A 71,569-nucleotide genomic window follows, 5' to 3' on the forward strand; every position below is an offset into this window, starting at 1 on the left:
GCTAAGAATCCCTCCGCCCTTGTCGAGTCCATCATTTTAGAAAGAAATTAATCTAAATGTAATGCTTGACTATTAAAACTATGTAAAGAATTGCAGGCAACTAACTGGCGCAAAGCACCAAATGAAACGTTCAAAACTATTCTCGGATAAGAAAATCACTGATTATTTTCGCTTTGAGAATTCCTGCGTTACGTCACATGCACAGATATCTCTTCAGCCCTGTTTCCGCGTAAGACATCAGTTCCGAATAAATTCTTGCAGCACCTATATGGATACAATCTGGCAAAAGGAAAGGATTACCGCTCACTTTTCTATGACGTTTCACTTTCAGGACATCAATTTGGACTAGATTCAATGTTTAAAGATAAACTCGATTAAAGAAAAGGGGTGGTTTTACTCTTTAACAAAATTGTTTATTTTCAGGACATCAAATTGGACTAGGTTAAATGTTCAAACGATAACATCGGTTGATCGGGCTGCTCTCTGGCGTACTTTCCAAGCACAGACATCAAATCAGTATAGGTTTAAACATCGTAAAGAATCTTCGACGGGATGGGAAGCTTTAATTTTTTTTTGCAAAAAACACTTTAAAACTTTAATGACGTCTTTTCCAACCAATCGTAGGTGTTCCGATCGTCGATTGGTGCAAAAATATTGAAAATCGATCGGGAAACCGCTAAACTATAAGCATTCAAAACCTGACCACTTTTCCAAAACGAATTTTTGGAATGACACCCTATCCAGCCAAACCTTGCCGTAAGACGTCAAAAGTTAAAAATTTCGCTAAATGGTTCACAGTCAAACAATACTTGCTCGACCGAGGGATATTTCTGTTATAAGTTAATATTTGGGAACGTCGATCATAGATGGTGCTCACGATGTTTCAGCCGTGGTACTGATGCTCAGCCAAAATGTGCGTGACGATATTTTTTGTAGGATTTTCCGCCAGGAGTTATGTCTGTTTGTATGTGCTGCATGCTTTTCTCTTCTCTTCCCACGACATTAAAAGTGGGTAGGGCACATCTCACCAAAAAAATGTTATTTCTTTTTATTGTCTTTTGAAAGTAAATTTAAGTCTTAGACCTATTATTTTATTTCTTTCAATTTTTGTTTTTCAAACCTAAGTCGACGCTTTATCAAAATAAAATTGATTTTTTTAAACCTAAACTGATACTTGGTATCAAATATATAATACAGAAAATAAAACATTTGATAAAGTAACAACCTACTCTAGTCGTCTCCCATGAAATAATCGTCCTCAATCGGGTCAAACCTATCAAACTGGTCGCTGAAATCCGGCTCTTCATCACTAGAGCTATTGGAGGGAACATCAAGATTAGGAACGGTCGGGAACGTTCGATGCATTCCGTCCGTTGCGTCGGTTTCGTCTGCATATGGCACTTCGATGCATTGTTGAAGCCAGGGAACCCTGTCACCGTGTCGCATAACGGAGGGCCAATGCATTGACGGAACCAATTTAACTAGACGAACAACGATTGACAGACCGCGAACTTCATGCACGGTCAACTCTGGCAGAACGGCGCCAAAGAAAACAATCGACAGAAGGTACTTTTCATCATCGAGAACGTAGCATACCTGCAGAGACTCGGAATCTACACACAAATCGTATACTACGTTCTCCGGTGAGGCAATGCGGATTACTATGAGAGATTCGTCTTGTCGCCAAATGGTCTTGGGACTTCGGAAATCACATTTTAGGCGCGGGTAAGCGGGCATATTTTCAGTTTTCTTTTTTCGTATCCGCTGCTTCAGTAAAGTTAGCTTAGATGAAGCTTTTTTTGATTTAACATCGGAATGTGTTACTTCTTCTTGATTTGTTTCGGAAATTTCCTCAATCCGCGCTTCTTCGAAATCAACGTCCTTAGTTTTCTTCTGTGCTTCGTAGTTAGGATCTAAGAATTGTCGGAAATCATCTTCTCCAAAGTTTATATCAATCGAATAAGGTCTTTCATCTTCAATGTAGCGCGCCAATTTAAGCTCGACAATTTCGTCAAAAATCCAAGATTCGAGTTCGTTTTCAGGATCGAACAACAACAATCGATACGATTTGCAGTGAACTAAAGGATCCACGTGTGGCTTACTGACAATTTCCACTACTTTCGCATCAAATGTTCGATAGTTAGCTAACACCTGGTCGTAGATTTTATCTCCGATTTCGGGATCCCATCCCTGAGTCTCGTCCTCGCGAGGCTGCAAGCAAGCCACCCCGGCTTTGATTGCCTGTAAACAGATTCAATTGTGCAAAAATATTGGAAAATAAAATTATTTAAAAAATCCGTACGCAAAAAGGTGACGCTTTGAGCAGATCATCAGGCATCTCAAACAGATCCACTGAAACGTAGGTGTCGTAGCCACCGAGATCCAAGAAAAACACTCGAATATCACGAGACTCGACATGCGTTATTTTAGCACGCTGGTACGCATTGTCATAAAACACCAGGCAGTAATCCTCGACTTGGGCTTCCGTCAGTGGAACAAGATTGGTTTCATCCTCGGCGAAATTTGCAATCATTGTTGCAATAAAGGAAAATCTAGAGAATAAGCAAATAATAATATGCTGTATGTTGTATCAAATGGCTATCTGATGTGCTTACTTATCTACTCGACACACGTAAAAATCGTCTGGAGCATAGTACTGTGAAATGAACACTTCGTAAGATGTTTCCATGTCAATTTCATCATAAATTTCATTGAAATCTGGTCGTTTCTTTGTTTTCTGCTCTTCGATCCCTGTATCGTTGACATTCAACGATGCGAGTGCCCGTACCAGTTCATTATCATTTCGTACCGGGGGCTCCGATGAGCAATCATCGGAATCGGTATCGCTGCATTCCATAGGCTTCAGCAGTGCAGGAGAGGGTGGCGTAGGCTTATCCTTCTCCATAAGCCTCGTACCGTTGGGAAAAAACTGATTTGTTTCGGTTTCGTCATCAGATTTACTGCTATTGGCAATGCCTTCGTCCGGTAATTCATCAACTTCTATTGCCATTGCATCGAGGGCACGTTTTCTGTATGCTTCACAGTTTTCTACCATCGCAGTTAATAGTTCCAACGGTTCCTTATCCGTTACTCCAAAATTTTTGCCCACAATCTCGGATTTAACGTGTATTTCGTGAATATCTGTATTGATTCCATTCAAATGTTCAACTAGACGTATTGTATCGACCCAAATTGTGTCCCGAATTGCCAGCATCACTTTGCCTTCGACATGGAACTTATCGTTGGCGGTATATTTTTCGATCCACTCGCGAATGGTAATGGTAGCTCGCTTATCCCAGTCAGTTTCGTAATCATGCGGGACAACACCAACGATACGAATGTCAATGGCTTGTGCTGGAAGCCGACAGAACTCTTCCGGTATGTACAACAGCTCCGAAGACATACAGTCAATAGTGCGACCAACGTCCAGTAATTTAACTTTCAACTTTCTGCTGGTAGCATTTTCTCTGTAAGAAAAACAAAGTCAGTCAAACGAAATAAAGAACATTGACGAAAATTTAATGTACTTTTTCGGTTCAATACTCATTATACGACAGCGCCAGTAACGAAACTCATCATAAATTATACACCAGTCGTTGAAATGTACGTCACCGTGGCTGCAGTGTAGTTCTTCGTTTGCGAAATGTGTCTGAATTTCCATGTCGAGAGCGAAAAATTCCTGCGCGTCGTTTACCGTGGTCCAACCGGTGGCTCCGTAGTCTCGGTGTTCTAGCACTCGCGCCGTATAGTGCGTTGGTGAAAAAATGTTGTAAATTTTTAACTTGACAATGCCAGTAGAAGGCAGAATGCCCAGCGAGAGATCTTTAGTGGTGAAAACGTGTCGTTTCGTGCAGCCAGTATTGCGGCACTTTCCAAAATCCAAAACCTGTGAACAAAAGTCTATCGGATTGCCAATTGCGAGCTTTTCCTCCTCCTGCTGGATGCGGATATTCTGCAATAAATAATGTTATGTTAATTCTTGAAAATACACTCAGGGTAAACAATCACGGCTAGCTCACATTTGTTAATTTCATGATGGGCTCCGACACGTCCTGATTATGTATCCGTAGGAACTCGATTAGCTTCGGCAGCTGTTCGTTATTATTCTCATCAAGAAGTATAAGGGACGACGCTGTCTTTTGTTGCTTGCCGGCATTTTCACGGAGTGGATCCTCATAATAACCAAACGAACAAGCAAATCTGCGTGTAAACATCGTCCACGACTTCGGCAAAGAATAGTTTATGATGTGCTGCGCCTTATAAATTTCCATGTCCGGTAGTACGGCATCGTAACATACCATAACGTGCATTTCACCCGGTAGCTGATTGTCCCATTCTTTGAAACCATCTGAGAAGAGAAGCGTTAATTGTGTTTTGAACAGAAAAAATGCATTTCGTTTAGCTGAATCTTACCCATTTTCGTCAGGGTTGTCTGATCATTGCAAAACAAGTGAGGGATAGAGTGCGTTTTCAGCTGTTCAACAACCTCATAAACTTCACTAGCTTCACTGCACACAATCAGCGTCCGCTCGTTATGATAGTCATTCTCCTTGACGAATCGAATAATTTCCGGAATTTTCTGCTCCTTCGTTTGCAATTTCAAGATCAGATTTGATTTACCATAGATGGCTGCTTCAAGATATGCTCCTATGCAGATAATCATATTTTTGTACTTTTTCAAGAAACCAAAGAACAACGAATTCCAGTATGTAGCTGTCACAACCATCTGTAGTTCAACCTTATCACAGTTTTTACAAAGCAATTGAAGCTCACTACCAAACCGCTCAATGATGCTATCTATATTATCAATCACAACGCACTGGATCCGTTCTTTAGTGAAAGCATCACTCATGCTCTCGAATACTCGCCGATAAGCGGGCGCAGTTGCAACTAAAATCGCACATCCATTCAGCAGCAGGTTCTAAAATTAAGTAATAGTTAGCTAACAAAAGTTAAAACTTCGACCGTTGTAAGCTTACGCAAGCCTTCGTAATCTCTCGGGCACCGAACGCTTCCACTACTACCATCGTTCTATTCATTGACGTATTGAGTATCTTTCGACAGTAGCTCGCCACTCTTTGTACTTCTCTGGATGACTTGCAAATGACAATGGCTATTGGTCCCGGTCCTTTCGCTACCAGATTCTCATCGAGCATTTTCTAAAATTTTAAACAAAATTACGTGAAAAAATAATGTAGGTACTTCTACAAAGCTTACCCTCCCAGTTGGCCTCGTGGCACGACATCCGGTCTAGCAAGCCATTCGTCGCATGTTCGAATCACAACTGGGAGGGCCTGTTACAGTCAATAAGATCACAGCACTAGCCCGGCAATTCGTCTTGTACTCAGTGCAAAGCCTATTGAATAGAGGCTGACAGTCAGGTTTCGAAAGCGGAATGTAGCACCTTGGCAGGGCTGTCCTGCACTCAGTGCACTGATTTTGCTTATTTAACTGTAACACATCAGCCAAGCAAAATTTGAAAATGTAATGTATGGGTCATTTTTACGCATTTGGTTGGCTGAGGTGTTATAGTTGCATGATTAAATGTTCCTGATATCGGTGCGGTTGTTGAAATGGACTGGCGTCCGGCAACCTTACGACGCGTCCGGCCCACCATAGCCTATCGACTTTCGCCAAATGTATGATGGGAAGGGAATCAATGCAAGTCGCTCTCCGCTTTCAGTTTGTACTCCGCCAATTATCGTCCGCAGCACCTTCCGCTCGAACACGGCAAGGGCGTGGATGTCCTCCGTGAGCAGAGTCACGGCTTTAAATCTATGGAGAACTACTGGTCTAATAAGGGTTTTGTACATTGACAGCTTCGCATGGCGGTCTACCTATACTTCTTATTCGTAGCGTTTTTCAAGCGGTAAATCAGGGCCGATTTATCATTTAAATGCGCCGCTGAATCTTCTTAGTAATGTTGTACGCGGTCACCAATGATCCTAAATGCATGAACTCATCTACCGCTTCTACTTCATCGTCGTCAACGGTTACTGTTGGTGAGAGGTGCGCGTTTGTTTCTTTTGAGCCTCTTCCTTTCATGGTTTGGTCTTTGGCTGGCGTACATTGCCTCCGTTGCCGCGAAGTTTCTGGCTATGATATCAACATTATTTTCGATGTTGAACAGCAGGCAGGATTATAGTTACTATATATATAGTTCGACGGATAGAAAATCGGGAGCCAAATAAACGTCAAAAGCGGAGCCAAAAGCTTTTCAAAATCCAAAATGCAGAAGTAATGTTAAAAAAACACACTTTATTTTCATAGAACTAGCCATTTTCAACACCCGCCAGTGATTATTTTTCGTAAAAACCTGCACATTTCACCATAATTTCAAATTTAATTTCATAAATCAGGGATGCCAATTCGCCTGGTGTTCTATCCGCCGAACTATATATATAGCAACTATAAGCAGGATAAGCTGTCACCTTGTCTCAACCCTTGCCGCGTTTTGAAAGGACTCGAGACGCACGAAACACATCACTCGATTCAATGAGCTCTGATCAGACGCGTATATTTATCTGAAAAATCGTGTTCGCGCATTAGCTTGCATAGCTGTTCTCGATCAACTGTATCCTGCTTTGAAATCATTAAAGATGTGATGCGTGGGCAAGTTGTACTTCCAATATTTCTCAAAGATCTGATAATTTCCTACGAAACCTTATGCTATCAGTGACAACCGGCGTAACAGGATCTGGGAGAGTACCCTTTCAGCGTTATGCCGCGATAGTTGCAGCAGTCGAACCGATCACCCTTTTTGTAGATGGGACAAACCACTCCTTCAATCTACCGGTAGCGTCTCGTCGTCCCAAATCTTGGTTATAACCCAGTGTAGAGCCGTAGTCAGTGTTTCTCGGTCATGTTTATAAAGCTCCGAAGGTAGGCGGTCCTTACCAACGGCTTTGATGGTCTTCAGCAACTCGACTTCTCGTTTGACTTCTTGGTAATCAGGTTGTTTTTTTGTTTGATTATAGAGACTTTAAAAGGTTGGGTCATTCGTGACTTCTACGGGGATTGGATTTGAATCGTGACTTCTACCACTACACCGGTTAACTTCCGTTCGCCATTGGGGTGTTCATCGAAGAATTGCGTCCACCTGTTGATCACCTCGCGCTTTGTGATTAAATTTCCTCCCTCGTCCTTATACATGGGCTGGCAAAGGGTGAACATGTGCATTCCATAACCTCTGTTCATTAACTCCTATTCCTACCTCCACGAGGTGCCGGCTGGGGTACGCAACTTCGGTTGTCGTATGCTAACAGGAAAGGGGGCACAGTGGCTCCCGCCCACATTAAGATGGCAGCCCCATCAGCGGGATAAGGACCTTAGGTTAACAGCCTACTGTACCAGAACACACAAAAAGTTACCGAAAATGAAAGAAGAAATCTCTCCGGATTATTGGCAACGACCTTTAGCATGAAAACACGGACACGAATCGGAACATGGAATATACTGACCCTTGCCCAGCAGGGCAAGCTGGCTCAACTTGCAAGGGAAGCTAGCCGCCTGAAGCTTGAAATCCTGGGGCTGAGCGAGGTCCGCTGGCCGGGTACTGGCGAACACAGGACATCACCCGGGCAAGTCTTGCTCTACTCTGGCATACGAGGTGAAAATGCTACTCGAGAAAGAGGAGTTGGATTCCTACTGAGCCCAGGGGCACATTCGGCCCTGATGAAGTGGGAACCAATAAATGAGCGAATAATCGTTGCCAGATTCAGAACACGGGTTAGGAACCTTACGGCAATCCAGTGCTATGCGCCAACAGATGCTGCCGACCTGCAGGAGAAAGAGAGCTTTTACAGCCAACTGAACAGCGTGGTTGAGAAAATCCCGAAGGGGGACATCCAAATTCACATGGGCGACTTCAACGCGAAGATTAGCTCAAACAACGCGGACCTTGAACGCGTCATGGGACGCCATGGCCCAGGAGAGATGAGCGAAAACGGGGAGCTGTTTACAGCTGTTCTGTGGTAATAACGACATGGTCATTGGTGGATCGCTCTTCCCCCATAGACCAGTACATAGTCACGTGGGTTTCCCGCGACGGCCGAACAGAAAACCACATTGACCACATCTGCATCAGCCGGAAATGGAGAAGGAGCCTTCTTGATGTACGCAACAAACGCAGCGCTGATATTGCATCCGACCATAATCTTATCCCTGAGATACGTCTGCGCATCGCACGTGTCCAACGACGGGAAGAAAAAGTTTGATGCCGCTAAGACGTCCGCCGATTGGAGAATAATGTTGAGGTGAAAAGGGCCTTTGTCGAACAACTTGCGAACAGATGCCACCTGGTGGAACCGTCGAAGATCAATGGACCGGCATCAAGAACGCCTTCATCACGACCAGTGATGAAACCCTCGGCAAAGCGCGCAGCAGGCGGAGAGAGTGGATTTCGGATGAAACTTAGAGGAAGATCGACGAGCGGAGAGAGATCGTATTTCAACCGAAATGCTCAACGCTGACCCATCTTTGTCAGCCCAGATGATGCATCAGCTTTTCAGCAATATTTGGGAAACCGCAACTTTTCCGGTGGACTGGATGCAGGGCATATTGGTTAAAGTCCATAAGAAAGGAGACCTAACTGAATACGGTAACTGGCGTGGCATCACGTTGCTCTGTATTACTCTCAAAGTACTTTGTAAGGTAATCCTCAACCGGATCCAGGAGAAGATCGACGCTACTCTCCGGTGGCAGCAAGCTGGATTCCGTGCTGACCGATCATGTGTAGACCATATCACAACGCTCCGCATTATATTGGAGCAGATCAACTAATTCCAGGACTCTCTTCTGCTGGTGTTCGTTGACTTCGAAAAGGCATTCGACCGACTCAATCATGAAAACATCTGGGGCGCACTTAGGCGTAGAGTTCCAGATAAGCTAGTCCATCTCATCGAGGCTCAGGATGAGGCGTTCTCGTGCAAGGTTTTGCACGACGGCGTGTTGTCCGACCCCATAAGGGTTACTGCTGGCGTGAGACAGGGCTGCATTTTATCACCGCTTCTGTTTCTCAACGTTATGGATGAGATATTAGTTGGAGCAATTGACAGTAGACCAAATCGAGGATTGCCTTGGAATCCTCTAACGATGGAGCAGCTAAATGACCTCGACCTAGCCGACGACATTGTCTTGCTCGCACAACGCCGAAACGATATGCAGAGCAAGTTAGACGACCTCTCCGAGAGCTCCCAGGCAGCAGGTCTCACAGTCAATGTAGCGAAAACTAAGTCTATGGTAGTGAACACTGACAATTCCACCAACTTTACAGTAGCGGGACAACAAGTTGAGCAGGTAGCCGTCTTTCAATATCTTGGTAGCCAAACAACGCCCGATGGTGGTACCAAGACTGATATAGCCACACGAATCAGGAAGGCCAGGGGTGTCTTTGCAGGTCTGCGAAACATTTGGCGCTCAAACCAGATCACTCTACGTACGAAAACCCGAATCTTTAATTCAAACGTTAAATCCGTACTGCTGTATGCCTGCGAAACGTGGTGCGTCTCAGCGGAGACAACGCAAAAACTGCAGGTATTCATTAATCGATGCCTGCGATACATCATTCGTGCCTGGTGGCCTGATAACTGGATATCCATCGGGAACTCCATCGTCGGTGTCATCAACGGCCGATAGCCACAGAAATTCGTGAACGTAGGTGGAAGTGGATCGGACACACCTTGAGGAAAGGAGCGAACGAGGTTTGCAGAGAAGCACTCGACTGGAATCCACAAGGACAGCGTACAGGCAGACCCTGAGGCTCATGGCGACGGAGCTTAGCCAACGACAACCGGGCTGTAGACGAGAACCTGTCCTGGCGACAGGTAAAAGCCATGGCGGGTAACCATCAGCAGTGAAGATCTCTGATTTCATCCATTTGTTCTGCCGGGCCGGCGGACATGGACACATAAGTATGTAAAAATAGCAAGAAGCACAAAGCTCGCACATATTTCTTCCCGCTTGATCATATTCTGCTTTGCTTCAACTGCTACCCGGAGCTATACACCTATACATACAAATTCGTTGTTGAACAGCATAGGCATTCTCTCGTGCGATACGTAACTGTGACTGAGAGTAAGAGAATGAATCTCTAAATAAATCGTAAAATTAAACTAAAACACACATTTAAACTACATGTTTATCTTATTCTTATTAGGCTTTTTACTTTCTAGTTAAGAAAATGTCGATTCCCGCGTAGGAAAAATGTAAATTCTGCCAATTTGTTTGCCATCTTCATTCATGAAGATGTGCTAGCTTTTTTCGCAGCTGATGTTTTCTCTGGCGGTTAATTCTCTTTCGCTCTCTGGTTCGTTGTATGAAATGCCAGCTGTGGAAGAAGTAAGCAAAATGCTCACAGCTGAATTTGGTTCACATCGCATAGCAACAGAAGCATCGCATATAATAGCGAGAGATATTCATGTGAGTTCGGCGCTTCTGATCAAAGTTGAAATTTCTTGTGCTTGAAATCTCATTGAGTTTTTTGCTGCTACGAATTTTCACTCAACAATCAACACTGGTTGTAGCTATAAGTAGAGAATACATTTTATGAACTTAATGTTGTTAGTAACAAATATAATTTTTGTTTTTGCCATTTATACCAGCACCAGTCAAAATGACTGGTGCGAGATTCTATGAAGAAATGTAGCATTTTGGGAGAACGATGAGTGCGAGGCATGAAATTATTCAGTGAAGTGCCGTTCCTAATGGTTCTTGCCCATTTTTGTAGAGTTTTGTCGAGAGTCAGTCCTTTTCGGTGGTCCTCTTTGAGATCGAAAGTCGAAACGCCCATAGGCTCTCATACGTTGACTTTTGCTCCATTTCCTTTTGCTATATCAGCAATTGAGATCCCTATCAAAGAACTGCTTCCACTCACCAACTACCTCGCGCTCTTTTATGGCCAGGTTTCCCTGCTCGTTCCTACACATGTCTGGCCTCGGTGTGTATCCTTTACGAGATCGGTTCACCTTCTTATAGAACTTGTGCATCTCACTAGCCTGGTACTAGCTTTCCTTCTGGCGTTTTGCGGCCTCACTGATGGAAGAAAGCGCGTAGTACGCGCGTAGTTCTCAGCACCTTGCGGATTGTCTAATTACCGAATGTTTAACCGAGGAGGGTGGCTTTGTCGCAAGGTATACCGTCGATAATTTTGAGCCTGTTTGTCCTGCTACTATAAAGTGACCAGATTTTTTTTTTGATGAATGCGGGACATATTGAATGGCTTACTTGCTAAATTGGTTCGGTAGTAGGAGATGGAATCATTTAGAAATAGAGCACTTCATTTTGGCGAAGGCGGCATTCCCAGGGGCCATGAATGTTAGCTTTATTTGTAAACAGTTCTGCTCGGTATACTTTTTTCGCAGTTTAAAGGTAACGTGGTTTCGAAATATTCATCATACAGGAGGAGAAATGAAAGTAATTGTGTGAGCAGTCACCTGCAGAATCTATCAGCGTCGCCTCGGGAGCTGACGGGACTGACGGATCATCCTAAAAGAGCTATGGTGTGACTACCTAAGGGATGTAAGAAAACTCTCAGGGCTGTCCGCAAGGCGTAGGCCAGACGTTGGAGTTGAACTCTTGATCGTCCACTGCGGTTGAGGATCATTCGGAAAGTCAAGGCTGTTCTCAGCGTCATGGATTGTGCTTTGGCGAAAAAACTGAATACTGAGCGCTGTACTGTACGGCGAATCCCTCTCGGAATGGCTACAAGTGTTACCGAGCAAGTGGGGAGCCCAACAGAATTAAGTCTCGTGGGCTGTGCGGCCGAGTGGTGACGAAACGCGATGCATGCGTCTGACTCGATGATGAATAAGCTTCACAGAATGCCGATTTCATCCAATCGCAGGACCTTAGGTTAACAGCCTACTGTACCAGAACACACAAAAAGTTAATGAAAATGAAAGAAGAAATCTCTCCGGATTATTGGCAACGACCTTTAGCATGAAAACACGGACATGAATCGGAACATGGAATATACTGACCCTTGCCCAGCAGGGCAAGCTGGCTCAACTTGCAAGGGAAGCTAGCCGCCTGAAGCTTGAAATCCTGGGGCTGAGTGAGGTCCGCTGGCCGGGTACTGGCGAACACAGGGCATCATCCGGGCAAGTCTTGCTCTACTCTGGCATACGAGGTGAAAATGCTACTCGAGAAAGAGGAGTTGGATTCCTACTGAGCCCAGGGGCACGTGCGGCCCTGATGAAGTGGGAACCAATAAATGAGCGAATAATCGTTGCCAGATTTAGAACACGGGTTAGGAACCTTACGGCAATCCAGTGCTATGCGCCAACAGATGCTGACGACCTGCAGGAGAGAGAGTTTTTACAGCCAGCTGAACAGCGTGATTGAGAAAATCCCAATGGGGGACATCCAAATTCACATGGGCGACTTCAACGCGAAGATTGGCTCAAACAACGCGGACCTTGAACGCGTCATGGGACGCCATGGCCTAGGAGAGATGAGCGAAAACGGGGAGCTGTTTACAGACTTCTGTGGTAATAACAACATGGTCACTGGTGGATCGCTCTTCCCCCATAGACCAGTACATAAAGTCACGTGGGTTTCCCGCGACGGCCGAACAGAAAACCAAATCGACCACATCTGCATCAGCCGGAAATGGAGAAGGAGCCTTCTTGATGTACGCAACAAACGCAGCGCTGACATTGCATCCGACCATCATCTTGTTATCGCTGAGATACGTCTGCGCGTCGCACGTGTCCAACGACGGGAGGAGAAAGTTGGGTGCCGCTACGACGTCCGCCGATTGGAGAATCCTGAGGTGAAAAGGGCCTTTGTTGAACAACTTGAATCTCGAGCCTCGGAGTTGCCATCTGGTGGAACCGTCGAAGAGCAATGGACCGGCATCAAGAACGCCTTCATCACGACCAGTGATGAAACCCTCGGCAAAGCGCGCAGTGGGCGGAGGGAGTGGATTTCGGATGAAACTTGGAGGAAGATCGACGAGCGGAGAGAGGCGAAAGCCGGCATTGAGCGAGCGCGGACCAGATCGGCTAAGACAGCTGCCCGTCAACGATACGCCGAACTGGAGAGGGCTGTTAAACGTGCTTGTAGGCGGGACAAGAGAGCCTGGACTAACTCCCTAGCCGAACAAGGAGAAACCGCCGCCGCCAATGGTGATATCCGTTTGTTGTACGATATTTCTCGCCGCCTTAGTGGTGCCAGGATGAATACAAAGAAGCCGCTAAAGGACAGAGCTGGTCAGCTATTGACTGACCGTACAGAACAGCTTAAGCGATGGACTGAACATTTTGAACAACTCTTCCGAGTTTCAAATGTCAGAGACCAACAAAACCAGCAGCAAAAATAAATCGCGTGAACTCGGAGGCGCCATCGCTGGATGAAATTGTAGCAGCCATCAAGAGTATGAAATCCAATAGAGCGCCAGGGATAGATCGTATTTTAACCGAAATGCTCAACGCTGACCCATCTTTGTCAGCCCAGATGATGCATCAGCTTTTCAGCAATATTTGGGAAACCGCAACTTTTCCGGTGGACTGGATGCAGGGCATATTGGTCAAAGTCCATAAGAAAGGAGACCTAACTGAATACGGTAACTGACGTGGCATCACGTTGCTCTGTATTACTCTCAAAGTACTTTGTAAGGTAATCCTCAACCGGATCCAGGAGAAGATCGACGCTACTCTCCGGTGGCAGCAAGCTGGATTCCGTGCTGACCGATCATGTGTAGACCATATCACAACGCTCCGCATTATATTGGAGCAGATCAACTAATTCCAGGACTCTCTTCTGCTGGTGTTCGTTGACTTCGAAAAGGCATTCGACCGACTCAATCATGAAAACATCTGGGGCGCACTTAGGCGTAGAGGAGTTCCAGATAAGCTAGTCCATCTCATCGAGGCTCAGTACGAGGCGTTCTCGTGCAAGGTTTTGCACGACGGCGTGTTGTCCGACCCCATAAGGGTTACTGCTGGCGTGAGACAGGGCTGCATTTTATCACCGCTTCTGTTTCTCAACGTTATGGATGAGATATTAGTTGGAGCAATTGACAGTAGACCAAATCGAGGATTGCCTTGGAATCTTCTAACGATGGAGCAGCTAAATGACCTCGACCTAGCCGACGACATTGTCTTGCTCGCACATCGCCGAAACGATATGCAGAGCAAGGCAGACGACCTCTCCGAGAGCTCCCAGGCAGGTCTCACAGTCAATGTAGCTAAAACTAAGTCAATGGTAGTGAACACCGACAATTCCACCAACTTCACAGTAACGGGACAACAAGTTGAGCAGGTAGACGCCTTTCAATATCTTGGTAGCCAAACAACGCCCGATGGTGGTATCAAGACTGATATAGCCACACGGATCAAGAAGGCCAGGGGTGTCTTTGCAGGTCTGTGAAACATTTGGCGCTCAAATCAGATCACTCTACGTACGAAAACCCGAATCTTTAATTCAAACGTTAAATCCGTACTGCTGTATGCCTGCGAAACGTGGTGCGTCTCAGCGGAGACAACGCAAAAACTGCATGTATTCATTAATCGATGCCTGCGATACATCATTCGTGCCTGGTGGCCTGATAACTGGATATCCATCGGGAACTCCATCGTCGGTGTCATCAACGGCCGATAGCCACAGAAATTCGTGAACGTAGGTGGAAGTGGATCGGACACACCTTGAGGAAAGGAGCGAACGAGGTTTGCAGAGAAGCACTCGACTGGAATCCACAAGGACAGCGTAGAGGCAGACCCAGAGGCTCATGGCGACGGAGCTTAGCCAACGACATCCGGGCTGTAGACGAGAACCTGTCCTGGCGACAGGTAAAAGCCATGGCGGGAGATTGTCGATCCGATAGCTATCCAGCTTCATCAGGTATACCTCAAGGAAGCCAACTAGGTCCTCTGATTTTTCTGCTCTATTTCAACGACGTTAATTTGGTCATTAAGGGCCCACGACTCTCGTATGCAGATGATCTTAAAATGTACATCCGGATCCGCTCGACTGACGACTGTCACTTTCTTCAAAATCAACTCGAGGCCTTTGCCACTTGGTGCGACGTGAACTGTATGATAGTGAACCCGGAGAAGTGCTCAGCAATCACATTTTCCCGTAAGAAAGATCCGATCCTGTTTCGTTATACGCTCGAGGGCACAGTAATTGAACGTGTTTCGCATATTAAAGACTTGGGCGTTGTCTTAGATTCGCAGTTAACGTACAAGCATCATATCTCGTATGTTGTCGCTAAAGCCTCAAGGTCCTTTATCAAGGCTTTATCTTTAGGATCGCGAAAACTTTTTTTGACATATACTGCCTCAAATCGCTATACTGTTCGCTGGTGCGGTCAGTTCTGGAATACTGTTCGTCTGTTTGGAACCCTAACTACAACAACAGCGCTGAAAGAATCGAGTCCGTTCAGCGTCGATTTCTTAGATTCGCCTTGCGAAAATTGCCATGGAGAAACCCGTTCCGTCTTCCCAGCTATGAAAGCCGCTGTCAACTGATCGATCTAGAACCTCTCCGTGTTCGTCGGGCTAGCTCCAGAGCACTGTTTATCGCGGATAGCTTACAAGGGAGAATTGACTGCCCCGCGCTGCTGGAACAAATTAACATAAATGTTCAACCACGAGCGTTGCGGAACAATGCAATGTTGAGATTGCCACCTCGTCGCACTAACTACAGTATGAACGGCGCTATCGGCGGTCTACAGCGGGCCTTCAATCAAGTATCGTCGTTATTCGACTTTCATCTGCCACGACGGATACTACAGGGCAGTTTCATTCGCTTTTTTCGGGAGAGGTAAACCTCGAAGATACAGTTATTTTAAAATCTGTTTGTATACGTTTGATAGAATCTTACTCAATTCGACATGACTATTTTTATGTTAACCTGACAATCATTGGGGCCAAATCGAGCCCGTTGATTAATAATAATAAATAAATAAACCGTCAGCAGTGAAGATCTCTGATTTCATCCATTTGTTCCGCCGGGCCGGCGGACATGGACACATAAGTATGTAAAAATAGCAAGAAGCACAAAACTCGCACATATTTCCTCCCGCTTGATCATATTCTGCTTTGCTTCAACTGCTACCCGGAGCTATACACCTATACATACAAATTCGTTGTTGAACAGCATAGGCATTCACTCGTGCGATACGTAACTGTGACTGAGAGTAAGAGAATGAATCTCTAAATAAATCGTAAAATTAAACTAAAACACACATTTAAACTACATGTTTATCTTATTCTTATTAGGCTTTTTACTTTCTAGTTAAGAAAATGTCGATTCCCGCGTAGGAAAAATGTAAATTCTGCCAATTTGTTTGCCATCTTCATTCATGAAGATGTGCTAGCTTTTTTCGCAGCTGATGTTTTCTCTGGCGGTTAATTCTCTTTCGCTCTCTGGTTCGTTGTATGAAATGCCAGCTGTGGAAGAAGTAAGCAAAATGCTCACAGCTGAATTTGGTTCACATCGCATAGCAACAGAAGCATCGCATATAATAGCGAGAGATATTCATGTGAGTTCGGCGCTTCTGATCAAAGTTGAAATTTCTTGTGCTTGAAATCTCATTGAGTTTTTTGCTGCTATGAATTTTCACTCAACAATTAACATTGGTTGTAGCTATAAGTAGAGAATACATTTTATGAACTTAATGTTGTTAGTAACAAATATAATTTTTGTTTTTGCCATTTATACCGGCACCAGTCAAAATGACTGGTGCGAGATTCTATGAAGGAATGTAGCTTTTTGGGAGAACGGCGAGTCCGAAGCATGAAATTATTCAGTGAAGTGCCGTTCCTAATGGTTCTTGGCTATTTTTGTAGAGTTTTGTCTAGAGTCGGTCCTTTTCGGTGGTCCTCTTTGAGATCGAAAGTCGAAACGCCTATAGGCTCTCATACGTTGACTTTTGCTCCATTTCCTTTTGCTATATCAGCAATTGAGATCTCTATCAAAGAACTGCTTCCACTCACCAACTACCTCGCGCTCGTTTGTGGACAGGTTTCCCTGCTCGTTCCTACACGTGTCAGGCCTCGGTGTGCATCCTTTACGAGATCGGTTCACCTTCTCATAGAACTTGCGTATCTCACTAGCCTGGTACTAGCTTTCCTTCTGGGGTTTTGCGGTCTCACTGATGGCCGAACGTATCCTGCTCCATTTATCTTCGAATGTCGAAGCACCTAGTCACAGAGGAAAGCGCGTAGTACGCGCACCTTGCGGATTGTCTAATTACCGAATGTTTAACCGAGGAGGGTGGCTTTGTCGCAAGGTATATACCGTCGATAATCTTGAGCGCACGTGCACTGCTACTATAAAGTGGCCAGATTTTTTTTGTTGAATGCGGGACATATTGAATGGCTTACTTGCTAAATCGGTTCGGTAGTAGGAGATGGAATCATTTAGAAATTGAGCTTTTGGTAGCGTTGGGTTATTTGTTAACAGTTCTGCGCGATAAATTTTTTTTTTTTCGCAGTTTAAAGGTAACGTGGTTTCGATATATTCATCATACAGGAGGATAAATGAAAGTAATTGTGTGAGCAGTCACCTGCAGAATCTATCAGTGTCGCCTCGGGAGCTGGCGGGACTGACGGATCATCCTAAAAGAGCTATGGTGTGACTAATTAAGGGGTGTAAGGAACTCTGTAGTGTGAACTCTTGATCGTCAACTGCAGTTGAGGATCATTCGGAAACTAAAGGCTGATCTCAGCGTCGTGCTTTGGCGAAAAAACTAAACACTGAGCGCTGTACTGTACGGCGAATCCCTCTCGGAATGGTTACAAGTGTTACCGAGCAAGTGGGGAGCCCAACAGAAGCCTCAAACAATAAACAAAGGCTAGAATCAAGCCTCGTGGGCTGTGCGGTCGAGTGGTGACGAAACGCGGTGCATGCGTCTGACTCGATGATGAATAAGCTTCAGAGAATGCCGATTTCAGCCAATCCCAAGGGTTAAATTCTTCATGCTCTGGCTCGCGGTAGGGTTTGTAGCAGATTCGAGATTGGTTTTGGAGGTAGATTCATGATAAAAAGTCATGACTTGGCAAGGGATCTGTTTATTTGTGGGTTGTTTCATTGGTATCCGTGTGAAAACCAGTCTTTTGTGACGGATAAGAATGCAGAGATACACAGGGGTAGGCGGATCACCAGGCGGATTTTGCCTTTCATAAAGTCCAATGATAGCCTGCCGCAGTTTCAACACGCATGCTACAATTGACAATGGACTTCAGTTCATCTCAAAAGAGCTGAGTGCACCAAATTGTCCCCGGGTTCGTCCAGTATCGAAATACTGGGAGATAACGAAGCAATGTAACATAATTTCCTACGTTTCATTCTTAGAAACTGTTTCGATTAAAAAATTAATCAATGCGGAACACTTTCCGGAGCGCTTAGTGATCCGGGACAGGCCATCCAAATCCGGGACAGTTCCACATAATCCGGGTCGTCTGGTCAGCCTATGCTAGATAGAGTTGGTGGGGTCGATGCACTATAGCTCCGAAATTGTCATTTACAACCGGCTGCGAAGTCGGTAGAGAAAAAAAGGTCTAGTCTTTACAGACATCTAAGGCCAAGGGTTGCCTAAGTAATCTGCTAAGGCCTCTCCAAGGTCAGCTTCCTTTCCGCTACTACTTGCTGTATCGCCATTTAGTAGGTGTGGTTTTTTCTTTTCACGAAACTATCAATGGTCAGATTTCAAAATACCTCTATCGTAATCCCCGAAAACCTGATCACCTCGCAGCACGGACGCATGAAAAAACTTTCAAGTTTCGTAAGAGCTGTATAGCTGCTTGTAAATAAGCAATATAAAAACTAATAGAAAAACAAGTAAAATACAGATTAATCTAAGGAACCTACCATAACCGACGAGCATATCGCTGGCAAAAACGCAAACGTCTTTCCTGTTCCGGCAGCGTTCACGCAGAAAAACGAATTGCCCCGCAGGATATGCGGCCAGGAGTACGTCTGAACGCGATGGATCGAGCTGAAGTTGAACATCCCCAGCTGACGGTGTACCTCCGAGCAGAAGTTGGCGCTCTCTACCCGATCGATTGGCTTCGGAATCCGTTTGCCGTGGACTAGCAACCGCTGATGGCACAGCCGCGACCGGACACTGCAATGAAAAGAACAGATAAAGCATTGGTTGTGGTGAGGCTAACCGAAAGTGGAAACTAACTTGAAATCTACCGGTGGCCCCGGCCGGGTACGGGCGGGAGCTTTTCCAAGCAAGCACGGTAAAGCTGCTCATGGTGATTTCGGTTTTCGTTTATCACAAAATATTTGTCGCGAGGGAAATATTATAGCTAGGTACTGAAACACAATTTGTCCGTATTCCATAGACTTTATTTCGGACTTCAACATATCACATCGATTGTTTAAAAAAAATATTCAACTAGCTCATATTATTTAATACAAAACAAAGATGGTTTTACCAGTTTCCTCAGGACTAATTCTAGGCAGAGATAGTAGAACTATTTGATTAGATTCCATTTCAATGGTGGGTGCTTCAAACTAAGCATGACTTACTTATGAAAGGGTGCGAATGAAGATACTATTATAGTGGTTCGAAAGTAACATAAAAAATTAGAAGTAGGTATGTCGTATTTTCGAGCGAAACTGATTCGATCGAGTTATTTTCCCATTTATTCATTTTCAGCGTATTTAACAATATAAAATCTGATCTCAACTGGATTCAACAAATTTGGTAGATAGATGAATTTAGTTTCTTTGAAAATGAAAATTTTTTACATCTACTTTTTCATTACTTTTCATTTGCGTTTCGTTATTCAAAATCATATCGATGTAAATGACACTTGATGCAAAGATGTGTGGACAAGAGCTCTTTTACGATTCAAGATTGAAATCAATACAGTTTTACACATTTAAAATGTTCTATTCTGTTGATTCCACTGTTAGTTTATTTTCAACACACTAAATAATTTCAACCAACTTGAACTTAAAAGTAGAAAACATGCCACTAGAGCCATGTTAAAAACAATTTTGTCTTAAGAATATTTTTTGAATTCCCGCTGCTTTTAAGCTATAAACGAACAGGTGGGAAAATATATACGGATTCGCACTAAACCGATTTCATTTTCTATTCGACAATTTGCGTGAGTATCGAATACACCATAACTATCTGTAAATTTTAAACTGAATTTATTCTGTTTAAAATTGATGTTGGTATGGTGCTGAAATCGAAATCAATCTTCAAAAATAGACTAGAAAAAGTCCTGAAATTATTGCCACTATCTCTGTTCAGACGGAACACTGGATTAACATCGAAAGTACCGAAAAAGCGCACTTATTTCACATTTTGCAATCGGTGTTAGTAGTTCGATTAGCTTTAATCACAAAATGTTGTTAAACAAGTTTCTGCTTACCATGCTTCCTCCTCGATAAGCTGATCGAAACGGCTCGCATTTTTCGACACATAAACACGACCATTTGTCTCGGAGAACTCGTTGCGGTGCGCTGGTTGGTTTCGTGGCTCTTGCTGTTGCTGCTCGTCCGAAGACGAGTGACGGCTTTGCGATCGAACCGGCAGCGTCTGTTGTGTTTGTTCCCTCAGTCGAATTTTAGGAGAGGTACGCTGCTTAGCCTTGCGTTCAGAGGAATCGGAAGAATCACCGGCCACTACACGCCCACTATCAAAGGCAACCTTTCCCATGTTAAATCCAGCAGGAATAATGTTAATGTTCGAATAACGTTCGCCGACGGCTGGCTGAAGCGAAGGGGATTTTTGTCCAGGTTCTTCATCAACAGTTGTTGGTTTTTGCGCTGCTCGCTGTTTTTTGCGGAGTTCCAATTTGGTCAGAAAAGAGACCGTTGATTTGGGTTTTCCTAGCGAGTCGTCAAGTTTGGTCTCGCCGCCATTTGCCGGCCTGTCAAGGGAGTTACTAGATGAAGAACTTTTCGATTTAGAATTGTCTAACAGACGATCAGTGCTGTTATGTAAATTGGTAATCGTTTTTGGGTCAACTGGACGTGGTTTCTGCTGCCAGAGGTGCATTTCGTATTGTAAATTCTTAGCATTCTGAACTCGGTTGGAGGCCACTGGGTAAAGCTCTTCCTCAGAATGGGAATTCTCCGCAATGGCCTCAACTGACGGCTGCTGTTGAGCATATTCTCGATCATGATTGGGTCTTATCATGCTAGCACTTTCATCAAAATCTTCTTCGTCGACCCCATTCAATTCCATCTCGCGGGCCTGAGTATCGTAATTTCCCTCGCCATTAGCGAGCTTGATAAGCCCATTACGCCCATTATCGTAACGAGGTTTGTGCGGGCTTGCGGAATGTACTTTATTGTTACTTCTCCGGGAATTGGCATTTACGTCGCCTGATAGAAAGCGATTTGCACTCATTGTTTGAATTTCCGAAAGTCCTAGAATAAAAAGGAATCTTAGAGTTCGACATTTACTGAAGTTAAGACAACTTACTCGTAATAAAATCTCGGGGCTCCACTTCGGTTGCTTGACGAATTTCCGTCAAGACTCGAGTAGCATCGAAACGATTGTCCTTCTGTGTAATGATCTCTAAATCACCAAAATTAACCAACACGTTATGCACCTTGTGCTTGGTAACATTTCGAAAATAGATACTGCCTGCGTTTTGAATAATCGATTGCAATACACTGCAGGCGTTGCCATCCCAGCGCGGTGTAATCTTCGAGATCAGCTTATCCGAATGGGGGTCGTAAACCTTTTAAAAGCATAATGGAATTTAATTCGTAGATAGTTTTTTTTTTAACTGATTAACTTACGCATTCGGAGGGAAGAATGTTTTTAATTGCACCCCTCTTGACTTTACTGGTTACGTCGCACAAAAATTTCTGCGGTAATAGATTGACATACTGCGCAGTCGACTGAATCGGTACACCGTCATCTATTGCCCATAGTCTGTACCGTTTCTCACCGCCATCTTTGGAGTCAAGGACCTCATCCACAATACAGCGACACCATTTATTCCGATCGAAGTCCAGCACAGCAACGGTCTGCCAAAGAGAGGTTATTAACTAGTTTATTATTTTTATATGATGGAGACACTTTTCAAGAAACAAAACAAATATCAGTTGATTCCCAATCGAAAGTTTAATTATATTTATAAATCACATAGTGCAAACTCAATAGTTTATGAAAAGAGCATTCCACTCAATTCTACAAGTCATTGATGTGTCCGAAAAGGCTGCAAAAATCGGAATATTTTTTAATCCGTTATTATGTGTCCTTCCGGGTATTTTTCGTTACATATAGTTACAGTTGATTTTTTTATGTATAATGTATAAACATTATTGTGTTTTTCTCATAGATGTTTGTACTCGATGAGTAGGAATCACGCCCCATTCCTCCTAGATTGTTTGTTGAATGAAACGAGGAGCATGTATTTACTGCGGCAAATGAAGTCGCATCGCATGTCGTTTGCACTCACGGTCATTACACAAGTTTTAAAAAGATATGAGGTAATCCCACATTTAAAATTTTATTTATATCTATAATCACGATTTATTTAAATATAGCAAACTCCATTTAGCGCGTAGTCATTGTTTTGCAGCGCCGCATATTTACAATCTCAATTTTGCAGCTCGATTCTGCAATACTGCGATCAAACCCGGTCTAATCAATTACCTATTAGGAATTTTGACCAAAGGGGACTCAAACAGGTTGCTGTTTAAATCGGAGTACCGTCTTTTATACAGTTCGACTTCTAAGAAGTGCCCTATTCGACATATTTCTATGAAAATTTCCAAACGTCACTAACCTCGCCCGGGAAGGCGTCATAGTCCCGGTTGGCATTTGGATGGCCAAAATTCTCTTCGCAGTATTCATCAATTGCCAGCTGGAACCGTTTTTCCTCCAGATTGTGCACATAAGCCGATACCGGCTTGTACCAAAACATGTGCGGATTAACATAATGCGTTATACGGATAGTGGTATCCTCCATTGCTGTAAATGGTGAAATCCTCGCTTGGGACATAAAATAGAAAGAAAACAAAAGCCGATCGATGCAATTGAATATTCTTTAACCGTATCCTAATTACCTGTCCAATAAGAAAGCTACCACTGGCACACTTTCTGGTTTTCCAAAATTAATATTCACGCAAAATTATGATTGTGAACAAACAATACGATGCGGCTTGCAAAATACGAAATTGCGATACAAAGGAAACGCCGAAACAATTTAAGATAATTAATTCAACGGTGGGAAGTAACCTGCCGAAGGATCAACGTATATTGTTAGTTATTATATAGGTATATGTCAATTCTCACTTAACACTACAGAAGGGCGAGTGTCGCAACTGTGAGCAAAACGGGGGATGTGAGAGTTTTTTTTTGCTGGACCAGCAGAGAAATCAACACTCACTCGATTTATAGAGCTTTCTGATAGCTCAAGCACCCACACTAGCGAATACGAAATACGCGTGTATATACATGATGTTTACCTCATTTTGGGGAACAGCTGATGTTGGAGGAACAAACCGAAAAATAGCGATTACTATAGTTGTGTCTGTCACAACCCTACGGGATGCGACGCACCTTGCGTTCATGTACGTTGTTGAAGACCGCGCAACCCTGTTACGAATTGCCAACTGTGTTCGTTTGACTCACCCCATCGACATCTCTATATCGAGCTGCAGTGAACGTCAGCGACAGCATGTCCGGGGCTCAAAATTTGACAGCGGGCCCAAATCAGACTGCTGGCAGTTGAGTGAGACGCAGTGCTGACATGCTATCTCATTTTCGCACACACGAGATGTTGGCGGCGAAAACATGGTTGCCTGCCGATGGGGTGGTTTGACTGGTCACTGGTGACAGATCGTAAGTAGGAGAACAAAAAGCAAGTCGTCCGAGTGCGATTGTAAACGTGCAGTGAGCTCGTCGAGCCGAAAAAGTGATTAGAAATGGATTATCACTCCATAAATAGTAAAATTGATTATTCTAATTATTTAATATTAAAACTTACGCTAAAAGTGTTTTGCTACTTATTCTAAATTGATTATTATATACTAATTAATACAACCTACATGCAGAAGGTAAAATTATAACAAGATGATATTGTAACCTAACCTAAGCTAACACGTGCAATTACAGTTCTTAAACCTACAATACAGAAATAATATGGATAGAAGATTAAGATAGAAGAAGACTAAACGTGAGTAGTGAACATGCACTTAACTATACGAATATTTGATTATCATATATTGTACCTACATTTCTAAATCGTTAGTGTAACTAATGTTATATTGTTTTTTCACCCACAAGGGATTTTATAACCCCTCCTTCATCAACACGAAATATACATCGGGTTACGAAACCGGAAACGATTCTTCTCTATCCGTCCAGTTGCTATTGCAACAGTGTCACTGACGAACTGACATGACACTTAGAAGAAAATCCTTTAAAAACCATCGTCCTGCACTTTTTGCTTGCACACTAGCACCCTCTGTTATGCATGTTGCGGAGTAGCTTGCATTTGCAGGGTTTTAAGCTGTAGGGTTTTGTACATTTGTGTGGTTTTATACTGAAAACTCGAAGTAACACTCGCGCGCCGCGGTGTGGCCATGTTGCGAAACATGCTTTTTTGAAAAATGATTGGTTTTTGGCTGGACGATGGAATTATTGCGAGTGTCTCGTCTGTTTGTCTGTGGCTTACGTGCTATACCGTGGACCCCCGTTCGTTTGACCGTTTTTAATCTGAACACTTTTTAATTTGAACCCCGTTGGTTTGCACGATGTGCAAATTAAAAATGGTTCAAATGTCATTCTCAATACGACATCATTTGCTTATGCAGACAATGCACATAAACACGATTTGTTTGTACTGATCTAGCGTGTTTAATCTGTTTCACAATGCGTTTTCCCAACGATTATGGTAGAAATCTGATCGGAGAATGAAATATTCGCTGCTTGCAACTGCCAACTGAATCAAACCACCAAAACAATAACAAAGAACAGGGCAGCCAGTTCACACAAGCTCCAGCATATTTAGGGTTACCAGTTGTTCAAATTAAAAGCTAACCCCGTTAGTTTGCATGAGGAATCGTTCAAACGAACGGGGGTCCACTGTACAAGCATATATATTGTTAATTGCAAGGAAAATTGTACCATCCAAAGTGCGATATCGCTCATAAAAGTGTCTCTCGAATTTCGGAATTTACGCGGTTTTTCAACGCGATTTTCGGAATTTACGCGGATGTGCTCAAAAAGTCTATTTTCTCGCTTAGTGTTGAAATCCACAACGTTTTTTTACGCGAAATTTTGTTTTTTACGCGATTTTCGGAATTTACGCGGTTGTTTTACGCGATTTTCGGAATTTATGCGGTTTTTTACGCGAATTTCGGAATTCACGCGATTTTCGGAATTTACGCGGATATACTCAAAACGTTTATTTTTTCGGGTAGTGTTGAAATCCACGTTTTTTTACGCGAAATTTTGGTTTTTTTACGCGAATTTTGAAATTTACGCACTGAGAAAACTTTTCGTGTAGTAATCATTCAGCAATCAATAATGTGATAAATGTTTTTTACTTTTATTTCAGGTTTGATAGATTGAGTAAACAATATGTTAGTTGCAGTAGCAACTGTTGAATGCTTTATAGAAAATGTGACGAATGCTTTGATCAACAATGCCTTTCAGTGATGTGAGCGCCACACAACGGGAGCATTACCACATACTTTCAAAATGGCGGCTGATCTTTACACACCCTGGGAGATCGAGATGAATGTCTGTTCTCTGTGGCGGCACTCCAGAGATATCAAGCGGCACACCTCCAGTTAAATTTTACATATGAAATGGGAGCATTGCCAGTTCTCAAAATCATCTCGCACGGTTGCCAGATCGATCAGATTATAACGAATTTAACAAATCTTGCAGTTCGGCACTTTCGATACAGCATCGGCACAGTTCAGCTCGTTTCAAGTCGCCTAACATAAAAGCGGCTGTGCCGAGTGACCGACCCTTTGGGCGGTTCGTTAATTAGGTGTTCGCTAATTGGGCTATGTGATAATTTGAATGTCAAAATTGTATGAAATTTTCGAGTTTAAAAATTTCTAACAACTGTCAGTCGGCCCATTTAGCGAATCAGCTGTAGTGCAGTCGTGGCCGAGGTCGTGGCCCAATTAACGAATTCAGGCTGTATAACCTAAAGCCCTATTAAAGAAATACATTTATAGAGCTCTAATAGGACCTAATATCAAAACACTCCATCAAGAAGACTGGAAACTCTGCCCAAAGTCGAGAGACAGCAACAGCAATGTTATCTGCCGAGTTAAAGTTGAACTAACACATACCGTGGACCCCCGTTCGTTTGACCATTTTTAATCTGAACACTTTTTAATTTGAACCCCGTTGGTTTGCACGACGTGCAAATTAAAAATGGTTCAAACGTCATTCTCAACATGACATCATTTGTTTATGCAGACAATGCACATAAACATGATTTGTTTGTACTGACCTAGCGTGTTTAATCGGTTTCACATGTCGTTTTCCTTACGATTAAGAGAGAAATCCGATCAGAAAATGCTATATTCGCACTTGCAGCTGCCAACTAAAACAAACCACCAAAACAATAACAAAGAGCAGGGCGGCCAGTTCACACAGGTTTCAGCATATTTCGGGTTACCAGTTGTTCAAATTAAAAAGTAACCCCGTTAGTTTGCATGAGGAATCGTTCAAACGAACGGGGGTCCACTGTACTAGTGTGTGTAAATCAAAATATGGATGTATATAAACACGTATGCAATGCAATGCCAACGCTCGCACAAATCTTTTCTCACCAATACAGCCTGAATTCGTTAATTGGGCCACGACTGCACTCCAGCTGATTCGCTAATTGGGCCGACTGACAGTTGTTAGAAATTTCTAAACTCGAAAATTCCATATAATTTTGACATTCAAGCTGTCACATAGCCCAATTAGCGAACACCCAATTAACGAACCGCCCAATTAACGAACCACCAATTAACGAAACTTTGCTGTATAGCTTGCTAAGCCCAGTGCAAAAAGCTTATCGTTTTTCACTCAAACGTATATTTTTTTTACCGGGGTATAACTGGGGAAAAACAAAAACAAACGTGTAAAATCAATGTAAAATCTAACAACAGCAACAACAAATCGCGCGTCGATGTGTGCGTACGGTAAACGTCAGCAAGCTCAATAGAGGAAGTCAACTCGGGCACTAAAAGTGCCTACTATACTGGAAGTTACACCCTATTTACAAAATATTGTCAATTGCAAGGAAAATTGTACCACCCAAAGTGCGATATCGCTCATAAAAGTACTATTTTGCATTAAATCGTTTCGGTATCTTCGGCGCACTTATTGCTTGGAAGATAACGAAAAAGTGCGCCGAAGACACCGAAACGATTTAATGCAAAATAGCACTTTTATGAGCGATATCGCACTTTGGATGGTACAATTTTCCTTGCAATTGACAATATATCCTTTACCCTATAGAACACGTTTCCCATCCCAGTTTATATTAATCTTGGTTTTAGTACTGCTCTGTTTTGATTTTGACACTTCCTTGATAAATTTTGTGCATTCGCGTTCAAGTCTGCGAAATTTTCTTGCTTTGTGTGCTTTTGGACTTATTTTCAGATTTATAACAAAATCGTCTAATAGGTATTCGTTTTACGCAACTCTCACGGAGTATTTCGTCAGTAATTATACACCGTCAGTGGTTATTGAGAAGTTTTCATCATGCCGAGAGGTAAGCGCGTGAATTTTCATTACGCCTCTATCTGTACCTGCTTCAATTCGTGTGACGTGCCAATCGTTTCCTTATTTTTTAGGGAAGTATGTTAATCACAAGGGACGTAATCGTCATTTCACCAGTCCCGAGGAGTTAGAAGCGGAACGAAAGAATGAAGAACAGAAGAAAAAGTAAGTAATTTTTTTTTAAATTAGTAAGCAAACCAATGTTTGATTACTTCAGATGGAGAGAGACACACGCCGAGGCTTCATCCGAGGAAGAGGAAGAAGCTGAGAGTGATAAAGGAAGCGATGAGTCCGAGGAGGAGTCGGAAGACGATGACAAAAAGGGTGCAAGTTCAGTGATTCAGATTCAAAATCCGAATCGAGTCCAAAAGAAAGCCTTTCTGAAGGCAACCGACGTGGATGAAGACGACAAGCCACAGCTAACGCGTCGAGAACGAGAACAGTTGGAAAAGCAGAAGGCACATGCTGCCTACATGAAACGACACGCCGAAGGCAAAACGGCTCAAGCTAAGGCGGATTTGGCTCGGCTAGCAATCATTAAGCAGCACCGAGCAGAAGCGGCCGCACGTCGCGATGCCGAAAAGAAAGGTACTGCAATCTATTGTTTATTTCTTGGGCGTTTTGGTTAATGAACCTATTTCTAATTTCAGCAAAAGAAACGCCCAAGGGTAGCACGTAAAACATGTAAAATAACGACACGGAAGCCGTATTTTGAGCGACTCACGTACAGAATATGCGTTCTGTCCGTAACAGCATCATTTTATAGTGATAAGCAGGTATCGATTTTGTGAGCAGGTTATTTCATCCTGCAGGAAGGTACAATAGTCCTTCAGCTTGAAATAAATCTCTTCCCTACGATTTATTAGATGAAATAATTAGAAACAAATTGGTCGTCTATCTAAAATGCACATGTTGCAAATAAAGTGCGAATGCAATTTAACGATAAAAAACATGAATTTACTGTTTACGGTAGATAAACATTTTATCTAAATCTGGTGTTCAATAAATGTTTTCACGAAAAGCTGCTAAATTTGGCATTTTCAAAAATATATATTATGTATAAATTAACCATCGATAGAAAAGTTAAATCTAAAGGAATTATCCGTAGTTTCGAGTGGCCTGACTATCCGTTCTTGGCCTTTATTACTCTTGCTATCAGATTGAACTACAGTTGTATCCTTTTTATTTGGCTCGTCATCCAGCTGAATATTTGAAAAATTGAACCGGAAATCCTTATCGCCAGTGAGAACTGCAGCTTTTCTAACAAAATGATGTCGAATTTTTTTCCTTGGTTCGTCAAATCCTACACTTTCCGGATTCAGTGCCATCGTTTTCTCTTCCTCGGCCATTTTACTGCGATAGTCACCAAAAGTGGTTCGCATAATCTGCCGCTTCTTAATCAACGGTTGATTGGCAGATTTAAGCGTATTAATCAGTTTAGTTGTGTCCTCCACTGAAATGCGATCGTTTTTCTGAGACATTGTAATTGTAACAAAGGCGCTACTAACTAGGTAACTCACCTTTTTTATTGTTTTCTCGAACATGGGGAGCGCTAAGCGAATTTTCAAGCTGTTGAATGCACCAGTACAGCTCTAGCTCAAATTGGCCATCAGTTTCTGTTCCGGGTCCAACCGGTGAGTTTGCGGTGGAAGCACCATTGCTAGTGTTACTTCCTTGGCTACTAGGTCTCTTCGGGATGCTACTTAGCTTACCGGTGCTCTTGTGAAGTCTAGCTCGTGGAGGTGGCATAATTTTAGTCTACTGCTATCTACTAGAACATTAAAATTTTTTAGCAGCAGGAGGATAAAATTGTAATATGAGAAAAAAAAACAAAAAACGCTGGTGATTTTGCTTTTGACAGAAGAAACAAAGCGTGTTTGTATTTTTATCATTTTTAAATCGAAATCAAAAATTTAGTACTGCACTGGTAAAAATACTGTTGTTCGATTGAATGAAATGCTAGAGATCTCCTCGCTAATACAGGAGATGGGCTGATATCGCTGCGACGCCTTTCGATTACGCAAAAAGCGACGAATAGATTGGGTTGCCGGATCAGGCTCTTAGCAACCGGTGTGGGTGAGCCTAGCCGAAGTTGCTATAACTTCCGACGAGCACGGTGGATTCACCGCGATGATACAAACAGGGCATCAAGCTGTTGAGTAACGAGGATGGCAAGGACTTTCCAACCGGTAACAATGATGACGTATCTCATGAGCTAAATAGGATTGTGTAGATTCTGTGCGTTAAGCCGGATGTTTATGGAAAGCTTCGTGCAGGTTACAGTCTTGGCATGGTAGGCACCTGCGGCACAGTCGTTGAGCTGGTCGATATGGAACCGTTTTATAGAATTCAACGGTTGGTTGTGGTCGAGCAAAGGGAAAGTCGCTAAGAACATTGTGCGATGGAACGATGTCTTAACACAGAGAACAGATTAACAGGCTCGAAGGAAGTAATCGATTTTTTGTGTGTAAAATCTGTCGGTAGCGCCCTCCAGAAATAGTTTGCCAGACGCATGAAAAAATATCCATGTACCTTTATCAATATTTCTTTGTGCTGGGGTTACATAGCAGCGATGGCAGCGACATCAAGATTTAGTTTGCCACTTACTGCTCGAGGGGTGCTCTATTGAAGGATTACTCGTAGATTACATAAAAACCTTTTACAGACTTTCTGTCAATTACCTGGTAGTCTGTTCTCTGTGGTCTTAAGACCCAAACAGAATGCTACTTTAAATAATGAGATCTGGCTCAGCTCTGCTTAGTTTAGACATTGTCAAACTGCACAAATGAGAACAAAGCTTGACGTGATCAGCACCTTGCCGGCACAATAAGGCACACAATGAACAAAATTGGCACGAATAAGGTGCATAGGGTGTTTTAAACGACTTACCGTAGGGTTAGAGCGATCAGACGGAAAACGAAGTAATTCTAGACACGTTTGCATTCGACAATCGAGTATTAAAGATTGCTAATATACAAAAGTTTGGCACCAGGGATGCAGAATTATTTCCAATATACGGTTTTGGATTAATGCTTATGGTTACTTGGGTAGTAGAATACGAAACCTAGAATTAAATAAAAAGAAAACTTATCCAACTTAATAGTACTGTGTAGGTATATTTATTTTTGATAGATACGTATTTCGCCAACGATTTGCAGGCTTCCTCTGTGTCTGTTTTCGAAACATATGTATATGTACGATTCAATGATACATTACCGCAAGCAGCAAGCTGTTGTCACTGCAAAACTAGTTATCTTCAATGATCCGGTATCTAGGCAATACCGACACGTTATCCATCGGTCTCTCTTTTGATCTGTTTTTGAAAAGCATCTAATCCCTGTGCAGCCTATTTCGGCAGTTCGGATTTAAAAAACATAGACACCACTAAATGGGCCCAATTTAGCCGCAGCGACTTCATCATTTCTCGCGACTATAACTCAAATTCAGTAGCGTTTCATTAAGACCAAAATTCACACCGATATTCAGGAAATAGCTGCTCCAGGCAGTGCCGACGCTACATAGATTGAAAGACCAGAGGCTCGTCGAAAAGGGTACAGCCCTGCACTGTGGTGAGGGCCTCCAGACTGTCGCAGAAATGCTCCAGCTCAAAGTCGGAAATCTGCCTCGATGTTGGTCAGTCATAGTGCACGTAACGATAACTTACTCTGTGACGAAATCGAGCTGAGTGGCTTTTTGTAAGCTCCTGAAACTCTAATGAAGGATATTAATTTATAAATCGGAGGTAAAATCATACAAAAGCAGTGTAAGTACCCAACGCTGCAATTGGTTGGACGTGTGCACGGAATGCCCCTTTTCGAGCCAAAAATCTACAAGAGGTGCTTCATCGCTAGGCCTTCGCGAATACGTTGCGTTCATGGCTGATAGCGAGACCGGCACCAACGTCTGCCGAAACGACGACGTCGAGTTAAGTGCAGTGCGTGAGGAACAAATCCGTCGCTAGAGTCTCCTTAAAGTTCATGAATGCTTGCTGATATTCTGTTGACCAATGGACATCGGTGCCAGTCTTGAGCAGCTCATTAATCGGGTAGCGAAGAGTTTAGATCCTGGGAATCGGATACAACGATGGGAAGAGCCATGTCGGTAATCGCTTGGATAGTCGTTGGATCCGGCCGTAGCCGGCGGCCGTCGGGTTGGTAGCTCAAGTATTTGATTGGTTTATTATTTATTTGGTTGAGCAGGTTGAGCGAGAATCAATTTCCTCGGCAGATATTGATGGTGAGAAGGTCACGGCTATCTTCGTTGGTTTTCAGGAGGAAGTGGAGGAAGAACAGTCGCCACAGTTTAGGATGTTGCCGTTGGGCCTTGCGAATGACTACAATCGGGACCACCAGTTCGAAAAATCAATCGATGTGATGCTCTTGGCGCGCTCCAATCTGTCCTATTTGTCATCTATCAGTGGTATACGTGGCGTATATCACGGGACGTTTGGAGTGGATTGCCAGTACGGAATCCTGTTTGAGCTTTAGCTTGAAGCGATTGTTCTACAACGTAGAACTGCACTTAACGTTAAACACCGTTGATAGAAACGGTGCCGGCGAACTTGAAAAGTATCTTCGGACGCTGTTACGACAGGTTCGAACTGTCAATTCTGATAACACGATTCTGATGTCAGACTCAGTGTCCAAATGAACGCGTACGTCCATGACGTTGACTTGAGCTTGTTACCCTCTGATTAGAATAGAAACTCTTTTGATATTTTTTTGCCAGCGAATCCAGAATGATTTCGATCTGCTCCAGTGCTCCGTTTATGAAGCGGACTGTTTCATTTATATTTGCTCAGTTTTTGCTTGTTTGACTACAGTATCTCAGCGAAACCAAATTCGAAAAAGTGGTTTATGGGGCAACTCTAGAGTTAACTATTATCTACAATATTGTTGAAGAAAGTTCAGTTTAATTTTTTGTGTTCACGGCGTTGCTAACCCGTTGGTAGTAAAAAGAGCACTATTTGTGCTACCAATTACTTTGAAGCTTTATAGCGCCATAAATATAAGAGATAAAACTGTACTTTCTTCAACCACATTGTAGATAATAATTAACATTACAATTGCCCCATACTCCACTTTTTCGAATTCTGTTTCACTGAAGCATTGTAGCCAAAAGAGCAAAAATTTAGCAAAAATAGCAAATGAAGCCTAATCATATGTGAATTAACACTTAAGACCGCTGCCGGTTGAGAACAGTGTTGCGATGGAAAGATTCGGTCAAAAGATACTCGTCTGGCAAACCTTTTGCAGGTGTGGGTTTTTTCAGCAAAGGACTAATCAATCCTGAAATTTATTTGAAGGATTTTCGATTGGGAATTTTTTCCAATCTTGGTTCTGAAAAAAAAACTAAAAATGCACAAATATTTTTTAATAAAATTGAAGTGAACTTGTGAATGGTGTGTGGCACAAAATGATCCAACATGGCTCGCTACCGTTTAATGTGTGGCACAGAAAAAGTGAAGAAACAAGACCAAACTTTAAGAGTGCTAAATGAAAAATTATCGAATTGTTTTCTAAAACAGCGTATTTTCAATTTCTTTATTTTTAAACTTTAAAAATCTATCACATTTTCGATAAAAAGTAACATGGAGCAACGAAAATCTTCTTTCTAGCCCTCTATCAGTTTTCCATCTGTTTGACGGCATCACGTGCGGCCAGTCCCATATCAAATTCGGGTGTTCCGGCCGGCTCGAACAGCAATATTTCAGCGCTTTGCTTCAGCAGTTGCAGGACTTCGGCTAGCTTTCGCTTCAGCTGGCTGGTGTTGATTTGATGCGCTTCAAACAGGTGTTTCGCTTGGACCATGACAGGGGCGTGCAGTTCGTACATGATAACACCCCGCAAACGACTAAGTCCCGGTTCGTACTTATCGACGACGGCCAGGAGATCCCGACAGAGGGTTTCCTTTTGTTCGATTTGCTGTAGGCTCATTTCATGTATTAAAAAGCCCGACACTTTCCCGTAAAGCTGACAGAGGGAATGCTTTGCCGAAAGGAAGAGATAGTGGTTATCGTGTAAGATGTGGCTGTGTTTCTTTATGAACTTTTCGTAAAGTTCGGCACTGTTTCCGTCGATTGCGTCAACCTCTGTGAACAGTTTGTCCAGAAGATGTACAATATTTGCTGCCGTGGTAGTATTTGAACACGATTGGCATTTCCAATTCGCATCTTGATCGAGCGGGTTTGTGGATAAGACCAGCCCTATTGAACATTTAGAACATTTCAGTGTGCTACAGTGGGTTCCGAACTCCGTTGGGTCAGCGCAGCGCTTACACTGGCACCAGAAAAATTTACTATCGCGTAGATGTTGTCTTCGTTTTAGAGTTCCTTGCAGCGTATACGAGTATGACAGCGTGATAGGATCGTTAACTTTGAGACTTTTCGTAAGGCGTATCGAAAGTACGCCCGTTTCCGGATCGTCAGTGTGCGTCGTATTCGGCGTGCAATCGTGCATAATATAGAAAGCTTCCGGATATAGGGCCCTTGCGTGAACGTCGCTCTGGCCAATCTGGAAGGAATTCACTTCAATTATACCGCATATTGTGTGAATTTCTTCTTCGGTAAATTCGAGGAAATTCCATTCGTCACGTATTCGTCGAACGATTACCTCCTGGTTGCGCTTCCAAAGGGAGGTGATTCCCTGACGCACACTGTTCAAAGGATCCATTTCCAGAAGCTGGGCATAGCGTTCGGGATCCGCTTGTTTCAGCAGCAAACAGCGAAGTGCAAAAATTGCCTCGTACATTAGCTTCAGTTGCTGACTTGTACAAGTTTCCTGCAGTTTCGCTACGTTGTGTTCTTTGAGCGGTTTACATTCCAGTCTTTTGTGGGTTTTATTGGGTGCGAGACCGCTACAGTTTTCGGTACATATTCTCCAACTGCACTCTGTGCACCTAAAAGGATATTTAGAACAATGTTAAATTACTGATATAGAGCAGAAATTGCAAAAATTGTAATCTATTACATCAAATCCAACAAACAACTCACCGAACAATTCTACAATTTTTCTTAAAGGGTTTATGGCATCCGAGACACACGGGATCACTCTCAGCCCAGGGTCCGATCGCAAGCGGTTCGACCTCGATTATTTTCTCTCCTGCGCTCAAACTTCGAGAAGCGACTAGATAACTGAAATATAACTACTGAAGTGCTGGTTTGGCTGATAAAATAAAAGTTAGCTTTTTTGTCATTACCGGCCGTAAACATCCGAATATTTAACGATGTAAGGCTTGTTGTTGTTCTGCTCTACGTTTGGTGCAGTGGTGGGTTTGTCTGTGGATGAATCCTCATCGTTGTCATCCTCATGATCGCCAGACTCTTGCGAGTGCTTTTTATGTTTACGATGCTTCTGTAATATGAGTAGACATAATTTATAATTTAAATAAATCTAGCCGGGGACACAACAGGTAGCTTAATTCTGTTCCGAGAATATGTCGATTTTACAATCGTTGTCGACCACTTCTAAATAATAAATGCAACGAACAAAGGTTGGTAAAGGATTGGATTATGCGTATCATCGGTGCCTCGCGTACCTGTAGGAATAAAATAGACCCTCCCGAGGTTCTTTAGCTTCTTATCCAACAATTCCGGATTTCCTTGTGATACTAGCTGGTGCCAAGATAGGAGTAACCTTAATGGAAATGGGGTAACCCACCCCGGACAAGGAAGGAGGTAATCATATGAATACTGAATGCATTCCGTCTGTTCCCATATCAGGGGTGGCTTCTGAAGGCCTGACGTTTGCTCAATCTTAATCTAGCAAGCGCCTGCACTCTAGGTGAGTAGAAGCGGCAGACGTTAGGGTCTGATCCATTGCGGGCTGTTGAATTAAACAACGTGTTGTTACGGAACTAAAGCTAAGATAGCAACCCTCTAACGAGACTCGATATCTTGGTCCTAGTAAGGCAACCTCGCATGGACATGGCTACAAAACAAGGACATGGAATGGATGCTTGGCACCTGCAATTGCAAATCGCTGAATTTTGCGGGTGACGACAGGGTTCTGCTGGAACAGCTAGAATCCCGAAAGTTGGGCATCGTGTCACTGAATGAAACCTGTCGCAAAGTCGAGAAGGTGTGCAAGATCCGTCGCGGCAAGTCCCAATTTTGCTGGTGCGGTGGAGCGACCAACGTGTTGGGAACGGCTTTTCTAGGGATTAGGGGGAAGGCAAATGGAATGTTGAACCGAGTCGATCATATTCTCATTTATGACCGATTTTTCTCGTACATCACCAACATACACTCTCTAGGAAGTGCGGACAAGCACTCGGATCATCACCTAGCAGCAGTACATAAGTGCTCAAAACTATCGACGCTGTAAACTCGCGACAAAGTAATTCTCCTCGGTTAAGCATTCACCAAATAGATAACCCACAAGCTGCCTAGAACGCGCGCCTGCTGGATGCGGCTCTAACCTTCCGCTGTGAAGCTAGGTGCTTCGACCCTCGAAAACGGATGGAGCAAGATGTGCTCGGTTGTTAATGGGGCCGCAACCGTGGAGCTAGGGGAACCAATCCCGAGCGCACGAAATGACAGGTTTAACGGGCAATGTCAGCAAGCGATGGAGAAGAAAAAGGAGCCTAGAAAAACTGTATTGCAAAGATGGAGAATTTTGCACGAGGGAGTGTCGACAACTAGCACAACTATTCCGGGTTAATGACACGCGTATGAGAAGGAAAACCAACCCAACAAATATTTTTATTTAAGAGTAGCTTATTCAACTATTGAATGGGTGCAACCTATGAAACAAGCGCTTAATAAGCTGCTATACAACAAAAATGTTTCTTGGGAATCTCATATAGGATACACACCGCAGCCTGATATGTGAGGGACGAGAGCGTCCCGGCGCTCGAAGAGATCCGTAGAGAAATTGGATAGCTGAAGGTTAACAGAACTACCAAAAAAGGTCCAACTCCCGGAAGAACTCCACTAACATGGTAAGGAACCATCAGAAATGGCTCTTCATTAAATATATTCCAAGATGTGGAAGGAGAAAAAACTATTGGAGGAGTGGATGGAAGATGTGTTTTGTTTCATCTTCAAAGATGGGCGATTGGCTGGATTGCTGGAATACCGCGGCACGCTTACGCTAGTCTACACCGCTCTCTCAAATTTTGTTACGTCGTCTATCCCAAATAGCAAGAGCTTTCGTTGAGCATAGACTGAAGCGTAATCCTAAGTCGTTCAGGAAATATGTTAGAATTCAATGTAAAGGCAACGGTCTTCCTTCAGCCATGTTCCTTGCAAGTGACCAAATTGGATATGGTTTGTCAACTGTTCTCGCAGAAATTCTCCAACGTCATTGTCGATGAACGGTTGTCCGAAACTGAAGTATCTCCTGCGCCAGACAGCGTCTCGCACAAATCTCGCCAATTCTCTCATTAACCTGACTATTGACGAGTCTATGATCAAGCTTTAAAGTTAAAAAGCGTGGACCGGATGGTGTGAAGGTACGCCCAAAAAACTTCCTTCCTAAAGAACTGTATCGATGCCTTGGTTACTCCAATCCGACCTCTATTTAACTTATCGATTAGCTCAGGTATAGTTCCCTCTCCTTCGAAATCCGCTTACATGTTTCTATTTCTGATACACAAGAAGGGAAATAATAGAAACATAGACAACTACATAGAGAGACCTCTGTCTTATGTGCATTATCGAAACTCTTTCAGCTCGTTGTAATCCTGCCAATTTTCTCGTTCGTCCAGCAATATATCGGTGACGAACAACACGGATTCATGCCCAAGCACTCAATGTCTACCAATCTACTAATACTAACTATCTACGTAATCGATTGCTTTGACGTCCGTTCTCAGATAGACGTCATCTACACGGACCTCTCCGCCTCTTTCGATAAGCTGAATCATCAAATCACCATCGCAAAATTAGACAAACTTGGCATTGGAAGGCCGTTGCACTAGTGGTCTAAATCGTATCTGTCAAATCATCTTATTAATGTATCTAGTGATGGCTTCATCTTTTACCGCTTTTCCGTAGTCCCACAAGGTGACCATCTGGGACCGTTGGTTTTCTTAATTTATTTCAACGGCGTCAACTTAATGCCCAAAGGTCCTCGGCTTGTGTTCGCCGACGATTTGAAACTGTTTCCGAAAGTTAACGACACATCGGACACTTTCGCACTCCAGGAGCAACTGTTGATATTCGCTGGATGCTGCAAAAACAATCGTTTGGTACTACTGACTTACTTTGGTGCAGAGGTGGGCACCGCTAATCAGTTAACCGCTAATCTTTTAGCCAGCGAGTAGTGTCGTAGACTAATCTCAAGTTTTTAGTCTTGACCTTGAAATGCGGTCATACATATATATATATTAATATTTTTTGAAACGATGGTTCTACAATTGATGAAGGGACGGTAGGGGAAAGAAATGAAAATTTTTCGTGAAGGAGGGGAAGAGCGGAAAGGAAGGGGGGGGGGGGGGTATTGGTAGCTACGCTTGACAAGTAGTCATTTCGACTCCTACCTTTTGTCCAATGCTGGAAGGTGCATGAGTCGAACCAAGCTATAATCTGAGATTACAACCGGATTCGAACCCACAACACCCGCCAGGGCATGTGGTTCGCTGGTACTTGTACCTTTGAACCATAGAGGCGCTGGACAAAAGGAGACTGCAAAATCCACTTATCAAGAAAGCGACGCGTTTGGTTGGGTTATCGACACATATTGTGCCGCTTCCTACATCAATTGCAGATTACCACCGAGCGAGAAGTTTAAATCTAACTAGTTTTTACTTTCAGGACGACGACACTATGCCGGCCTTTACGACTTGCAAGGTACTGCTCGTGACGTTGTTCGTCTGTCAGCGTGTGTTAGCCGCGTTTCTCGGCGCGGGTTTTCGAGGGGAGGCCGCATAGGGCGCATAGGGTTGTGGCAAGGGGATGGACTATCCTGTATGTTATTCAACATCGCTATTGAAGGTGTGATTCGGCGAGCGGGTATCGAAACGAGAGGAACGATCTTCAGCAAGAGTAGCCAACTTCTAGCCTTCCCAGTTGACCTTAGGACGGCGGAGACTATCTACGCTAGACTAACAACGGAAGCTAGGGGGATTGGGTTACAAATCAATGCGTCGACAACAAAATATATGGTAAAACGAGGCTCCAGAGGAAATAATGTTTGGACTTTTGACGGCGATGAACTGGAACTGGTAGATGAGTTCGTATGGCAGTTCGTGGCAAATAATGCACGAACACGGACAAACTGACGCGACTAATCAGAGCTACATTGGATCGAGTGATGTGTTTCGTACGAATCTCTGGAACACTCTCGAGTCCCTTCGAGACGCGGCGAGGGTTGAGACAAGGTGACGGTTTATCCTGCATGCTGTTCAACATACACACTTAAAAAACTCAGCAAAATTTGCCGAGATTTGGACAGCCGAGCGTTCGGTAAAAATTTCAGTTTTGCAATTCGACGTTTACGGATCTTTACTAACGTTTGGCATCATAAAAAATTTTACCGAACGCTCGGCTGTCCAAATCTCAGCAAAATTTTGCTGACTTCGGCACTTTTTTTTAAGTGTGTAGCTCTTGAGGTTGAGGGGGTGATCCGACGAGCGGGCATCGAAACGAGAGGCACGAGTTTTAACAAGGGTAGCCAACCTCTAGGCTTTACAGATGACTTTGATCATAGCCAGGAATGTTACGATGGCGGAGGCAATCTACGCCAGATTGAAAGCGAAGTCTAGGAGAATTGGGCTAAAAATAAATGCATCGAGGACCAACTACTTGAAAGGAAGAGGCTCAAAGGAAACAAACGCGCGTCTCCCACGGACGGTAACCGTTGACGGCGACGAACTAGAAGTGGTAGAGGGGTCCGTGTATTTGGGATCGCTGGTGACCGCGGACAACAATACTAGTAAGGAGATCCAGCGGCACATCCAAGCGGGAGATCGGGCCTACTTTGCGCTTCACAAAACGCTACGATCAGGAAGCATACGCCGCCGTACGAAGCTACCAATATACAAAACCCTTATTAGACTGGTAGTTCTTTATGAACTTGAAGCCGTGACGCTGCTCACGAAGGACATACGCGCCCTTGCCGTGTTCGAGCGGAAAGTGCTGCGGACGATATTTGGCGGAGTACAAACTGAAAGCGGAGAGTGGCGGAGACGTATGAATCACGAGCTACAGGCACTGCTTGGGGAGACTCCCATCGTACATCTAGTGAAAGTTAGCAGGCTACGGTGGGCCGGACACGTCGTAGGGATTCCGGACGACAGTGCGACGAAAATAGTCCTCTTCAACAACCCCACCGGCACCAGGAACAGGGGGCCCAACGTGCACGATGGTTCGACCAGGTCGAAAGCGATTTGCGACTTCTGAGACGACTAGGAAATTGGTGACGAGTGGCCCAAGACCGAGTTGAATGGAGACGAGTGCTCGAAACAGCACGAGCCACCCCGACTCTATGCTGAAGAAGAAGAAGAAGAAGAAGAAGAATAAGAAGAAGAAGAAGAAGAAGAAGAAGAAGAAGAAGAAGGATGAGTTCGTATATTTGGGATCTCTGGTCACCACTGACAATAATACGAGCAAGGTGATTCAACGACGCATAGAAGCTGGAAGTCGATCCTATTTTTGCCTCCGCAAGACGCTTCGTTCGAAGAGTATACGCCGCCGCGGAAAGCTGAAGATGTACAAAACGGTAGTCCTCTACAGACTTGAGACAGTAACTTTGCTTATGAAAGTCATACGTAGTCTATTTTTGGCGGAGTACAAATGGATAGCGGAGAGTGGCGTAGGCGTGTGAACCATGCAAGCACTACTTGGAGTAGCAGGCACTACTTGGAGAGATTATCATCGTACACCGGACGAAAGTTGGAAAACTACGGTGAGTCGGCCGCTTCGCAAGGACGCCGGACAACTATGCAGTGAAATCCGTTCTTTTCAAGAACCCAACCGGCACCAGGAATAGAGGGGCCCAACGTGCTAGATGGCTCGACCGGGTTGAAGCCGACTTGTGCGTGTCCAGACGCGTAGAAAAAAAACTTATATTTGAAGATACAATTAACAAGAGGGCGAATGTCACAAGCGTAAACAAACCGAGCGAGGGTTGCTTTTCCTATGCTGGTCCAGCAAAAAATAAATTTCATCACACCCGTTTAGTTTACATTTGCGACAGTCGCCCTTTTGTTAATTCTATCTAGATTTGAGGTTTTTCTAAGACGTTAAGAGTAACTCTTCTGCTTATTTGATAAAATGTCTTTCATTAGTGATGTAGGCCACATATAGTAATATTTGGAAAAGTCGTACAGAAAGTAAAGACCTTTAGAGTAGTGAACATTTTTTCGACATTACTTAAGAATTCACAGAAAAATGAACAAATTACAAAGCAAGTCAAAATGTTGAGGTAAGATATATAATAAAGTATGAATGGTAATTTAAGGACACTAATGAATTTACAGAGTAAATTAGTTTGAAAATTTAATTCGTGTAGTTGAATATTTTCATCTTTCTTTTGTAGAAAGACTTTCAGTAGGATCGAGGGTGACAAATAAAACATGTTTCCACTCCCTCTCGTAATTCTGTTATACTAATTCCGAAGTCATAATTTATTGTCCAACCTTAAATTCAATTATTTTATCAAATATTACAGGTATCGGGAAAGCCTAAATATCTGCCAACGAACTTGATGCTATATTTTGGTACTTTATGGTTTTATCTGCTTTATCTCCAAATTTCCATTTACTTGTTTTCAATCTTGGATATTGATAGGGAATAAATTTTTGGACTAGTTTCTCTACGTCCCACAAGAGAGGTGAAAATAGAATCCATGTATTTTATTCCTATACGTAGCAAAATTTGATTTCTCCTTCAAATTATTCAGTGAAACGGTCGGTGAGGAATTCTCACAAGACTATCGTGCGATGAAAATTGATTTGCTTTTACTTCGCTGCCTGTGGGTTCCTTTCAATGGTTGCGTCTATTGCACTGGGACAACAGTGCACTATGCAAATCATATTATCCACACAAAAAAAAACTTTCCTAGTATATGTGTGTCCCCACCGGTTAAGGTCCGAATTCAATCTTCATACATCGAGTTGATCGCTTTCTCGTCCCGGTAACTGATGCACAGAAGGCTTGCTTCCATCCAGCATCTGCACGCCGAGTTCCGAATTTACATGCGCAAAGCGGAAAGGAAAACTACAAAAAGGTCTCGATGTCCTCCTAGATGTCCTCCCCATATCTCTTGGCGATGGTGTTGCAAATCTAATCAACTTATTTTCAGTGGAATATGCACAGCTCTTTTTTCCTGAAATATTTATCAATCAATTTCCTTTGCTACTGCTGCAAACCACTCTGAATGCCGACAGAACCGGACGAATTCGATTTCGAGCACCATTAAGATGTTCACTATGTGGTTGCGGAAACGTTTTTTGCTCTGCTGATATCTATCGCCGTAAAATCACTCGACATAAATTCAAGATTGGGAAATTTTCGAGCGAGAAACACCGATGAACGGTGCAGAAGTGGTATTAGAAGGACATCATCGTTTGCCACATTGCTAGTGAGAAGAGTTATTGAAATGATAACGATACACACTCGATGAGAGAGAAAAAAAACACATTGGCACCATTAAAGATGCTGTTATTCAATATCCGACGACTAGGACCGGATGGGTGTACATTGAAAAAAGTACAACCAATAAGGATTTTGATGTAATTTTTCAGCAGTTTTCATCGGCACAGGTCCTAAAAATAGAATCTCTCGGAAATACGCTGTTGTGGTATTGTCTCCCGAGAGACATAAAGTATAAATAAATTCGCATCGGCCTTATTGACTGGCCAGCACGCTCGATTCCAATGTAAATTTGGCGAACCACATCTAATCCAACACATTCCCGAGTCCCGCATCTGTACGGACGGTGGCTGCGGCACAGTAGTGGGGGACGGAATTTGCTGCAGTTAATTTTTCGCACGACTTGGCAAGCGGCTGGGCGCTCAGGCATTTGTTTGAAGCGAAACGACAAATTATGCATGCCAACGGCCGCGTTAGACGCTGTTCGTGCTTTAATTGCGCCACTTTAATCGTGCAAATCCGCGCGATTTATGAGCTGCTGGCCATGGATGGACCATTTGAGAGAAGGCGATCAGGCAGGCAGGGTTATAAAAATTACACCAGGAGGAAGTTTTTCCCAGCGATAATGAGTTTCTTTTCCGAGACGGCTATATCGCTTCAGATAAACGGAAAGTTTTACCATGCTATGTTCGAAAAGATGTTGTCCTAGTTTCTTTTTCAATCGATCTTACTGACCTCGTCATCTACGACTTCTGAAATGGTTGAATACTGTTGTTAACCGAATTGATTATTGTACACTACTCATCAAATTTTAAATTCACGTTATCCATAAATAAATAAATAAATGAATTTTTAACAATTCGTTCGATGGAAAGTTATATTTCAACTTACCTTCTTCCTATGATTGGACGGCATTTTAAACTGCTCACAGCGACGCTCTCAGAAAGGGGCCTTTTCCTTTAGGTTCGACTGAAAAACAATACAAATACTTTTTGATAAATATTTATACTAGGTAAGTATAATAAACTAGATTGAGCTAAAATTTGATTTAAATTTAAAAAATATAAAGATATGAAAATATTAAAAGGATTTGAAGAGTACTTCATCTCTAAAATAAAAGCACATTCCGTTACAATTACGACTCTAATTTTACAATCACACTTTGCACTCTTAGAAAAACATAATCCCATCGAGGAGAATAAAACTTTATTGAATTGTGTTTAACAAAAGAAAATCCACCACCCCCTGGAAAATCGCAACTCATTGTCGAAGCCTGCTGCACGTGACATTGATCTCTGATCAGCTTTCCCCGGTTTTTTTTCTGCTCGCTCTTAACGGGAAAAGGTTGTAAACATTTCCGCACCGGTTGGTTGCCACGAGAGCATGCTGTTGCCAGGTGATTTATGAATGGAGGAGACGAAAGGTTTTTTTTTTCTTCTCTGTCTCGCCCACAATCCCCCCCCCCCCAGCTGTCGGCGCGGTTGTGTTGTGCCGTGTATTATTAAGTCCGTACACGGACGGCCGTTCCGCAAAGAGATGATAATTGAAAACGACTCAAACCATTCGCACCACAAACCTGTTGCTTCGATTTGTTCCTGTTGGGTGTTACACATGTGGTTGGTTTTACTGCATGCTCGGATCTTCCGATGGCAGTTTACACGTATGTACCGTCGGTACTAAAGTAATGGAGTGCGTTTTATGGTTTCCTGTAGTACAGATTGTAATTATGTGACTTCACAAGCATCTAGCAGTGCCAAACATACACCATAGAACATAGAAAAGTATTAATAAAAAAATAAAACTTAATATGACACGTATTTTACTAGCGTTTGTATTTTATACATCACAAATACAAATTTTGTATGCTTTATTTTTACAAAAATTTACATAAAAATTTCCTGTGATACAAAATACTCCAAAAACTGAGTGATGGGCATTTTGTCTGTCATATAAACCTGATGCACGCTACCTTCAGAAAATTAGGTGAGGGAGGATCATTGAAGGAACGCTTATTAAGTTTGCATTACGTTCCGGGTATGAAATGGAGAGAGTTTCCTAGAAGAAGTGTCAAATATAGCTCTGGCTCTCTCAAGCTCCCACCTAGCGCCTCCATGCAGATCTAAGTCAAATGATGACGGTCGATGGCCTTACCCGGAAATGCTTCATGTACTTACTGGAGCAGCTAAGCTAGGAGGTGCGAACTAGAGCGCTTGTTCTCCAGGTGAGGGGTGGCTCACACAGCGTCTGTCCGGGACGGACGACTGAATATGAAATGCTGTATCCGGCAAGTTATACCCAAGATGGCAGACCCATCAGCGGGATGTAGGTATCGCGACTCCGGTGAGGTAGTATACCGAAAAACTCAATTACCACGAATAACGGAGAAATAAATTCATGACAGAACAATCGGTATAGGACACGGCAAGGGACAAGGAAACGATTAAGGAATAATGATTGGAAACCTGGTACCTGGAATGGTCGACATCTCCATGAACCGGCACGGGCTGGCTTGTTTGCTCGAGAGCTGCATCAACTCGGAGTATTCAGGCTGGTATTCAGGAAGTTCTGTGGTCAAATTCCGGAGAAAGGGAGTTCCGTGCAGTAGACCCTATTGCAGGCACTTCTTTCAAGTACCACATCTACTACAGTGGCGGCAAAAAAGCAGAACATGGATTCGGTTTCATAGTGTTGGGAAAAGCAAAAGCAACGAGTTATCCGGCGGAGGCCCGTAGATGACCGTATATGCGTGTTGATGATTAAGGGCAAATTCTTCAACTACAGTATAATCAAATTATACGCACCGGCAAATGATAAATCCGATGATGCTAAGGACAAGTTTAACGACAGGCTTGAGAGGACCTATGGAGAGTGCCCAAAACACGACGTGAAAATTATCATCGGAGATGCAAATGCGCAGATCGGGAGGAAGTAATTCTTCCGTCCAGCCATTGGAAGACATAGCCTTCATCTGTCGACCAATGATAACGGTCTGAGGCTCATAAATTTTGCCGCGGCCAGAGGAATGGCCATGTGTAGCACCTACTTTACACGTTTGAATATTCGGAAACACACCTGGAGTCATCCAAATGGAAACTTTAGCTCTCAGATCGATCATGTCTTGATTGACGGTCGACACTTTTCGGGTGTTATCGATGTACGGTCTTTTCGGGGACCAAATATCGACTCTGACCACTATCTCGTAGTGAGTAAGATTCGTGCAAGGCTGTCGAACACGGCGAAAGCTCGCACTGAGAGGACGCTGCGTTTCAACATCCAGCGGTTAACGGTAGATGGCGTAGCAGTGAAGTACGCCAGGAAGCTTGACCGACGAATCGCAGAAAACAGTAGGTAGAATGAGAAGATATAAATGGGCTATGGAGGAACATCCATGGTGCCATCTAAACAGCTGCGAGAGAGGTGGTAGGCACGACGCGTGGAAGACAGCGTGACAGATGAAAAGAACCAGGCCAAGAGTGCTCACATTGCGGCAACGCGTCAAAACAAAGAGAGGTACAGAGAGACTAGAGCTGCGGAAAAAAGAATCCATCGTCTAAAGAAACACGAGTACGAGGAGCACGTGCTCGCCGGCGCAGAGGGGTGATACACCAGCAACGACACACGGAGTTTCTAGAAAACAGTGAGATGCAGGAATTTTGCCATGCCTGTGATGTGCAATGATAGTGCTGGCAACCTGCTTACCGACAAAACGGCGGTAGCAGCCAGGTTGAAGGAGCGCTTCCAGACACTGTTGAATGGAGAGGTAAACGCGAAGATTAGCAGGAACACGATAGGAATTGTAAACGATGGTCAACCTGTGGAGCCACCAACACAGGAGGAAGGTAAAAAGGCAATCAGTGAGTTGAAAAACGGTAAGGCTGCTGGGAAGGACGGTATCCCGGCCCAACTTCTAAAAGCGGAGAGCGAGCGGCTGTACGAAACAATCCACCGGATCATTGTCAGGATCTGGGAGGAAGAACAAATGCCGGAGGAGTGGTTGGATGGCCTCATTTGCCCAATTTTCAAAAAGGGACATCGAATGGAGTGTAAAAATTTACGAGGAATTACATTTCTCGATTCTGCCTACAAGGTGCTTTCCCGAATCCTGTTCTGCAGACTGAGACCGTTAGCGGAGTCCTTCGTCGGCGAGTACCAAACTGGTTTTCGTGAAGGTCGCTCCACGACGGATCAGATGTTTACCCTGAGTCAGTTGCTAGACAAGTTCCGGAAGTACAACTTGCAGACACACCATCTGTTTGTGAACTTTAAAGCGGCGTACGATTCAGTCAACCGAAATGAGCTGTGGCAGATAATGCTAGAACATGGTTTTCCGACGAAACTAGTTACACTGATTCGTGCGACGCTGGATGGATCCAAATCATGCGTTAAAATAGCGGGTGAGACCTCAGCTGCTTTTGTGACGTTGGATGAATTGAAGCAAGGGGATGCACTCTCTAACCTGCTATTCAACATTGCCTCCGAAGAGCAAACGTGGAAAGGAATTGAGCTATCATCACAAAATCTCACATGCTTCTCGGTTTTGCGGATGACGTCGATATCATCGGTAGTGGAAGAGGCCTTCAGGCCTTTAAAAGGGAAAGGGTGAGATTGGGACTTACCATTAACACCGCCAAAACGAAATACATGGTTGCTGGTAGGGAACGTGGGAGCCCAAGTGGTGCCGAGGTAGAGTTAGATGGGGAACGATATGAAGTAGTGGAGGAATTTATATACCTTGGTACAGTCGTGACATGTGACAACGATGTAAGCCGCGAAGTGAAACGACGAGTTGCAGCCGCGAATCGGGCTTTCTACGGATTACGTAGCCAGCTGAAGTCCCGTTGGTTCCAAATTCGCACAAAATTCCGCTCTACAGAACACTAATCCTCCCGGTGGCCCTTTACGGACACGAATCATGGACGCTAAAGGACGACGAGCGCTTGGGGTTTTTGAGCGTAAAATTCTGCGATCTATATCTGGTGGCAAAATGGACATGGAGCTGTACCAAGCATACAAATATGCTGATATGGTGAAGGTAGTGCAATGTGGCAGGCTGCGGTAGGCTGGACACGTGGCCAGAATGCCCGACGAAAGAGTAGCCAAAACTATTTGGCTATGGAGGACCATAATTCGTTCGGCGCAGGATCGGTAACGGACCGTTGCCACTAAAGTAAAGTAAGTAAGTACGTTACTTTTTACATAAGGTGGGAGATCCGCGGATCGAATCCCTTTGATTTCATTACTTTCTTCTACCGTTCTCTCCATCTAGTGGAATAGAGGAATCAAGACTATTGTTATAAAACTTCAAGGTATACAGCCCTAAGGGTTGTACGAAAGGGTAACGTAGGACTATATCAGATCATCAGATCAAAGACTAATGTAAACTGCGTTTCTGGCATATGTATGTTTATAAGAATCTGTGAGTACCATTGTTTAAGTGAATGTTTAAAAGAGAAGAGCGAAATATTCAGATTCAATTCTTTATTTAATGCAATGGTGGCTTTGAAAATACGTGGACGGGGGTTCATAAGTACAATGCCTGCAACCTTTGAGACATAGCAATTTCTTTTAAAAATCACTTGTGTGCATCATAAAGGTTGAAACGGTAATGAATTATCCCCCTACCACAGGGGTGAGGGGTCTCAAAGCATATATAAATTCTTGCCTCCAAAAAACCCCACACGCCAAATTTGGTGCCATTTGCTTAGTTTTGATTAGTTCTCGAGTTATAAAGAAATTTGTATTTCATTTGTATGGGATCTCCCCTCTTTAAGAAAGCAAAGCTTCTAATTCTAAGACGGATGGGTCTCATTATGCCATAGAAAAAATTCATGCCCTCTAATACCCCCACATGCCAAATTTGGTTTCATTTGCTAGTTTAGTTCTAGAGTTATGAGGAAATTTGTATTTCATTTGTATGGGCCCCCCTTCTTAAAAGAAGAAGGAGTCTCAGTACACCATAGAAAAACATCTTACCTCCAAAAACCCTCACAAGCCAATTTTGGTTTTTTGCTCGAATTGTTCTCGAGTTATAAGGAAATTTCAATATTATTTGTATGGGTCCCCCCCCCTCTAAAGAGAGGAGGGGTCTTAATTTACCATAGAAATAATTGTTGCCTTCTGAAACCCCTACATTCCAAATTTGGTTCTATTTGCTTGATTAGTTCTAGAGTTTTGATGAAATTCGTATTTCATTTGTACGGGAGCCCCCCCCCCCTCTTAGAAGGAGAAGAGGTCTCAGTACACCGTAAAAAATTAATCCTGCCTTCTGAAACCCCCACATGCCAAATTTGGTTCCATTTGCCTGATTAGTTCTCGAGTTTTGAGGAAATTTGTGATTCATTTGTATAGCAGCCCCCCCCCCCTCTTACGCCCCCCTAAAATTGCTCTCTTACTCACATAAAAAATGCTGGTCATTTTATCTATCCAACGACATATAGATTGTTCAGTTTCGTTCAGTAGTTTAGTAGTTATTAGCATTTGAAATCTTTCATTCAAACGTTACACTTCTATTTTCGTTTTCGCAAAGTGCTACCCAGTCCCAGTATAGTAAACAAAGACGTAGTCCTACGTCAAAAACATAAAAATAAAAAATATAAAACAAAGGCCTCATTATGAAGGTCAAGTCAACAAAACATGAGGTTGGTCTATCTAAGTACTGCGACGAGGTCGAATTTGGCCAAGCATCATCGACGAGCGCAAGGTGTGTTAAAATAGGTGATCTAGTTTTCACAGTTTGTAGAACAGGAGTGCGCGGAACGACTGGTTAGCAACCATCGACGTTGTTTATACATTCAACAGTTTCCGCTTTGAAAATTTCGGTGATCGTCAAGGGTAACCCAGCGGGGGTGAAAAACAAATTTGAACATCAGAAAACCTCTCTTGACTAACCTTGGACGAGCGTGGGACCAGTTGACCACGATCGTGTAGAGGAAAAAAACCGTGAAGGATGAGAGATCGTGAGAAATTAGATCGGGGGAAAGACGGGTGATTGGGTGATGGCCAATCAATCCTCGAATGAGCAGGTTGAGAATCATGGGCCGGTTTTTTACTATAAGCATCATCAAGGTGTACAGTCCTTATTTCAGAAGCACGGATGAAGACAAGGACGAATTCTATGTGCAGTTGGAGCGTGAATACGACCGCTGCCAAAAACATGATATCAAGGTCGTCATTGGGGATATCAATGCTCAGGTCGGTCAGGAGGAGGGGTACAAACTGGCGATTGGTGAGCTTAATGTATACCCGGCGACCCAAACGGACCCAAAGACTTATTGACTCTGCCATCTCCAGAACATGGCCGTTCGTAATACTTCCAGCGTAGACTCCACAAGCGTACACAAGTACACTCAGAGGTTACCAAACCAAACAGAATCATAGTTCGGCCACGTTTTGATCATCTGTAGGCACTTCTCAGGGTGAAGCCCCTCTCGAGGACTGTTGGAACACCACTAAAACAGCCATTAACTGTGTAGTGGAGAGCTCGATCGAGCACGCGGTGCAGAATCAGCGGAACGACTAGTTTGGCGATGAATGTAACGGGTGGCAACTAAAATTTTGGAATTTTTTCGCGGCCCCTATGCTCAACAACAAACGAGTTCAGCGAGAAATGAGAGTATGTATGTGTTAGCTCTCTCTCTCTCTCTCTCTCTCTCTCTCTCTCTCTCTCTCTCTCATCTTTTTGTTAACTTCCTCTTTTGTTAACTTTTTGTTAACTGTAAACTGTAAACTGCAACAGAAAGCTCAGCAAAAAGTATACAGTACAATATTTAAAAAGCAAATATGTTGCGGCTTCGACTGTATACTATATCCTAAGATGCCCAACAACTATTCGCAAGCAAGGTAGTGGAAGACCAGCCAAAATTATGAACGCAGAAGGACATCGTTCTCTTTCTCGTTTCTTCAACAACAAGCCCTCTGGTTTGGCTATCAATTAAGGTGCACCAGACGAATGTTTGAAGAAAATTTTGATCCCGTTCCTACAAAAAATCATGCAGATGAACAATACGCGTTTTGGCCGGATAGAGCATCATCGCATTACGCCAAAAAGCACAATCGTTCCTGAATACTCATTCGATCCCATTTTTACCCAAAAACCACGACCCGAAAAATCTGTCTCAGTGCGCCTAATCGAAGATTTCTTCGGGATTTTAAGTCCCGTGGTGTACAAAAATAGCTAGAGAGCCACGAATTGCAAACAGTTGATTGGTAGATCAAGAGATGCATTCGCAAAGTTGACATGACGGCCGTACAACGCTCCTGTTTCGACGTCGAACGAAAGCTTCACCGAACAGCCGATTAAGGACCGTTTTCAAATGTACACTAATTTATTTTCAACAATGGATAATGTATCTTCAATTTCGGTAAATCAGATCTTCTGCATGTATCTTTGTCTTTTTTTGACAGCTCGAGAAAAAAAATCCAAAATTTTAGTTGCCACCCGTTAGGAAGGTGATGGATCAAGAGAATGCTGCGCGGGCGGTCAAGATGCTCAGTGTCACACATCAGAGCGTGGAAAGAGACAGACAGAAGAAGATGTAGCGAGCCTAAATCTTCCGGAAGAAAATGCGCTACCTGGAAGAGCAGAAGTATATGGAGTTCGAAAGGCTGCACCGTTCTCAGGAAACGCAAAAGTTCTACCAGAAACTGAACGAATCCCGCAAAGGCTTTGTGCCGCGAACCGAAATGCCGAGTCGGGATAAGAATGGCAGTATTTCGACGAACGATCGTGAGGTGACCGAAAGGTAGAAGCAGCACTTCGATCAACACCTGAATGGCGCCCAGGCGGAGAACCATGGTGGTGGAGAAAGCAATTTCGATGGTGCGGCGAAAGGAGAAACGGTACCAGCTTTAACGATAGGCGAACAATAAATCGGCTGGGAACGAAGGCATCGGGGCGGAACTTATTAAAATGGAACTAGAAAAGCTGGTTGTTAAAATTAGAGATACAGAACAGCTATCGGAGGAGTAGAGAGATGGGGCTGTCTATCCGATCTACAAGAACGGCAACAAGTTTGACTGTGAGAACTATCATGCGGACACCGTTCTCACTGCCGCATACAAGGTGCTGTCTGCTGTCCCAAATCATTTTCCGCCATCACCAATTGCGAACAGATTTGTGCGAATTTATCAAGCCGAATTCGTTGGACGGTCAAAACGAATGAAATATTTACACTGCGGCAGATCCTCCAAAAAGGCGGTGAATACAGTTACAGATTGCCCACGCACCATTTATTCGTTGACTTCAAAGCTGCATACGGTACCATTGACCGAAAAGAGCAATGGAAAATCGTGGACGAGTACGGCTTCTCGGGAAGCTAATCAAACTGATTTAATCTACGATGGATGTTACACAGTACTGTGTTCGTATTTAGGGTGGATTGTCGAGATCATTCGAATCGCACAGATATCTTTCATGCCTGCTGTTTAACATAGTGCTACAAGCCTACAAGGTCTTATGAACCGAGCGGATATCTTCAACAAATCGGATCTTCACCAAATCCAGTCAAATCGTCTGCTTTGTTGATGACATGGATATTATCGGCAGAATGCTAACCGCAGGAACTGAGGTCGCCCGACGCCGCTTGGGAAGAGTGTAACGATCGACGGCGATGAGTTTGAACTAACTGACGAATTAATCTATTTTGGCGTACTAGTAACGGCAAACACTGACACCAGCCGTGAGATTCGGTGGCGTATTGTCAACGGAAGTTGCGCCTACCATGGGCTTCACAAGTAATTGCGGTCGAACAGACTACGCCCCCGTACAAATTGTATCCTGTATACGAGACGCTCATCAGATTGGTTGTTCTCTACGGGCATGAAACGTGGACAATGCTCCAGGTGAACCTCGGAGTCTTGCTCGGTGCTCGGAGTTTTCAAAAGACAAGTGTTTAGAATGATCTTCGGCGCAGTACAGAAGAACGGAGTATGAAGACGGAGGATGCACCATCAACTCGCACAGCTCTATGGCGAACCCATAGCATTCAAAGGTGGCTAAACCTGGACGGATACGATGGACGGGGCATGTTGCAAGAATGCCGGCAACTAACTACCCTGAAACGACGTATTCAAGGCTGTCGATATAAAAAACGTTAGTTAAACCAACAGTCCTTTACGGGTTTGAACCTGTAACTTTGCTTATGGAAGACGTAGGGTATTGTCGTTGTCGACGGGCCACTGTTATGGTCGGGCCATCACGATTTTACAGTTTTAGTAACTCATGATATCTAAAATACAACCATTGTAAAACTGCTTAAAGTGATAGCTAACTTTTCACAATATTGTGAGTTTCAATCGTGTATTCAAAACACACATACTGAATTCAGTGACTAAATCTTACAAAAAAAGTTTTCCAGGCGCAATGAACTTTTCTTCAAGAAATGATTCATGAAATGCAATTATCAAGATAAATTTTGAAAATGTATAAAGTGTGTTGTGCTGCACACGAAGACTATAAAAAAAATCCCCTCCAGTAAAGTGTTTGGGAAGGCTAAGGTGAAATACTAGAAAAGCGCTATTTGTAAAGGTCGGGCCACTTGAGTAGTCATGGTTGGGCCACCATAACTTTAAGCGCAGAAGCGCAATAATCGTCAGAGAATGTCAGTCACATAAAATGTGATGAAATAAAACAAAATTAATACGATAAAAACCTAGATTTTTGTTATTTTTTTTTTCATTGTAGTTGTACACTTCGGAAAAGGCGATTGTAGCAACATACAAGTTCTCCAAAATTTCGCAAAAATGTAATTAAAGATAGGGTACTTGTACCTATATGAGCCGTGGTTCTCGGAATTCATTCTTTTCATGTCTCTATATAGAATTTCAATACGTATGTCTTAGATTTTCTGCTGTGGCCCAACCTGTACAACATGGCCCGACTATGACAAAATTTTTTGTCTTCACGTAAATGCCAATAACTTTTTTATTTTTCAAGCAACCAGTTCAAAACTTTCCAGGAATATACCTTATTCTTAGACCTTTGCAACGATGTATTTAGATTTCCAAAATTCTTTTTGAAATGAAAGTTATGGGCGAATTCCAAAACGTGGCCCAACCACGACGACACTCCCCTATATGTATTTGTCATATTTGGTCAAAAGTTATTGCGGATAGTGGGACAGAAAAATAGATTTAAGCACTCCAAGGGAGCCAGCCACATCGTGAGGATGCCGAACGACAGTCCGGTGTAATACGTTCTATACGTGGGTCGAATGATTTTATAACCATTACTGCTTACAACAAAATGTAAAATATGCGGCCTTATCTTTTATATTTTAGAATTCCCCAAAGTATTTACGCTAGACCAGATGTTCGAGTCATCACGAGTAGTCAAACCTCAACCACCGGATGGTTTCCCACAGCTTGGCCATCACACGGCTTGAGTTGAACAGATGAGGCAGATGAGCGACACCAAAATACAGAAGAAACATTGTTGCATTGTATTACTACTAAGAAGAAAGCACGAAGTCACTGTGAGAATTTCAGATGCAAGAAATCATAATTAAACCAAAGTTTCGTCTATTACAAGAGCGAATCATTCTGATAAGAAAACGATGCTCTGTCTTTGGGGGGCTATTTAAGCCTGATGCAATGTTTAGTAACGAATGCTACCAATAATAGTTGACCGATTTAAATCTTGCACTGCTTACAAGATGAACAAATATCTAAATAGGCAACACCATATGATAATTTTTCTTCATGATTATGACAATGCTCCATCATCTATCTAAGGCAAAAACCATTCGCAGCACGTTTAAAGCATTCAGCTGAAAATTTCAGGTAAGAATTGTGATGTCTGAAGAAAAATTCTTACCTGGTTTGTTTGCATCTATACTATTACAGAACAGCTGAGCAGCACAACGGTTACCCAGCTTACAGAAAAAAGATGTTTTAAATAATTTTTTATTATTTCCGATTTTGAAGACCGAGTAATTTGATAACATTGAGAGATTTGGTAACTTTGTGAAATAGATCGATTGCAAAATTAAGTTATTTTTTCATCAATTGCTATGGAGTACCACATTTATCTATCACACTCTTTAGTAGTACAAAATGTTTCCTTCTATTTCCTTTCCATAGAAGATTCATCTACTTCCTTTCCTTAGAAGAGTATACAAGCTAAATGAGCCAACACAGAAGTGTGCACGTCGCGACGTGGTTTCCAAGCCACATGAATGTTGATACCTGATAGCGGCAGCTGCTAATTAAACATATGCGTGCTACTCCCACTTAAATTTCAAACGATAGCGTTTTTTTAAATCCATGATCACACTCGTCACAACCTTCTTTCTTCTTCCGTGTGTGGGAGTATCTGGAATAAAGTAATTAAACTAACTTTACTCAATTCCGCTAATCACCGGTTGAATTTTGACCTATTTGGATGAACCTCTAGATTTCAGTTTTTAATCTACTTTCTTAATCTAAAGTAAAATTCACACATTTTTGTTGTCAATCAACTGATCAACCGAATCATTCACTAAACCCATGCCATAGAATCCCAGTACGGCCACCAGCTTTCCGTTTCCTTGGAAATGCGACACTTGGTTGCAAACGAAAAACGGTCAATCTGTCTGGCCCCGTGATGTCTTAGGGGTCCCGATTTTTTCCGACGGCCTGTCAAACAGTCAATTAACTTTCCTCCCTGCAAACGCCGCTCGCCGAAACAACAACGCTATGTGGCAAACCAACTGTTCGGGCTAATTTTACTTTGGCGACTTGGAGGAGGTGGTGCGTTCCAATAACAAAAACTCGACACACTTGCAGTTTAGGAACTAGCGGAACATGACAGCCGTACGGATGATGAATTTTCGCTACATTCGATGGTCTTTCGTTGAAGGTTGTCAGCCACCGGTTGAACTTTAAGCAAATTGCAACGACCGGTCGATGCATCGTCGATCAACCGCATGAATGACGATATTTGAAGCACACCTCAATGTTGGAAGAAACACTTACGATTTTGCTACAGAGTTGAACAGATACGACAATTTATCTCGCACGCGCAATCGCGATCCTCTTTTTCGCGACGAAAAGTGTGACACCACCCGTCGGGCGCGGCGCTGGCAATCGAACTGGCAGAGTGAAAGCTGATTTCCACTGTGCTCCGGCTGCTGTGTGGCGGCTGGCAAGTGTGAGAAAAACAAAAGTCTACGAGAATCTATACCTATCGTGTCGCCGTCGTCGTTCAGCACATCTTGCTTGCCATTGCCATGTGTTTGCAGCCGTTCTGTGCTGCTCGGCGCGAGCCGCGGATTCTTTCGCCAGCCAGCCGGTAAATAAAATTAAGGCAAGAAAAGTTGTTTTTTCCGACACTCTAGTGTGCTCGGTATGCATATTGACGAGAAAGAAAATTAATCCGTTTTGCTGATTAGAAGCTCGGTAGTTTTGATATATGAGAAATATTTTAAACACATATTTTATTTTGCATGAATTTTTGTCGTGCAGCAACGACTGTATCTTTACAACTTGCCAAGAGCTCAGATAAAACAAAAATTTGTTGGCACTGCAAGTGTCGTTGATCGAACATTGCGGTGTGATGTTCTGTTCTTTACTTAGATTTTATGGGGCGCAATGCTATTTTCAGAGAGAAGGAGAGAAAAATAACTAGTGTAACAAGTGCTACGATAAGTTGACAATTTGTTTAGTTCCTTCGGTAGATTACACTCAACGTGATCTGAGGAGATGAAAAGGCAAAATATTTGGCGAGCAGCAAAAGGTACGATGTGTGTCAGCATAATTAAATTTGTGATGTGAATGAAGAAAGTATACTTTAGAAGCAATAATGCATAATTGCAGCGGAACCAAATGATTCATTTATTTATTCCTTTGAATTTCACAGATGTTTCGAAGCCATAGAGTCTATGGTTACATGCATTCACATGCGCTCATTATTTGGCACATCAATACAGAACTATTTTTAACGACAATAGCGCACGCTTCGGACAAAAAATAATTATGGTTAAACAAATTTTGATTTAGATTTTTTGGCACATTTTGCAACGATTCGACGAGCATCGAGCTCAACTGTGGTGGATGTGTTTATGTGAGCCAACCCAAAGTTATTTTGACTATGGGTAGTTGGAGATGATACATGATTATATGGTCATTAATGTTTTCACGCTGTATTAATCGTCATATGTTCGACTACCGTCTGAGAGCGATTTGTCAAACCTCCCGGAGGTCTTCAGGAGTAGTCACGAAAACCATTCCGCTTGCCAGAACTACCGCTGATCGCCTCAAAAATGTTATTAGAAATATGTATTATACCTACTTCTCTCGCGGCCTACAAACCTTTTGGTAGACGCAAGTGACAAGTTGTCCTAAACTCGGCATGTCCACAAAAATTGCAGGTCATTAAAATGTGGTTCGTTCTTATCAGCGATAAAAATACCCCAATCTGTTCTGTTAAACCAAGGAACTATCATATTCTTCGTGTAACGTAGACTCCGATCTTGAAGAGATCCGGCGAAAAATCGGTCAGCTAAAGAGTAATAGAGCCGTCTGAAAGTTCCAACTTTACACGGACTTGGAATTACGATGAACTACCGGAGAAGTGGATGGAAGGTGTAATTCCCATCTACAAAAAGGGCGATCGGCTAAATTGTTGTAATTACCGCGGCATTATGCTGGTCAACGCCACCTACAAGGTGCACTCTCAGATTTTGTTACATCGTCTATCCTCAATAGCAAGCAAATTCGTAGGGCAGTACCAGCCGAGCTTTGTGAGGGCCCTTGCTACTACGGATCAAATTTTTACTCTCCGTCAAATGTCAAGAACTGTCGAGAGTACAACGTGCCCACGCATCACATTTTCGTGAATTGCAGGGCAGCATACGATACAATTGAGCGCGAACAGCTAATGCAGTTAATGCACGAAAGCGGGTTTCCTGACAAACTGACGCAGCTCATCAAAGCTACTCTGCTACAAAGCGAGTGACTATCCTGTATGTTATTTAACATCACTATTGAAGGTATAATCCGGCGAGCGGGCATTGAAAGAGAAAACAACATTTGCCTCTCAAGGACAGTGACTATTCAAGGCGATGAACTGAAAGTGGTTGATCAGTTCGTATATTTGGGATCTCTGGTCACTGCCAACTGCCGATACAAATGCGCAGGTCGGGCGCGAATAGTTCTGACGTTCCGTTATTGGTAGAGAAAGCTTACATCCTACCACAATCGACAACGACCTGATTCTAATCAACTTCGCTGCAGCTAGAGGAATGGTTATCTGTAGTACCTATTATTGCACGATGGAACATTCGGAAGCTCACCTGGGAGCATCCTAATCGCCAGGCCTGCTCTCAGATCGACCACGTTCTGGTTGATGGCCACGACTTTTCTGATGTCGCAGACGCGCGATCCTTCTGGGGTCCAAACGTTGACTCGGACCACTATCTTGTAGTAAGAAAGATCCGCGCCCGGTTGTGCAATGCAGTCAAATCGAAACCAGCGAGGAAGATACGACTGAACATTCGGCGGTTATCAGCAGAAAGAGTTGCTGCCGAGTTCTCTCGGAAGACTGATGAACGGACGACTTGCAGAGAACCTGAACGAACAGCATGAGAAGTGTTGGGTACTACTGCTGCAGCCACTTCCAGTGAGACGTTTGACGCAGAGTGCCTGCGAGTGACCGATGAGAAGAATCGAGGCAGAAGTCACATATTGGGTGCAACGGTGACACACCAGAGCAGTAAGAGATACCGAGATGCTAGAGCTGCCGAAAAGAGACTTCACTGTCGTAAGAAACGCCAGCACTGGGATCGCGTTCTTGCGGAGGTGGAGAATTCTTTCGAGAGGCACGTTACGAGAAGCTTCTTCAATACGATCAATGAAATCAGGAGCTGAACCGTGTCAACTCCTATTATGTGCAACGACAAAGAGGGGAACCGGATAACCGAAGGATAAGAGGTGGTAAGGCGTTGGAAACAGCATTTCGATGCATTGTTGAATGGTGAACAAGATGGAGCGGTTCACAAAATTAGGATAACGATTGACAATGATGGACAAGCTGTGGCTTTATCAACTCTGGATGAGGTTGGGAACATAGCAAGGGAGCTGAAAAACGGCAAAGCAGCTGGAAAGGATAGCATCCCTGCTGAAATTTTGAAAGCTGGGAGTGAACGGTTGTATTGTGCAATCCATCAGGTTATACTAAAAGTATGGAACTAAGCAGGAACTACCTTCGGACTAGTTGGAAGGTCTCATATGCCCTATTTACAAAAAGAGTCATCGATTCGAATGCAGCATTTATAGATGCATTACTCTCCTCAATTCTGCATACAAAATTCTATTCCGCATTCTGTTTCTCAGACTGAGCCCGTTGCTGGTAGGGTTGGGATACCGGGAGTACCGGAACCGGGAATACCGCTCCACGACGGACCAAATGTTCACTGTGCGATAAATTCTGGATAAATTCCGTAAATTCAACTTGCAGACTCACCATTTGTTTATAGCCTTTAAGGCGGCCTACGATTCAATTAAACGAAATGAGCTGTGGCAGATTATGCTTGATTATGGTTTTCCAACAAAAAACTGATCAGGCTGATACGTGCTACCCTTGGTGATTCAAAATCAAGCGTCAGGATATCGGGCTAGATATCGGACTCGTTTGCGACGTTGGATAGCTTGAAGTAAGGTGATGGACTATCAAATTTGCTGTTCAACGTTACATTGGTAGGTGCTATTTGAAGGGTAGACGTGCAGAGAAGCGGTACAATTATTACGAAATTTCATGTGCTCCTGGGGTTTGCGTACGACATCGATATCATCGGTGTTAACCGTAGAACTGTGGAAGAAGCGTACACGCATCTTAGAGAGGAAGCTGCGAGGATAGCGCTTACCATAAATTCTACCAAAACATAGTGTATGGTGGCTGTGAGTCGTGAAATAAAAACGCGGATAGCGGCTGCCAACAGGGCCTTCCATGGATTACAAAGCCAGCTGAGAGCCGGTAGTCTGCAAATCCATACAAAACTCGCACTCTCTAAGACTTTAATTCTCCTGGTGGTACTCTATGGCCACGAAGCGTAGACGTCGAAAGAGAGTCGACGTGGATGCTAGAGCAGCGGGTATTAGGCGCAGCTGAAGAGCGACAGCCTAAGACCGAGAAACGTGGTAATTTATCCGGAATTCGGCATGGATTGTCGCCCAAAAAGTAAAGTAAGTAAGGTCACTGCCGAAATTAATACGAACAAGGAGATTCAACGGCGCATTCATGCTAGAAGTCAAGTCTGCTTTTCCCATCGCAAGATGCTTCGATCGAGGAGCATACGCTGCCGCACAAACTGATGTACAAAACGCTAATCAAACCGGAAGTGCTCTGCGGATTTTGTTTTGTATGCCAGAAGGGCACTGGGTTCAAAAATGCCACTGCAACAGTCACGAAGATTGTCTTTTGCAGCTGGCCCCGATTGCTGTACACAGTTTACGGATTGCGGATTACGGATTGATGGAGTTGAGCTAGGTTGTAAGACTGTGCCCCAACTAGGTATTACATGGTTAATAAAATCAACTACCTTCTTGGGATGAAGTTTCCATACTGAGTATGGAGTTAATAGGTAGCTTCCGAAGAAGCTGAACCTGGAAGACGCAAGAGCTCCACAGGACCAGAGTAAGTGCGCTGAACTTTCTAGTTCTAAATTGCAAAAGCGGCAAATGTCGGTTAAGACCTTGCCAATTCTCTTTAAATAGTAAAGAGTGGGACAATGTCCGGTGAGGAGTCCCGTGATTGTGCGCAGTTCCTTACGCGTTAAGGTAAGCAGTTTGTTAACTACTGTAGGGTCTGGGTAGATAAACCGTTTAGCTTATCTACAGCCCTGCGCTTTATACCAACTGGATGCTATCCCTGAATGCTATGCTGGATTTCCCAGGTCAGTAATTCGCTTTTGACAGCGGATATGGAGGTGCCCAGAAGCGGTTCGGGGCCAATGAACTGATGAGCAGATCCTTGTCTCGCTAGGTTGTCGGCAAGCTCATTGGCCTCGATTCCGCAGTATCCAGGCACCCAGAATAATGAAACTTTGATCTGGCGGGAGGGCTCCCTCAAGGTTGTGCTGCACTCCCAAACTAATTTGGATGGAACCGGATGGAAGAACAGGCCCTCCATTGCTCCATACAGCGCGATCAGTAACAATTACACTATACGGAACATCCATGTTAGGCCGTGCCTCCATACAGTCAGAGATTGTCGTTACGAGTTCGGTTTCCTTCTTCACATGAAGATGTAAAGGTTGCAAGCATAACATTGCCTCCATGGCTGCAGTTGGTGTAGTGCGCATGGCGCTGGTCACTGACAAACATGCTAGGCGTTGAACTTTGTTTAGCTTGGCCTGCGCTGTCACCTCATTCACCTTTGGCCACCATACAAGAACGGCATAAGTTAGCCTAGGCCGTGCAATAGTAGTATATGACCAAAGGGATAGCTGAGGTTTTATTCCCCAGGTTTTGCCAAACAGTGAACTGCATGTCCAGATGGCTGTAGTTGCTTTCTTGATAGCATAGCCTACGTTTAACTTCATTGTTGAAGCTTAGTCTGATTCCATTCAGAGTAGGAGGAGTAAGAGTATGTCTCCTCCGCCTAGTAAATGGTATCACGACTGTTTTGGAGGGGTTTATTTCAAGCCCCTCTCGTAGGCACCATGAGATAGTGGAGTTTAGAGCTCTTTGCATACGACTCGACAGCACTGCGTCAAATTTACCTCTGACAATGAGTACCAAGTCGTCGGCGTACGCAATGACATCAAAGCCATGCTGTGATAGCTTGTGCAAGAGTGCGTCGATCGGCAGTGACCAAAGCAAGGGGGAGAGAACTGCTCCTTGAGGACATCCTTTGATCGACGTATCTCCCAATGAGACTGTGATTTCCCTGCTTGACAGCATTGCTTGAATCCAGCTCACTGTCGGCTGATCAGTTCCTTTATTAAGGAGAGTCGTGTTAATTGAGGCGATGAACGTGTTATCGAAAGCACTTTCAATGTCAAGAAAAGCACAGAGTGCTGTCTCTTGGTATTGAAGCGACTTCTCAATCAGTGTCACTAGGCAGTGAAGTGTGGTTTCCGTAGATTTACCGCATTGGTAAGCATGTTGATTGCCATGTTAAGGAGAGTTCTTTAGAAACTCGTTACGGATGTGATTATTCGTGACTTTCTCCATCAACTTGAGAAGCGTTGATGTCAGACTAATAGGTCTGAAAGCTTTTGGCATAGTTTTATTTTTTTTGCCTGCCTGGTATGAACACCACCCTGACCTTCCCCCAGCTTGCCGGGACATGTCCCAACGTAAAGCTGGCACGAAAGAGGTTGATAAGCTCGGACATTACAATCTCGCCCGCTTTTTGTAAGAAGATGGGAAGTATGCCGATCCCGGAGACTTCATTGGTTCAAAGGAGCTGAGTGCCCAATTAATTGAAGCCTCCGCAAACAGTCGGCGCGCAAGTAGAACCGAGTCGCTTGACACATTACGCGACGACTCAACTTGGGCGCCGACGTCGCTTCCAGTGGACACTGTCGAACCAGGGAAATGCGTGTTCATAAGAATCTCCAACGTTTCCCTAGTAGTAACAGTGAGACTGCCATCTTCTTTTTTAAATTGCCCTAGGCCATTATCATGGTCCTTGGCTAACGCTTTTTGGAGTCGTGCCGCTACAGACAGAGTCTGGATGCTTTCGCAAAACTTGACTCTGGGCTTTCTTTTGGCTATGCGAAGCTCTGCGTTGTATTTGGTGAGAGATGCCCTGTAGGCCTCCCAATGAGACGGGATCTTAGCCCTGTTGAATAAACGCCTAGCCTCCCGACGAAGCTTGCTGAGCGATTCATTCCACCAGGGCACATCACGGCAGGAATTCCGAGAGTTTCCCAGATGTTCTCTAAATGAACTCCAGTTGGTTTTCTTCGAATTTCTGCATTGTTCTCTTCTGAGAGAGTTTGCCTCAATATCGAAAACGATATGCCTGTGGTCTGATAAACTTGGTTCGTCAGAGATATGCCAGTTTTTGACCTTCTCAGTATAGAAGTGCTGCACGAAAGTGAGGTCAAGGACCTCATCTCTGATAGCATTAACAAAAGTGGGGACATTCCCTACATTGCATACATAAACATTGTTAGCAGTTCGGTATTCAAATAGGTACTCACCCCTGTTATTTACATCAGTGCTGCCCCAGATCGTGTGGTGGGCGTTGGCATCCCAGCCGATCGGGAACGGCACGTTGATGGCCGTGCAGTACCGCACGAGAGCGGCACCCTCGGATGGCGGTATGTCGTCCTTGTCGCCCGGGAAGTATGTGGACGATTCCCCGTCGTTGTTGGTACTTACAGTTTGACAGCGACGACATCGCGTTGAATGAATTCTGTAATGGGAGAAAATTGTATTTCCTTCGTTAGCAGAATTGCAGATAGAGGTTTGGTCTGCGTGTTATAGTAGATTAACTTACCGTAGTTTCCTAGGCCGAGAATTCTCGTAACGTGAACCCAAGGTTCTTGGATGAAGGCAGCTGTTAGCTGCTGGTTTACGAACCTTCGACCAAGAACACTAGAAGCGCTCTTGGCATGATGAAGATCCGCTTGCACGCAGCGAAGGCTGCCCGCTATGTTACTGGTTTGCCGTTCTTGGCAGAGTCGTTAGACTTAGAACCTGACGGACGGCTGCCAGTGGCGTGAACGCCTTCTTGATTTGCCTACTTCCCTACATCAGAGGGCCTCGAAGGCTGCAGTCGACTGGAGACCGAATTACGGCCGGCGCTTTTCGGTCGATTCTGTTTTTTGCGATTGGTTGATGGTTGATGCAGAGTTCCTTTTCGGGAAACCTTGCGAACCTTTGCAACCGTCGCGGACGTGCGGACATTGGTTAGTGGTTGACGCAGACTCTCCTTACGGGGAACCGTGCGAACCTGCGCTACCGTTGCCGACGTGCCTAGAGCAGGTGGTTGCGAAACTCCCTGGGGAGGTCGCCCCGCACGAACCTTCGCTGCTCCTGGCGCAGAATCCCCTAATCGGCAGTTGGCTCCTCGGCCAACCTGACGCATGCGAGCCTTGCCAAACATATAATTTAGCATGAAGCCCTGTTCGACGGTATTCTACGGACTTTAGACAGTAACTTTATTTACGGAAGAAGTTCGTGCACTTGCCGTATTTGAACGAAAGATGTTGCTACTTTTGGCGGAGTACAAACGTTTAGTGGAGAGTAGCGTAGGCGTATGAACCACGAGTTGCAGGCACTACTTGACGAGATTCCAGAACTTGAGTTAAAGTGTGTTTACTTATTGCGGAGAATCCACCTTCTTAGACGCCCACGCGAAAATTATTAGCGTGATTTTTTTTGCGTTTCTCACACAAGTTTGCAATTTAGCAATTTGAGCTATCAGGTTTTCATCATTGCCTTACTTCTGTTTGCCTCTCTGCTTCACAGGCATATCTTCCATGCATTGGTAAGTACGGGATAATTATTATTTAAATATAAATTTGCGAACGACTCTTAAAATTGCTGCAAGGCACAGTAATGGTGAGGTAGATTTTTCCCGGAAGATCTAACCAGTGCAGGTCGATCGAAGCATCTTACGTTCGAGGAAAACATTAAAATTAGGACCTAAACCTAAACTTGTCAAAGCAGACTTTGTAATCTGAGGGCCGTCCAAATCTCCCATGATCAACCTCGGATTTGGAATTTGCAGGCAAACTTTCTTGAGTTTAGTTCTCAATCCTTGGATCATTTAGCGTGACAGATAAGCACTTGGCACTGATAGTTGAAAGTGAGATGTACGATCTTGGCCGGTACAATGGCCGGAGATCGGTATCTAGTTGAATCATTGAACAGGCTGCATGTCTGTTGTTTTCGGTCATTTCGTGGGGGATTTGTTTCAACCAGTGACGGAGGCGTGCTAATTATGTTACTTTTGGAAAAAAAAAATTATGGGATAATAAACGAATAAAATCAAAAAAATCATTTCAAACTTTTTAATAACACTCTAACAAAAATTCATTTGTTCAAAAAATTCGATTGTTACGTAGATAATATAACATCTGCTTACAGCAACGGAGACGCATTGTAGTTCAACGAATGTATCGATCGGAACACGACACATGAGCCAGTCTGTAAACATTTCCCTTGCCTTTCACTTGTCCACTGCGTTCTCCGTTGGACCAATAGTGCCTCTCCCACAAAGCTGTCGTTCGTCCAGTCTCTTTCCGATCGCCGCCAGTAGTCATAACGGTTAACTATAAATAATACTTCGAAATATCCGATGATCGTGCAAAAACCCATTCGCAACTGCTCACGCCATCGAAGAGTGTGAGATCGGAAAATGTTGGTGAGTATAGGATAAACATGCAGCACCAGAAGCGCAGCACCAGAGACCAGGTGTCCCCATTTTGGCGCCATATGTCTTCGATCGGAAATGTTTCTGTTCGTATTAGTCGGCTCAATTCTCGATTTTCATCCGCGGTTTCGTGGGAAATTTGGTCTGTTCGGACCAGCCAGCCGCGCAGGATGCCTCTTGACTGATCGTCGTTCCCGCAAGAGTTCATTAAATCTGACTTAGACAAACTGCCCGCACGCTAGCGCTGACATCTGCGTGTTGAGTGTAGATCCTGCTTTGAAGCGCGGCAACCGAATGAAAGTCCGTACGATTTTTCCTGCACGACGACCGGCTGCCGTGCTGCTACTGATGCCAGCTAATTTTACTTTTAACCCGATCAGCCGCAAACCGTTCGAAGCAATTAGTCAAACATGATTGCAGCTTTCCCCCGAACGCACTTAAGTCAATTTGGCGTATCTGTCTGTAGTTTTAAGAAGTTCGGGCAATCCGTGCACCCCAGGGCGGAAATGATTAACGACCGTTCATGTTTTATTTCAACGGATGCGAAAGTAGTCTTAGTGGACGGCAAGTATAGAACTATGTAGTAATAGTGCAGGGAGAGATTATCGCATTGGAGTTGTTTGGCATTTCGATCGATGGACCAGATGCGGTTGAAGCTGCTCGTAAGTATAACTTTCTCTGCCAAGTCAGTATTAATCGAGATTTCGGCGGGATGTTCATTTTTTATAACACATATGCAATTTGTTGGATTTAATTGCTGCTGATGCAAGGGAAATTGTAGGCAAGAAATATACAAATAAATACGGAGATTAAAGCATCAAACGTGGGACACTCACAGGAATGACAGACGATACACGATACAACCGCTTTCATACTAACGCGGTCAAAGACAGTTATATAGCAATTTAGTTCGGTACTAAGTTAGAAAAAGTGACCAAAAGCAGATGATTTGAAGAGTGTACTCATTTTATAGAATGATACAGTTTATGATTTCGATTCCGATCCACGTGTGTTACACGGTTTGATTCTGATCAAAGTAAAATTTCTAATTGAAACGGGTCCGATCGATAAGCAGAATCAGAGGCGAATGTTAAATTACGAAAAGAAATTATGCTCGCCAGTGTTCACACTCGTTTGTTTTGCAGCACTCTCTGGATCGGGACACCATCTAAAATTCACACGTATTTATGACAATAAACATTCCCGCAAGCAACAAAAGCGTACCATCACGAGCTGGCGTAAATTGTTCAAATATCATTCGAATGTGCACCACAGCAGAGCACGCTCTAAATTGCTCGATTTGACTGCACTTCGGAGCGGTCCCGGACCTATCAGCTAGTCCGCTAGTTTCCCCTCGAGTCTGCCGAGAGACTCACGGAGAAATAAAATTGTCCACCCTCCCGGCAGACCGAAAGGCGAACAACGTGGGCTGAAGAATTTTTCGAAACGAATCGTGGAATTCCGCTTTTCCCATCATTAAATTAATAATGCTCGACGTGCTGGATGAATAAATTTTTACGTATACAACCAGGTGTTTAGGTAGCATCGTTCCATTCCATGGCTATGGCTATGGAGGCCGGAAAATAAGTGAGGATGCCGACGGCCAACGCGGCGTGTGGACTTTATGGACCAACATTTTTGAACCATGTACAGGTGAATTCATACAACACCCTTGAGGTGACAAGAAAAATTGCACAAATGTCGTCGTCGTCCGTTGGTGGTGCTCACATACCCACATGGCACCAGAAACGGGCTGGCATGCAGGCGGAAAACGTGGGAAAGGAAAATGATGAGCTAAAAACTCGTGGCAAGTCGAAACATAGCTGGTTAGAGAAAAAGACGCAGTAAAACATTGATTTTTCCGAAATGAGTCGTGCTATAATGAACTTTTGGCACTGGCAGAGCAATTTAACAACAGCTGAACGGGCGTACCTGTACCTGTGTGGAAAAGCGATTCGCTCGTGCTGCGATGATTAGCTGGGCAAAATTTGTATATTCAGAAAGGTGTGAGTTTTGACATTAGACGGCATTAAATGGGTAGTGTCACATTTAACGACACTAATTATCTGGACTGACGAAAGATGTTCTGCAATTTGGTGGCATCTGGCGGCAGAGATGTGATTTTGTAAATCTGGTTTCTCTGTGGGCGTACTTGACAGCGCCGATGGTTTTTAGGTGAATCGTTTAACATTATAGATCAGTCAACTCGAGCAAATTTTTTAAATGGTAAATTCGTTACCATAAGCTCCTAATGAGCACACTAATGACATGTATTAGCCTTTTACGTAGTAGGATGTTAACAATGTTTGATAAAAATTTCTTTTTCCATCGTTAATTTACAATCTTTGATGGCGAAGATTGTCATAATGGTAACTATCAAATGGCCAATGTTAAGTCAGACCGGACCAAGTCACAAAGTAAAAAATGTGAGTTTATGACAACAAACGATAAAGGATTTCCCAAACTACATTTTACTCTAATCAGATTACATAAATGTTGCAAACAGCAACAGCAACAGTATGAGCTGATTTTAAACGGTTGATAGCTACAAACACAGAGTAGCAAACTTTGACTACGTTTATCTCGAAACCAGAATTTGACACTTGGTTCGGTCTGGTTTAACACCGACCAAATGGTCAAAGCAATGAACAAAGAAAAAATATAGTGCCTCAAGATATTATTGAAATACATCTAATTCTCTGGTAAATCACTGATGATCAGAGCCGTAGCGTGACATTGTGGCGCCCTTGGCGGAAACCCAATTTGGCGCCCCCTCGTTTCTTAAATCAGTGATCCTTCCAGGTTTACTACTTTTTCGTATTCGCCCCTTATCCAGTACTTAGAGGCACTTAACGTATTTATTGGAAAAATGAATTGATGAATGAATGAAATGACCATGAAAAAAAAAAATACAAAAGATAATTTAATGAAACAAATTTGTTATAAATTCTAGGTTTATTAAGCCTTCTATAAAAATGCTTCGACGCCCTGCCAGGTGGCTTTACAGTTGTTCACTGGAATCTTCGCTATGGCTAATCAAAAGATAGGCGTCGGCATATTTTTCCACTCTTTCGTGGCCTTGGCGATCAGGTCCTTCTCCGTTTTGGCCACGAAATTATTGGAGTAAATGCTCCGTTTTAGCTTGGTCCTAAAATTTATTATTGATCGCAGTTGGGCGACAATGGGAGAGCTGGTGATCCTCGATATAAACTTTACCTTCAGCCGGTTCATCTCTAGTGATCTTTTGGCTTGATGGGCCAAGGCCAGGTTCGGCCAGAAAACCACATTCTTTACGCGATACGTTTTAATGAAGATGGCAGTTTCCGGTAGGTACTCCGTAATGTATCTTTATATCTCCTCTTTCACCGTATACCCTGAACGAAGTAACCGCGGCTTGAACATTCTCTTCTCTTTGATCGTCAGCCACAGGAGAATCTTCTTCGGGAACTTGCGGAAGATATACTTGACGTCATCACGTACCTTCTTGGTGGAGGACGTAAAGTACTCGATCCTTTGCCAGTCGTTGCGTCCAGCGTCAAGTAGTTTTCATGGCCCATTATGGCTACAACATCGTGCTTTGCCAGAGAGATGTTTTTCACCAGCACTTTCAGCCGTTTTCTGGGCGATTGCCTGCTACTCGGACACGGTCAGCCTCGACTGACGCTTTCGCATAAAAATGTCTATTTTGACCAAGCACTTCTTCATCATTTAGCCAGTTTCTCCGACCTCCCGGCCCAAAGCGCGGAACAAGGTGCCGCTACAGAGTTAATAGGATCGTTGCATTGGCCCCGTAATTTTCATGTACTCTAATAACCGGTTACAAAATCTGTCGATAAAGAAGGGTCAAGTTCTAAAGGATGTTTATTCCCATTTCTTTGCATTGCTTTTGCATGACCGCGCAGCACTGTCGGGCGGCCGGAACCAGGCTTCCGTACAGTACTTTCACCTTTCTCGCGGGAGAAGATGTTGCGAATGTTACGAAGTTTTGCGAAGCATGTCCAACTTCTTCGTTACGGGGTGGAGCTGGCAGTACGAACAAAGCATCGATTGTAGTTGTTTGACGGTTTTCATTATGGCTGATGCTTGCAAATCTATTGCTAACGAGGCATGAAAACTAAAGTCACTAAAATTAGTATAGTTTTTAATGCACATGTTATTGCTAATGCTTTACTGACTCTGACCACTATCTCGTAGTGAGTAAGATTCGTGCAAGGCTGTCGAACAGTGGCGAAAACTCGCACTGAGAGGACGCTGCGTTTCAACATCCAGCGGTAAACGCAAATGGCATAGCAGTGGAGTACGCCAGGAAGCATGACCAACGAAGCACAGAACAGCAGGTAGAAGGAGAAGATATAAATGGGCTGTGGAGAAACATACATTGTACCATCGAAACAGCTGCGAGAGAGGTGGTAGGTACGACGCGTGGAAGACAGCGCAACACTTGGTTTGATGCCGAATGCCAGAGAGTGACAGATGAAAAAAACGACGCCAGGAGTCGCATGCTCACTACGGCAAAGCGTCAAAACAGAGATAGGTATAGAGAGACTAGAGCTGCGGAAAAAAAGAATCTATCGTCTAAAGAAACGCGATTACGAGGAGCACGTGCTCGCCGGTGCAGAGGAGCGATACACCAGCAACGACACACGGAGTTTCTAGAAAACGGTGAGATGCAGAAATTTTGCCATGCCTGTGATGGGCAATGATAGTGCTGGCAACCTGCTTACCGACAAAACGGCTGTAGCAGCCAGGTGGAAGGAGCACTTCCAGACACTGTTGAATGGAGAGGTAAATGCGGAGATCAGCAGGGACAGTATAGGAGTTGTAAGCGATGGTCAAGTTGTGGAGCCACTAACACAGGAGGAGGTTGAAAAGGCTGAAAAACTGCCCCCGGATCATTGTCAGGATCTGGGAGGAAGAACAAATGCCAAAGGAGTGGTTGAATAGCCTCATTTGCCCAATTTTCAAAAAGGGACATCGACTGGAGTGTAGAAATTATCGAGGAATTACATTGCTCAATTCTGCCTACAAGGTGCTTTACCGTATCCTGTTTTGCAGACTGAGACCGTTAGCGGAGACCTTCGTCGGCGAGTACCGGCTGGTTTTCGGGAGGGTCGCTCCACGACGGATCAGATGTCTACCCTGCGTCAGTTGCTAGACAAGTTCCGGGAGTAAAACTTGCAGACACACCATCTGTTTGTGGACTTTAAAGCGGTGTACGATTCAGTTAAACGAAATGAGCTGTGGCAGATAATGCTAGAACATGGTTTTCCGACGAAACTAGTTACGCTTATTCGTGCGACGCTGGACGGATCCAAATCATGCGTTCAAATAGCGGGTGAGACCTCAGCTTGACGTTGGATGATCTAAAGCAAGGGGATGCACTCTCTAACCTGCTATTCAACATTGCCTTGGAAGGTGTATAACGAAGGGCAAACGCTGAAAGGAATGGAACTATCATGACGAAATCTCACATGCTTCTTGGTTTTGCGGATGACGTCGATATCAGCGGAATCAACCGTAGAGTAGTGGGAGAGGCCTTCAGACTTTTTAAAAGGGAAGCGGCGAAATTGGGGCTTACCATTGGAGTTAGATGGAGAACGATATGAAGTAGTTTGCAAATTCACACAAAACTGGCGCTCTACAGAACACTAATCCTCCCGGTGGCCCTTTACGGACACGAATCATGGACGCTAGAGGAAGCTGATCGGCGAGTGCTTGGGGTTTGGAGCGTAAAATTCTGCGATCCATACTTGGTGGCATAATGGAAAATGGAGTGTGGTGCAGACGCATGAATCACGAGCTGTACCAAGTATACAAATATGCTTATAAATATGCACAAAGGGAGGGTGTGTATGTTTTTTCCTTCTTACTTTACATCACCAGTCTCACTCCTAGAAACAAATACTAGAACAAGTAATAATTTGCCCATGGGCAAGAGGCTTCACTTTGCTCTTCGAGCCAGTACCAGTCTTATAATTTACCCTGGCAAAAGGCTTCATTGTTGGTGAATGTAAAATTCAGTATGAAGGAAAGCTGGTGGAGAGGCCTGATAAAAACGTTAACCGCTTGTCAAAGCAGACTTGGTAACCTTATGGCCGTTAAAATCTCCCATGACCAATCTCGGAATTTGCAGGGAAACGCTCTTGACTGGATTTCTCAATCCCTGGATCTTTTAGCGTGGCAGAAACGATGCGAAGGTTTAGATTGGCCGATATAATGCGGAGGTCGGTATCTAATTGAAGCGATACGTACGGTGTCCAAGGTCATGGAGTGATAAATGTTTCTTGTTGATCTATTTGTCTGATCTATATCTCCACCGAACTTGGCACACATGCTCCTTAAAATAAGTGAATCAGCACTGGTAGGTTGACAAAGGGTGGGGGGTCCCTAACAGGGAAGGGGAAATCATAACTTTGACATAAGTTAATCAGCACTGGTAGGTTGACAAAGGGGGGTGGGGAGGGATCCCTAACAGAAGAGGGGAAGTCTTAACTCCAGAACGCCTTGACCAAATTTGGCATACGTGTTCCTTGGAACAAGGAAATCAGTAAGGGGGGTATTGGCAAAGGGGGGAGGCCATAACTCCTAAACGCCTGGAAACGGTGAAACCCGTTTGTGATTTAAAGTATCTGTCAAAAGAGTTTGAGCCTCACTCTTATTTAGGACTAGCTGATTACCCGATCTTACTCGGGGCCCCTTTGCCTCTCAGTCACTTGTATATCTGTTGTTGTAACGAAATTCAACGATTTCATTTTAATGTGTCTACTCTCTTTGTCAGTTTCCCTCATGTTGTCCCCCAGCCACTTGTAAATCTGACTTCTTCCCGGTAATCCCTATAAATCGACAAAAAACCGTTTTTGAAGCTTCCCTTTGTTAATGTCCCCCCTCTCCCCCCTTTTAGAAATCCAGCAATTTGTACTGCTATAGTTCCAATTGCAAGAGAAACGCACCCCTTTACCCATTTCAACCTTTCTATGCCCTTGTAAGAGACCATCTCCTTTTTTTGTCAACCCCCCTGCGCTGATTCTTTTATGCCAAAATACATGTGTTT

General features: G+C 43.7%; 4 protein-coding genes across 4 annotated transcripts; 1 reads left to right on the top strand and 3 right to left on the bottom strand.

Moving 5' to 3' along the window:
- Nucleotides 1–1,214: 1,214 nt before the first annotated feature.
- Nucleotides 1,215–23,104, bottom strand: LOC128733542 (uncharacterized). The gene is made up of 13 exons (XM_053827193.1): nt 22,999–23,104; nt 22,719–22,924; nt 21,724–21,954; nt 21,401–21,662; nt 20,343–21,345; nt 18,817–19,072; nt 4,980–5,159; nt 4,414–4,921; nt 4,020–4,348; nt 3,528–3,952; nt 2,616–3,467; nt 2,303–2,552; nt 1,215–2,241 (listed from the first exon to the last, which is right to left on the bottom strand). The coding sequence occupies exons 2-13, from the start codon at nt 22,899–22,901 to the stop codon at nt 1,231–1,233; spliced, it is 5,490 nt and encodes a 1,829-aa protein (XP_053683168.1). The 5' UTR covers nt 22,902–22,924; nt 22,999–23,104; the 3' UTR covers nt 1,215–1,230.
- A 4,395-nt stretch (nt 23,105–27,499) lies between these two features.
- Nucleotides 27,500–28,708, top strand: LOC128734105 (28 kDa heat- and acid-stable phosphoprotein-like). Its single transcript, XM_053828121.1, has 4 exons — nt 27,500–27,668; nt 27,751–27,841; nt 27,894–28,264; nt 28,327–28,708. Exons 1-4 carry the CDS (start codon nt 27,659–27,661, stop codon nt 28,353–28,355), a joined length of 501 nt encoding a protein of 166 aa, XP_053684096.1. The 5' UTR covers nt 27,500–27,658; the 3' UTR covers nt 28,356–28,708.
- A 7-nt stretch (nt 28,709–28,715) lies between these two features.
- LOC128734104 (UPF0488 protein CG14286) lies at nt 28,716–29,483 on the bottom strand. The gene is made up of 2 exons (XM_053828120.1): nt 29,197–29,483; nt 28,716–29,129 (listed from the first exon to the last, which is right to left on the bottom strand). Exons 1-2 carry the CDS (start codon nt 29,423–29,425, stop codon nt 28,741–28,743), a joined length of 618 nt encoding a protein of 205 aa, XP_053684095.1. The 5' UTR covers nt 29,426–29,483; the 3' UTR covers nt 28,716–28,740.
- Nucleotides 29,484–33,300: 3,817 nt separating this feature from the next.
- Nucleotides 33,301–55,217, bottom strand: LOC128735436 (SET domain-containing protein SmydA-8). The gene is made up of 5 exons (XM_053829922.1): nt 55,164–55,217; nt 43,104–43,181; nt 34,874–35,028; nt 34,668–34,808; nt 33,301–34,573 (listed from the first exon to the last, which is right to left on the bottom strand). The coding sequence occupies exons 2-5, from the start codon at nt 43,125–43,127 to the stop codon at nt 33,301–33,303; spliced, it is 1,593 nt and encodes a 530-aa protein (XP_053685897.1). The 5' UTR covers nt 43,128–43,181; nt 55,164–55,217.
- Between the last annotated feature and the right edge of the window lie 16,352 nt (nt 55,218–71,569).

This window comes from Sabethes cyaneus, chromosome 2 (assembly GCF_943734655.1).
Source record: "Sabethes cyaneus chromosome 2, idSabCyanKW18_F2, whole genome shotgun sequence".
In the NCBI taxonomy this organism is placed as follows: Eukaryota; Metazoa; Arthropoda; class Insecta; order Diptera; family Culicidae; genus Sabethes; species Sabethes cyaneus.

What these genes read in the sequence shown, in the direction of transcription:
- LOC128733542 (XM_053827193.1), bottom strand. Translation starts at nt 22,901, where the DNA reads ATGGAGGATACCACTATCCGTATAACGCATTATGTTAATCCGCACATG. An exon ending in CGATATGCTCGTCGGTTATG is followed by an intron (nt 5,160 to 18,816) that starts GTAGGTTCCTTA and finishes TTAAAATTTTAG; the next exon opens with AAAATGCTCGATGAGAATCT. An exon ending in CCATCATGAAATTAACAAAT is followed by an intron (nt 3,953 to 4,019) that starts GTGAGCTAGCCG and finishes TATTTATTGCAG; the next exon opens with AATATCCGCATCCAGCAGGA.
- LOC128734105 (XM_053828121.1), top strand. An exon ending in AATGAAGAACAGAAGAAAAA is followed by an intron (nt 27,842 to 27,893) that starts GTAAGTAATTTT and finishes TGATTACTTCAG; the next exon opens with ATGGAGAGAGACACACGCCG. An exon ending in TCGCGATGCCGAAAAGAAAG is followed by an intron (nt 28,265 to 28,326) that starts GTACTGCAATCT and finishes TTCTAATTTCAG; the next exon opens with CAAAAGAAACGCCCAAGGGT.
- LOC128734104 (XM_053828120.1), bottom strand. Translation starts at nt 29,425, where the DNA reads ATGCCACCTCCACGAGCTAGACTTCACAAGAGCACCGGTAAGCTAAGT. An exon ending in TCGAGAAAACAATAAAAAAG is followed by an intron (nt 29,130 to 29,196) that starts GTGAGTTACCTA and finishes ATCGCATTTCAG; the next exon opens with TGGAGGACACAACTAAACTG.
- LOC128735436 (XM_053829922.1), bottom strand. Translation starts at nt 43,127, where the DNA reads ATGCCGTCCAATCATAGGAAGAAG. An exon ending in TATTCGGATGTTTACGGCCG is followed by an intron (nt 34,809 to 34,873) that starts GTAATGACAAAA and finishes GTTATATTTCAG; the next exon opens with TTATCTAGTCGCTTCTCGAA. An exon ending in AAAAATTGTAGAATTGTTCG is followed by an intron (nt 34,574 to 34,667) that starts GTGAGTTGTTTG and finishes ATATCCTTTTAG; the next exon opens with GTGCACAGAGTGCAGTTGGA.